Source organism: Oncorhynchus gorbuscha, linkage group LG22 (assembly GCF_021184085.1).
Source record: "Oncorhynchus gorbuscha isolate QuinsamMale2020 ecotype Even-year linkage group LG22, OgorEven_v1.0, whole genome shotgun sequence".
NCBI lineage: Eukaryota > Metazoa > Chordata > Actinopteri > Salmoniformes > Salmonidae > Oncorhynchus > Oncorhynchus gorbuscha.
The window spans coordinates 16174982-16235929 of NC_060194.1; the positions used below are offsets into that span (position 1 = coordinate 16174982).

The 60948-nt window shown below is 42.3% G+C and overlaps 1 protein-coding gene across 7 annotated transcripts; it reads left to right on the forward strand.

Moving 5' to 3' along the window:
* Window positions 1-27072: 27072 nt before the first annotated feature.
* On the forward strand, window positions 27073-57482 carry LOC124009986 (IgGFc-binding protein-like). Of its 7 annotated transcripts, none has more exons than XM_046322270.1 (24): window positions 27073-27260; window positions 27559-27614; window positions 27924-28174; window positions 31958-32513; window positions 32652-32848; window positions 32941-33321; window positions 33794-34095; window positions 34301-34566; window positions 34861-34914; window positions 35014-35151; window positions 35407-35669; window positions 35767-35851; window positions 35965-36042; window positions 36168-36305; window positions 36646-36905; window positions 47087-47171; window positions 47254-47477; window positions 47777-48107; window positions 48994-49202; window positions 49324-49480; window positions 49760-50193; window positions 54523-54652; window positions 55105-55273; window positions 57281-57482. In XM_046322270.1, the coding sequence occupies exons 1-23, from the start codon at window positions 27184-27186 to the stop codon at window positions 55221-55223; spliced, it is 4791 nt and encodes a 1596-aa protein (XP_046178226.1). In that variant the 5' UTR covers window positions 27073-27183; the 3' UTR covers window positions 55224-55273; window positions 57281-57482. The 7 variants fall into 7 exon arrangements, with proteins under 7 accessions (XP_046178226.1, XP_046178230.1, XP_046178227.1 ...); XM_046322274.1 differs by having other exon boundaries at window positions 36649-36905; XM_046322271.1 differs by having other exon boundaries at window positions 35968-36042.
* The last annotated feature ends 3466 nt before the right edge of the window (window positions 57483-60948 follow it).

Consider the following 60948-nt stretch of genomic DNA (forward strand, 5'->3'; position numbering starts at 1 on the left):
TTACACACATGAGAGGAGCCTCCGGCAAAGCAATGCATTCTGAGACCAGAGTGTTGTAAGCACAATTTCAGTGCAGTTATTTAGTATTGTATTGCCAACTGAATGTGTAAATATGGTTTACAGAACAAGGGGCCATTGAGGCATTAATAAGTGACCCTAATTAAGTTCATTTTTATTTTGCCTAAATACACAGACTAATATCACCTTTTCATGAGGGGCTTCCTCACTTGATGACATGTTGTCGATAACACATTGATTTAGATTATTCATGGGTCTTTTGGAGTGGGATCATTACTGAGACATTTTGTAAAGCTTTGACTACCACTCAATGGGTTGGAAATGATTCCTTGTTGCGGATTCATTCCTCTGATGAGTGTGGCAGCCTTTTCTCTGTCAGCCCACTCGTATCCATATTGACGAATGACAGCGGCCCGAAAGTATCTACAATAGATTTGAGATCATCTTCTCTATGGAGTCCACTAGACTAGAATTACACAAATATATCTCAATACTGTATAAATCAGTATGCATGCATCTCATTTAGTTCACAAGGGTAATGCACAGTAAAGTGCATACTATACACAGTGTACAAGTGCTAGAACTACTCATCTGTAGATCCTGAGCAAGCTAACAGAAACTAGCGTAGCACGAACAATAGTTTAACTGGCAGACTGGGAGAAGATGCTGACGTCAAAGACAATATACCTGTGCTCTGTAGGAGGCCCAAATCCTCTCAGATGTCAATCGCGTTCATCCAGAAGCCTGAAAGTCCTTGTAGAAAGTGGGTCAGGAAAAAATTCTCTGTTCAACCCGCTGATGCCAAGAAAATTCTAATTCTGTCTTGGCGGCACATTGCACATGTCTTGAAACACCATGTAATGGCCTACATAAGCCTTCATTTTACTAAAGGTATTTTTTCTTCTGTATCTAGTGCTAGTACATGGTCATATAATGTTGAAATAACCTCTCTCATGGTCTCTTCATTCATGCCACTTAACCAGCTACAAGTGCCTGTACTTCCTTTAATAAATAGTCAGGTAAACTAAATCCCCTTGAAAAACTGAAAGAGAGCGCATTATTATTCAGTAAGTGCTTATTCATTCCCCAGATATGTGCTTCTGTTGCCTGTGTGTGTGCGTCCATGTGGGTATGTCTTCCCATGGAGTCATTTCACTGGTATAATCCTGGCTGCAACTGGTGTACTAGTCCCCAGCCATGCAGCCCATCCTCTGTCTCTCTCTGTCCTGGGGTGGCATCTGTCTGAGGCTGATATGGTGCACCGAGAAGGAGCCTCTCAAGCTGTTTTCATGCCCGCTGTGAACACACTGCCTCCTGCCTGCCCTGCGTCCCTGCCTGCGCTCCTGGGTGAGCTGGAGGGGTGGAGTGGGTAAAGGGAGAGCGAGAAGCTGTGATAGAGTATGTGCATAAACATGGGGACGGCTTTTACTGTAATAGAGTGGTAATGTCTCTCTCTCTCTCTCTCTCTCTCTCTCTCTCTCTCTCGCTCTCTCTCTCTCAAATCAAATCAAATCAAATCAAATTGTATGTCACATGTGCCGAATACAACAGGTATAGATAGACCTTACTGTGAAATGCTTACTTGCAAGCCCTTAATTAACCAACAATGCAGTTTTTAGAAAAATAAGAGTTAAAAAATATATTCACTAAATTAACAACAGTAAAAAACAAAACAGCAACAATAAAATAACAATAATGGGGCTATATACAGGGGATACAGGTACTGAGTCAGTGTGGGGGGTACAGGTTAGTCGAGGTAATTTAGGTAATATGTTCATTCAAGGGTTTTTCTATATTTTTACTATTTTCTACTTTGTAGAATAATAGTGAAGACATTAAAACTATGGAATAACACATATGGAATCATGTAGTACCAAAAAAGTGTTAAACAAATCTAAATATATTTGAGATTCTTAAAAGTAGCCACCCTTTGCATTGACAGCTTTGCACACAATTGGCATTCTCTCAACCAGCTTCATGAAGAATACTTGTCCAACAGTCTTGAAGGAGTTCCCACATATGCTGAGCACTTGTTGGCTGCTTTTCCTTCACTCTGCGGTCCAACTCATCCCAAAACCGTCTCACTTGGGTTGAGGTCAGGTGATTGTGTAGGCCAGGTCATCTGATGCAGCACTCTCCTTCTTGGTTAAATAGCCTTTACACAGCCTGGAGGTGTGTTGGGTTATTGTCCTGTTGAAAAACAAGTGATAGTCCCACAAAGTGCAAACCAGATGGGATGGCGTATCACTGCAGAATGCTGTGGTAGCCATGCTGAGTAAGTGTGCCTTGAATTCTAAATAAATCACAGACAGTGTCACCAGCAAAACACATGACTGATTCATGCAGTCTCCTCTGAACAGTTGATGTTGAGATGTGTCTGTTACTTGAACTCTGTGATGCATTTATTTGGTCTGCAATCTGAGGTGCAGTTAACACTAATGAACTTACCCTCTGCAGCAGAGGTAACTCTGGGTCTTTCTTTCCTCTGGCGGCCCTCATGAGAGCCTGTTTCATCATAGCGATTGATGGTTTTTGTGACTGCACTTGAAGAAACTTTCAAAGTTCTTGAAATGTTCCCGGATTGACTGACCTTCACGTCTTAAAGTAATGATGGACTGTCATTTGTCTTTGCTTATTTGAGCTGTTCTTGCCATAATATGGACTTGGTCTTTTACCAAATAGGGCTATCTTCTGTACACCACCCCTACCTTGTCACAACACAACTGACTGACTGAAACACATTAAGAAGGAAAGAAATTGCACAAACTAACCTTTAACAAGGCACACCTGTTTATTGAAATGCATTCCAGGAGACCAGAGTCTAACAGAAACAGAAATGCAACCACCTCATGAAGCTGGTTGAGAGAATGCCGAGAGTGTGCAAAGTTGTCATCAAAGCCAAGGGTGGCTACTTTGAAGAATCTCAAATATAACATTTATCTTTTCGTTACTACATGATTCCATATGTGTTATTTCGTCATTTTGATATCACTATTATTCTATAATGTATAAAATAGTCAAAATAAAGAAAAGCCCTTGAATGAGTAGGTGTGTCCAAACTTTTGACTGGTACTGTACATGTCGAAAGGGGTAACGTGACTATGCATAGATAATAAACAACGAGTAGCAGCAGAGTAAAAAAAAGTGTGTGTGTGTGTGTGTGACTGTTTGTGTGTGTGTGTCTGCCTCCGTGCATGTGAATACATGTTTGTTCGAACAGTATATGTTTCCAAATCCAGTTCATTGCTATCCCGCACAACACACCAGCCTTTTAAGTCAACATTAGTAGACATTTAAAACATCTAACATGCCAATTTGTGCAATCGAAAACATTTCATGCTAAATGGCTGTATGAATATTCAAACACATTGCTTCTGAACATGTCCCCATTCAATTGCATCACATTTGCATAGTCTTTTTGCATTGGGCCACGTGCAGTTATGTCTCCAAGTAATAACCATAACAGATCATGTTCAGCATCCCTATCGGGTGATTAAATCTGCAATGATGAACATTCAAAGGGCAAATGGCTTTATGCAACACTGGACTCTGTGGACACACTGGGGCTCTGAGCATCCACTCACAAGTGGTTTGGCACGCAGCTGCAGGCAAGACTGTGCTGATTGTATGTTTGTGTGTGTGTGAGAGAGCCAATGTTTCAAAATGTGTTAGCATCAATAGGTCTGTAATCAGAGAAATAGCCATATAAACGTAAATCAAACACAAATCATACCATTGATTTGCTTTGAGTAATATTTTACCCGTTGTGTATTATTAGAGAAGAGCAAGTACAGAACAATTCCGTGGGAGAGAAAGGCCCTGGAGATATGGATGTGTAGTTTTTATAAAACGACATAATATTTCACACATCTGAATCACATTTCGAGACAGAATGAAACCATTTGGCAGGTCTATCAATTATATAACATGTTTTCCATTGTGTCCACACTCATACCTGGCATTGTGTTTCTTCAGGTGCAGCCTGCATCCTCCATTTCCATTTAACAGTGCAACCCTACACACCGCTTTGTTTTGGTTTTTAAGGACTGAGGGGGAGGGTCGTGCAGAAAAGAAGGTGGAAAACGTCACCTTATTGTCATTCGAAGGACAGTTTTTTTTATTTGTGTGTTTGTTTTGTTACAGTCGGGATTGCGTATGTACTTCATCATGATATCACAGAGGAAGGAGTGCACCTTTAAGTTGTTAGCCTTACACTTTCACTTTCCCTCCTTCACCCCTGCGTTTGACCCCTGACCTTGGCTCACAGCCTGTTTACACCATCTCGCCCTCCTCCGATACCAGCTTGGTTGGTTCTCTCTCTCTCTCTCTCTGCCTTTCTCCACCTCCCTCCACCTCACCCTCCTTCAGATGCCAGCTTGGCACACACTCTCTCTCCATTGATTATGGTCATTTTGTACCTGAAAACATTCATTTATCTGATTAGCATAGAGCCTGGGTCCAGTTCATTAGCCCTGACCAGCTGACACCCATGCAGGCAGGCAGACGCCTGGCCACCCATAAGGATCCATCACAGAGCCACTGAGGCCTGAAGAGCACCGAGGCAGGCAGAAAGGTGGGGGGGGGGTGGGTAGACAGGTAAAAGGTAGGTATGTTGGCAGGCCGGCAGGGGGCAGACATGAAGGAAGGAACAGCCACAAACACAAGCATGCAGTGATGTAGTAGCGAGTGCATATACACACACACAATCCAACATAATGGGTCTGAAAGATTGCGGATCAATGAGGCTCCAAAGAGAGGATGCTTACTAGTGGGGTGCTGAGGGAGGTCGGAGAGGTGGAGGAACGTGGGATGGAGATTCAGGGGGAAAGAGCAAAAGACGAAGGGGTGGAGGAGGAGAAGGCCACCCTGCAAAAAAAGGCTGTGATCTGATCAGTCAGAAGGGCTCCCTGGGGACTAGCACCACAGAAGGAGTCAGATTAAACGTGATTGAATTCACAGTCGTACCATCTTCAAAGGTTCATATGCTTGGGTTCATTCATCGCCCAGGATACATGCACTCTCTGTATCGCTCTCTCTCTGTCTTTCTCTCTGTCTCCTTCTGTCATTCTCCATTTCTACAGTATCTTCCCACCTCTCTCTCTCTCTCTCTCTCTCTCTCTCTCTCTCTCTCTCTCTCTCTCTCTCTCTCTCTCTCTCTATCTCTCTCTCTCTCTCTCTCTCTCTCTCTCTCTCTCTCAAATTCAGAGCCTGGATATCAAAGTCTAAACCCAAACATATAAGGGAGAATGATAAACTCATGGAGTGTTTCAGGGAATGTGTTTGGTCATGAAAAATACACAACTGGAGTTTAGGGTCTTTGTGATGTTTCTTCTCTTCATTTCTCTTCAAAATATGTAAATGTTCATTTGGATGCTTTTCTCACACATTGTCGCATGTTCAAACGTTTGTTTTATTTGACCACCCTTAGACTGTTCACCAGAGCCTATAATTCTTGGTACACTTCTTCCAGAGCAGGAGGGAACTATCCAATGATGAGCACGTCCTCGAGTCAATAGAACACCACATGCTCATAACAGTTTTTTATTTGACATTTTAAAGGGACATGTTTGCTTGGCCAGCAATACAATGGGGCCTTTTGTTCTTTTGTTGTCCACAGATTGTTTATCGACTCTGGGCTGTGCGAAGCCTATGCCTCTGACGGTGTGGTGAGGCCTCGGGAGAGGACTATAGATTCCTCTGTGTGTATCAGTACACTGGCTAGGTCAGATTTCTGAAGACTAAAATATCTTGTGCATTCTCACACAGATGCTGGCACTCGCTACCCACAGACAGACACACAGAAGGAAACTTGACTTGACCACCTTCATTCTACCTTCCATCACGTTGGTTACTTGAAGTATTGCTTTATTGAAACTCTTTTTACCCTCAACATGCTGAACTCTCAACCCTGTTACACCTGGAAGTCTCAGCTCTGTTACCCTCCGAGGTCTCAACTCTGTTATCTTCAAAAGTCAATTTTGTTACCCTCAGAAGTAAACTCTGTTACCATTAGAAGTCTGAAGTCTTTTTACCCTCAGAAGTCTAAACTGTGTTACCCTCAGAAGTCCCTCCACTTTTTCTGCCTGCTATACATAGATTAATGGATGTTCTTTATGCACTGGGTAAGGGAACCTACTATTAAAAACTCTAATCATTCACCAACTCAAATAATTACAAATTAGTGTTTGCATTAATAAACCAGAACATGATCATTAAAACATACCTCATGCCCATTCTCTATTCACCTACTATGAATTCCCTTCATTTTGCATTCAGGCAACAGCAAGTTAATGCAAATCAGTAGCAATTCAATACCCAATATCATGATTAAAATCCACATCTCCCTTCTCCCAACCTCCCTCTTCTATTCAAACAGCTTCTATATCTGTTATCAGACCTGTTCTTGGCCTCAGATCATGTGTACCCTCGTGGTCTATGACGAGATTCTTCTATATCTGTTATCAGACCTGTTCTTGGCCTCAGATCATGTGTACCCTCGTGGTCTATGACGAGATTCTTCTATATCTGTTATCAGACCTGTTCTTGGCCTCAGATCATGTGTACCCTCGTGGTCTATGACGAGATTCTTCCCTGTGCCATTTGAAGCTTCTCTGATATTTGACGGTTGACATTCAAAGGTGCTCTTTCTACCTGACTGCGGCAGGCGCTCCAACTTGCTATCTGTTATCTGTTTCACCCCAGTTTAGAGGCGGAGAGGTGTGGAGGTTGGGGCACTGGAGGCATAGAGGGATTTTCAAAGCATAATGAGGGTTTTGCTGGAGCGCCTGCCTGCCTCTCTGCCTGCCTGGTCCCCTTCACAGAACACGAGGGGAAAATGCTTTCATTCTTCCAGTCGAAGACTACAGAGAGCCTTCCTTGGACTTGAAATGCAGGTCCTTAAGCTAATCCTCTGTTGTAGAATGAATATGCATAATATTACTGCAATTTGAATAATATAGTTTTTTTTCTGGCTTAGCTTTTTCCTCTTCCCATTTAGTCAGCTTTCCATACCTCTGGGATGAGGGTAGGATTGAATGTGTATTTTGACTCATTGCTAGCATGACTCACAAAAATGTATATCCCCTTGTTTAACCTTGATTTGGTGTACAGATGCCTGTATATTTGCAAGGCAGTGTGCTTGAGTGCATGTGTAAACATACTGTATCTATGTGTGTATGAAACGCTGTAAACCGGAGACTCTGTGCATCTGTGCGTGCGCTGGCGTGCACATGCAGCAGCATGTGGATAAGCTCAGATTGCTCCTCTCTGGTCCACTACCCTCTGGTTTTTAGGCAGGCAACCTCTTGGCCCAGCTAACAGCTTGCAGAGCTGAGAAGACCGCTCTCTCTTAGCCCAGTCGCTGGATGCCTCAGCTCAGGTGAACAAGAGTAGATGGAATTTCTCCAGCCCCGCATGAGGTCTGCAACTCATCACAAACCGGTCTCGGCTGGTTTGTCCAGCGAATCAAATCAGGACCAACACTATTTCAGTTTTTGACTGGAATCTCTGAGTACAACTCAGTCATTCACCACATCTGATTCGATTCCATCCAACTTAAATGAAATATAACCCCGAAAACAATGGTGGTTTGACATTGTGCGAAAATCCCACATGCTGTGCGTCACCACCGTAAACTCTAGTTATGACATCATCTGCTTCTGTTTGCGAACCAGAAGACCTTGGCTGTTGATAATACCGTCTATTTATACTTTTCACAGCGCACATTCAAATATGAACACACGTACAAAAGGTGCTTCATACACAGACAGTACAAACAGAGAAACCTATACAGTAGTCACAAGAACCATGGGATAGATCTGCAGTGCAGCGCTGCAAGGATGTACTGATAATGCACAATAGGACAATACTGCAATAGCCACAATAACATCAATGGAGAACAAACACCCACATTAAAAAATACTATGGTTAAATACTATAGTATCCACTTTAGTGTTTTTGTGGACTTTACTGTAGTATACTGTAGTATTTACAGTTTATTTTTTAAGAAAAAAAAACAGTAGTATATGCTACAGTACTTACTGTAGTATACTGTAGGATTTTCTGTAGTATTTTTGTGGACATTATTGTAGTATTTACTATGGGGTTTTTGTTTTATTATCTTTGACATAGTGGTGGGGGCTTTGTTCTTGAGGAAACGAAGGTTGCAAGTTCAAATCCCCGAGCTGACAAGGTACAAATCTGTCGTTCTGTCCCTGAACAGGCAGTTAACCCACTGTTCCTAGGCCGTCATTGAAAATAAGAATTTGTTCTTAACTGACTTGCCTAGTTAAATAAAGGTAAAATTAAAAAATAGTACAACATAAAGACATACCACACAATGCAAGCACATCATGGAGAAAAACATCATAAACGTAGGTGTTTATTGACGTGATATAGTCTTTGAGAAACATGAAGCAGTCAGTCAGAAGCTCTAACGATGGTCTCCAACGGAGCTTAGGAGTTGATGACGTCACTACTCCCGCTGTGCTTTATGCCCTCTTCTATGAATGAATAATGAGTGTGTTTCTTCTCTGAGCGGTCTAAGTAACAGAGTCCTCCTAGTACTTGGCCTCTCTGCTTTCTCTCTGCCCCATGGGCAGGCTGATTTAACATTCAAGAGGCTGGTATCATTCTTCTAACATTGCCACGTTACGTTAGACTACATCTGAAGCCTTTCGCTCTCTTAAAGCCTGTAAGACTGAGCTGGTGTGAAGCAGAACACTTCATCAAGAAACAACAACAAAAAATCATATTTGAAGGTGTCCTTGTTTACATACTTCAAGTACCCTTTGAGTGCCCTTTGACCTTTGAGTACAGCCAGGGACCCTCTAAGCAGGTTCTGAGTAGGTGTCTGTTTGCTTGTTTGTTGTGCATTTGGAGACAGCAGGTGATTCCACTTCACACTGATATCAGCCAGTTAGCTCAGTGAACTGCAGCACCTCTCCGTATCGGCGTGTGTGTGGTGACCTTTAAACTGATTGTGAATTAACTGACTCTGGAATCCTCCGCCCGTGGCCTTTGAAGGTTACAACGCTAACACTCCTGACTCTTATCACCTCAACGCTACAGACCTGTACATATAAACTTGGGTGGGGAAAACAACAAGGTCTATCACGTTTGTTTTCTCTCCAATGCCAAACAATCTAATGCCAAACAATCCTTTGTACCAATGGCAGAAAGGCTCCTGAATGTTTAAAAACCCAAATGCTTAAAAAACCAAGTAGGACTTGAGGGCTGGTCTACAACTAACATTGCAGTTGACAGAGTGTTCTGTTGTGAATAGTGTACAGATTCATAATTAATTGCTAATGAACTGCACTTTACCTACCTGTATTTATTGTCTGTTTATGTCCTTTGTCTATCTTTAATTGTGTTATGCCTGTGGGGATAATAAAGTCATTAACTTATCTTACTCCCTCCATCTATTCATCCATCTCTTTCAGCAAGCATAGGTATCAGACACTGGGCCTCTCGCTCTCTCTCTCTCGCTTGCTCCCTTCTATCTCCTCTCTCGCTCTCGCTCTCTCTCTCTCCAACCCCTTCCATGTCCCTCAGGGGCAGGAGCTGGGATGTCCATTCTGCACAGTCTCCCAAATTCCATCAGAACCCCTCTCTGGGAAGAGAAGAGGATCAGAACCCCTTTCTGGGAGAAAGGCATGACAATAAAACTGAAAATGAATAGAAAAACAATTAGTGGAGCTGATGGGATTGTGTATGATAATGAGATGGTGTGTGGTTGCGTGTAATGGAGAGAAGTTTGAAGTTAATTGAGGGCGAGATATGACACTGGGCGGTCTCCTCCATGGTATTGCGCTAGGAGACAAAGGATTTATCAGTAAAATCATTGAACCCAGCACATTCAATTTATTATCAGATTTCACAAACCAGAACTATCTCGCCTTAACCTGACCATAAGGCAATATTAATTGGTTTCCTAACTCATTTTATTGGTTTCATAATGAATTTCGGATTTCTTTCATCAGTTTCAATATGCCATTATTGGCATGAAGGGTCTTGCTGAGTCAAACCATTTCTCAGTAGTCTTCATGTTTCTAATGTATAAAATGAAGCTAAAATACCATAATTTCAGCTGAAAGGCTTAATGTCACAGTTGTCGTGAATGTACATTTATTCAACATATTCAATTTGCCACTATGCCTCTCCACAGTAGCAGTGAAAGGTAATGTAAGGTTTTTTTTTCCATTATGTTGTCAGTGGGATAATTCCCACTGCCAGAATGAGAACATTTGCAGTCTCGTCTTTAACTGACTGTTGGTTTTCTGAAAGAGAATGAGTGCCACCCTCTGGTTGAATGATAGAATGACCTCCACAAACCATTCTTGAATCCATATAGTCAGCAAACCGACAGAAATGTATACGAATACAAATGTATGCGCTTTCTCAAAGATCGCAAATAGACACACACGCATACATACATGAACAAGCATGTACACACACATTTGCGCACACACACACACACACAGACACACACACACACACATTTTACTTGAACAAACCATAACCTTCTGTCTGCTCCTATTCAGCTTTAGCAACTTACAAAAAAGGATGGGCTTGTTGCACTGCATTTCCTATCAATTCATGCTAGGAATGGGAATACATTCCATTATGTTGAGCATGATCGACAGCAGAGGGCCCTCTCCTCCCCTCCTCAGAGAGAGGCTCTTTGTTAACAAAAGACAATTAAACGCTGTCTGCCTACTGTATTGATCATGTTTCCCTGATAGGCAGTGCGGAACCACTGCACCTGTATTCATTACACTACCTGTTCAGCGTGGGGAGGGGTGATGGGGTAACGTGCTGATTGCGAAATTAAGTGCCGTGAGCTAAAAGACTCACAAAACTGTTTTGTGATTTGTTGACTTGGCCTACACTTCTACATTTTAGAGAAGTGCAGTCTGTCATCCTCCATGGGCAACATTTCCTGATATGAGAAACATTTCCTGATATGAGCAACTGCCCAAAAATGAATCTTACAATGAAAACAGGCCATTTCTGCTATTGCAGAATGATATTAAATGGTGAGTTCTGCAACATATCCTTGCAAATGTTGGAGTGACTTTAAAACCGTTATGTTATGGATCCACTTTCGCAGTTATGACAGGATCAAAAATAAATCTGCTGGTGCCTGGGTACAATATTTACCGCTCGTAGTACGTAATAAGGGGCACAAGCCCTCATGTAAATATCGGCTCTTTTAAGCTCTGTTTGTTCAATTGCTAATAACCCATCCCCCAACCACCTGACTATATGTGATAAAGAGAAAATCTGAGGCCCGAACCTAACGCTAATCTGCAAATATATGAAATACGCTGTGGCTGCTATGAAAGTGAATTGTATTTACGTGTTATCAGGGGAGTATTCATTCCACTGATTCTGTTGGGGAAAAAAATATCAACATTTTAAAAGTTATCCTTTTTCGATGAAACTATACTAAATCTATTCATGTCACCAAATAATTGAAATGGCATTTTTTTTCCAGTTTCACTTACCTAGCTAACAAATGCAGCTAGCTAGTTTAGCCTACTCAAACACCCTGCTTAAACAGAGGAATGCTATGTTAGCTAGCTGGCTATGACTATTCAACACAACACTGGAACTCTTCCAAGTCAAGGTAAGCTTTCATAAACCGTATCATAACCGCTACACACAGCCTACATCGTTGTCACTATATTAGCTAAAGTAACAGAATAGTCAACATACTGTAGCTAATAGAACTAACGTGTTAGTAAACCCACTACAATCATGCAGTAACATTACAGTGTACAGTCAGTAAGCAGTTTAGCACTTACACTGGCGGGTGTAATAAATTAGTGAAACTGTAGTCAAAACAGAACTGACAGATCTGTTAAGTCAAACATCAGTTACCTTGCCAGCTACATCAGTCAAACAAAGACTAAACAGTTCATGCTCTGCATTCTTGTACACAGACAACAGCTGCCTGTCGACGAAGACCTAATAAAGCCTGCTGAAACAAACAGACATAGACATGGACCAGGAGGCTAAATGGAAATTCAGATGGTATGAATGTATCACGACTCAGTGAAACATAAGATATTACAGTTTTTAATGCACTGTTGGTAGGATATACATGACCGTGGGCAAATTGTTTGTTTGATTATCAGTATTGTTTGTTAGTATATCGCAATGTGCAACACGCAATACTGTTATGGCTCTATCCAGATGTTTTGCTTTGGTGTTTCTGATTTATTCTACAATTCAAACATGGCGATTATCCCAAACTCCCATTCCACTTACACCGAAAGACGTGGACGGAAATCTTCACTTTCATATTGTGAACTTCGGCCATTAACAACTTTACCGGCACGTGATATTAACTTTCCTACGGGAACAGCTGAGCCGCTCGTGGAAAGTACACAGGAAACGCCGCAGCATCGCTGACACCGGTGTTGACTCCAACAAGTTGCTTGTTTACCTTCAGCCTGCTACTCTGTGGCAGACACATGGGTAGATATACTTCTTCCTACATGTCGTCCTATACTTGTTGGTGTGCGCTATCGGCTTCCCAAGCAGAATAATTTATATGATTTACTTGAATCGAATTGCTGTGATCACAATATATTTGCGGATAGCGAATGCATTCTGCTTGGCGATTTTAACACTAATGTGCAGTTAGCTGCAGTTGTGGTGCTGTGCCCCGATCGAAAGCCAGACTGAACCCTGCTCAGTATGTTATTTTCAATTAAGAAGTTGTTTAACTGCGAGTTTACTAGGGATTCATAGACTTTCGCCGGGATAGGGAGTTTAAAGATTTTTTTTAAACCAGGCAAGTCAGTTAAGAACATATTCTTATTTTCAATGACGGCCTGGGAACAGTGGGTTAACTGCCTGTTCAGGGGCAGAACGACAGATTTGTACCTTGTCAGCTCGGGGGTTTGAACTCGCAACCTTCCGGTTACTAGTCCAACGCTCTAACCACTAGGCTACGCTGCCGCCCAAAGATAGGACAATAGTTATTAGCATCTGAGGGATGTCCACCCTTTAGCAGTGGAAAGACATAAGCTGATTTCCAAATGCTGGGTATGGATTTGGTCAAGAAATTCACGTTGAAAATGTGAGCCACATCGTTCAGTAATAATACCAGCTGCTATCTTTAAGAGGAATGGTATCCAGGTTGTCTGGACCTGTAGACTTGTTAGTGTCTATTGCCTTTAGTGCTTTATAGACCTCAGTATAAAAAACAGGCTCAAGGTTAAAATGGTTCACATGAGGGCCTATATCATAGTTGACTGTAACAGAGCTGACATTAGAGGCCTGGGCCCCACCATTATCAACAAACTGAACCAGCAGATATGAAGTGCTTGTTAAAAAACCCTACAATATTGGCTTTATCCTTCACTTCATTGGAATCAATTACATGGTCAGGAAGACATTAGAACCTGACACTGATTTGATTGGCTTCCAGAACTCGGTTGGGATGTTTAGGTTCTCTGTGACTGCATTTAAATAGTAATCTGATTTGGACTTTCTGATCAATCCTGTGCATTTGTTTCTTAGTCCTCTGAATGAGGCCCAGTCGACAGGGGCATTTGTATGTCTCGCTTGAGCCCAAGAGATATTTATCTTTCTAATTTATTCTGCCAAGTTATCTGAACACCAGGGATTGCCCCTTCCACTGATTCTAAATTTCTTCATAGGGGCATACATATCCCAAATCGACACAAATTCCATATGAAAATAGTCCCAGGCAGTGTCAACATCGAATATAAGACTTACTCTGTCAATATTATGGTACAGATCATGTAAAAACGCTTGCGCATCAAACTGTCTAAAATCTCTTTTAAAAATATAACGGGGTTTGGCTTTGGTCACTTTTGTATTTCTAACGCAAGCAATTGCACAGTGATCACTGACATCATTACAGAATATCCCAGTCGATGTGTATTTGTGAGGGGTATTTGTTAGAATAATGTCCAGTAGTGTTGATTTGTTAGGTGCTCTGGGATTCGGTCTTGTTGGCGCATTAATTAATTGAGCGCGATTCAGAGAGTCACACAGTTCATTAAAAGAATCCGATTCAGATGTAAGCATGTCCCAGTTCAAATCACCTAAAATAATGAATTCGGGGTCATTTAGCTTGTGCAGGATATCAGAAAGAGAGTTAAGTGCGTCTCCGAAGCCGAGGGCTGTAGTCTTAGCCGACTACAGTGATGTGAGAGTCCTTATACATGTTCAACAAGCCACACATGTTAATTGAAAGGGACTACCTCATGAAGCTGGTTCAGAAAATGCCAAGAGTGTGCAAAGCTGTCATCAAGGCAAATACTTATAGAGTTAGTGTTAAACAAATACATTTTCATTTGTTTAACACTTTTTTGGTTTGTACATGAGTCCATGTGTGTTTCGATGAATGTGTCTAAACTTTTGACTGGTACTGTAGCTCTTGACTATAGTCATCAGAGGGGAGTAAATGATGAATGGAAAGTGTCTGAGGTAGTCAGTTTCCAACAGAAGGAGGTTCAGAGTAGGGAGAGAGCACTACAAATGACAAGATCATGCAACCAACAGAAAGAGAGCAAACCATGGAACAGATCATGCTCCTCCAATGAAATGAAAACAAATAGACCCAACATGCCATCTGCTGCGGCACTGCACACAGCCAGCCAGAAGGAACAAAACGGTCTATTCTGTTATAGTGCAGACCACAAATCAGAAAGCTGCCCTGACCAAAATATTGCTACACGCAAAGAGAAACTAATGAAAATGGGAAGATGCTTTGTATGTTTAGGACAGAAACGCAGAGCAAAAATCTGTAAAGTTTGTAGATAGAGGAAGTCAGAGAACAGTACTAGATAGAGGCAGTCAGAGAAGCTTCATACATGAAAACCTTATGAAGGGCCTGAAACTATCAGTAATCAGACAAGAGGGACTCACTCTTCACACATTTGGTTCCTTTGCTCCAGTATCATCACAACACAGTGAAAGTAATCTTGGAGAATGTCTGGGACAAACAGCAGAGAATGTAATTAGAGGCAATTGAAACACCACAATGGTGCACAGCTATGACAGAGACGCTGGTTGCTTTAGAGAGCACCCTTTGGATGGTCGGTGCAGGGACCAGTGTACATGTCAAGTGTCGCCGAGGCAACCTACATGTTCTTCCCACTTGATGAAGACACACTAGTCTCCAAACAACTGCATGCATTCTGGGAGTCTCTGGGTATCATAAGCGAGAACACACTGAACCCAGAGGAAGACGAGGCTCTACAGAGGTTAGAGAGAACAACAACCTTCAAAAGGTGGATGATACCATGTGGAGTTGCCATGGAAATGAGAAATGTCAGAACTCTGAGACAACTATAGAATCGCCAAGAAACGGTTTGAAGGTCTGAAGAACAGACTGAAGAAGGGTGTGACATTGTACAGCAGATACAATGAAGTAATAGAGGACTAATTACAACAGGATATGGCAGAGGATGTGCCCAAGGACAAAGCATCATGCGCAGACGACGTGAAATACTACTTACCTAACTATGCAGTACTCCGAGAGGTCAAGGTGACGACAAAACTGAAGTGGTGTATGATGAAGATGACTGTTCATCGCTCAATGACTGTCTATTCACAGGACCCAACCTGAATCGGCATCTTGTCAGCGTTCTGATAAAGTTCAGACTACATGAGATCACATTCATGGTAGACATCAAGAAGGCTTTCCTGCAGTTATCCCTAGCAGAGAGACAGAGACATGACACTATGAGATTCCTGTGGCTCCGTTCCTGCTCCCAGCTGTTCCTATTCCCCTAATCAATCATTTAGTCTTTCCACACCTGTTCCCTATCTTTTCCCCTGATTAGAGTCCCTATTTCTCCCCTTGTTTTCCGTTTCTGTCCTGTCGGATCCTTGTATATTGTTCGCCGTGCTGTGTCTTGTTTCCCTCAGATGCTGCGTGTGAGCAGGTGTCTGGGTCTGCTACGGTCGGTGCCTTCCCGAGGCAGCCTGCAGTTTATGGTCGAGTCTCCAGTCTGTCCTCGTCACTACGAGTGGAATTTGTTTTTTATGTTTTGTTTTCTGCTCTGATTTGTCTAGGAGTATTGCCTATTTCCTTTACTGGAATAAAGACTCTGTTTTCTCCAAGTCGCTTTTGGGTCCTCATTCACCTGCATAACAGAAGGATCCGACCAAGAATGGACCCAGCGACTATGGATTCTCTCTACTCTACTCTCGAGTTCCAGGGAGCGATGCTCGGCAGACACGAGCAGGAATTGTCTGCTGCTCGGCATGCCGTTGAGACCCTGGCCGCTCAGGTCTCCGACCTCTCAGGACAGTATCAGAGTCTTCGTCTCATGCCACCAGCTACTTCCGGGTCTTCCGAGCCTCCGGAACCTAGGGTTAATAACCCACCATGTTATTCTGGGCAGCCCACTGAGTGCCGCTCCTTTCTCACCCAGTGTGATATAGTGTTCTCTCTCCAACCCAACACATACTCAAGAGAGAGAGCTCGGATTGCCTACGTCATATCACTCCTCACTGGTCGGGCTCGGCAGTGGGGCACAGCTATCTGGGAGGCAAGCGCTGAGTGTACTAACAATTATCTGAACTTTAAAGAGGAGATGATAAGGGTTTTTGATCGTTCAGTTTTTGGGAAAGAAGCTTCCTGGTCCCTGTCTTCCCTATGTCAAGGTAATCGATCCATAACGGATTACTCTATAGAGTTTCGCACTCTTGCTGCCTCCAGTAACTGGAACGAGCCGGCGTTGCTCGCTCGTTTTCTGGAGGGACTCCACGCTAAGGTTAAGGATGAGATTCTCTCTCGGGAGGTTCCATCCAGCGTGGATTCTTTGATTGAACTCGCTATTCGCATTGAACGACGGGTAGATCTTCGTCACCGAGCTCATAGAAGAGAGCTCGCGTTAACTGTGTCTCCCCTCTCTCCGACACTACCATCTTTCCCCACTGACTCAGGTGTTGAGCCCATGCAGCTGGGGGTATTCGCATTTCGACTAAGGAGAGGGAACGGAGAATCACCAACCGCCTCTGTCTCTATTGCGGTTCCGCTGGTCATTTTGTCATTTCATGTCCAGTTAAAGGCCAGAGCTCATCAGTAAGCGGAGGGCGACTGATAAGCGCAACTAGACGGTCCTCTCCGTCAAGTACCTGTACTACCTTACCGGTCCATCTACGCTGGACCGGATCGGCAGCTTCCTGCAGTGCATTAATAGACTCTGGGGCGGAGGGCTGTTTTATGGACGAAGCCTGGGCTCGGGAACATGACATTCCTCTCAGACAGTTAGGGAGCCCACGGTCATGTTTGCCTTGGATGGTAGTCCTCTCCCCAGTATATTATGTGAAACACTACCTTTAACCCTCACTGTATCTGGTAACCATAGTGAGACCATTTCTTTTTTGATTTTTTGTTCACCTTTTACATCTGTTGTTTTGGGTCATCCCTGGCTTGTGTGTCATAATCCTTCTTTTGATTGGTCTAGTAATTCTATCCTTTCCTGGAACGTTTCTTGTCATGTGAAGTGTTTAATGTCTGCTATTTCTCCTGTTTGTTCTGCTCCCTCTTCACAGGAGGAACCTGGTGATTTGACAGGAGTGCCGGAGGAATATCATGGTCTGCGCACGGTCTTCAGTCGGTCCAGAACCAACTCCCTTCCTCCTCACCGGTCGTATGATTGTTGTTCTGATCTCCTCAAGAAGCGTTTTGCATCCGCTCCTATCCTTGTTGCACCTGACGTCACTAAACAGTTTATTGTCGAGGTTGACGCGTTGGGGGTGGGCGTGGGAGCCATTCTGTCCCAGCGCTCCGATACTGACGATGGGGTCCACCCTTGCGCGTATTTTTCTCATCGCCTGTCACCGTCGGAACGTAACTATGATGTGGCTAACCGTGAACTGCTCGCCATCCGTTTAGCCCTAGGCAAATGGCGACAGTGGTTGGAGGGCGACCGTTCCTTTTGTCGTTTGGACTGACCAAAGGAACCTTGAGTACATCCGTTCTGCCAAACGACTGAATGCGCGTCATGCTCGTTGGGTGTTGTTTTTCGCTCGTTTCGAGTTCGTTATTTCTTATTGCCCGGGTACTAAGAACACCAAGCCTCATGCTTTATCCCGTCTCTTTAGTTCTTCTGTGGCTTCTACTGTTCCAGAGGGGATCCTTCCTGTTGGGCGTGTTGTCGGGTTGACTGTCTGGGGAATTGAGAGACAGGTTAAGCAAGCACTCACGCACACTGCGTCGCCGCGCGCTTGTCCTAGTAACCTTCTTTTCGTTCCTGTTTCTACTCGTCTGGCTGTTCTTCAGTGGGCTCACTCTGCCAAGTTAGCTGGCCATCCCGGCGTTCGAGGTACTCTTGCTTCTATTCGCCAGCGCTTTTGGTGGCCTACTCAGGAGCGTGACACGCGCCGTTTCGTGGCTGCGTGTTCGGACTGCGCGCAGAATAAGTCTGGTAATTTTTTTCTGCTTCTGCTCCTGGTCTTGCTGGGTCTCAGTCTGTTCCCTGCCACCGCATCTCTCCTGTTCTTGTTCCTGCCCTTGCTGTGTCTCAGTCTGTCCCTAGTTGTTACTCTCCTGGCCTGTTTGGTCCTGTTTGCTCTAAAGCTTTCAGTTCTCTACCCGTGTCTCATTTTTTTTTTAGAGTAGTACCCTAGTTTCCCTTTTTTTCGTTTTCCGTTACGGTCCTGAGGAGAGGAGTTGGGTTCTTTCTCGGGACGTGCTGGACCGTTTGTGATCTATGATTTCCTCCGTTGCCGCCAGTGTTCCTCCTCGAGAGCGCCAGGAGGCGCTCGGTGAGTGGGGGGGTACTGTCATGTTTTGTCTTATATTGTCTTGTCATTATGCTTTCCCTTCTGTTCGTTTCCCCCTGCTGGTCTTTTTAGGTTCGTTCCCTTTTTTCTCTCTCCCTCCCTCTCTCTCTTCTCTCTATCGTTCCGTTCCTGCTCCCAGCTGTTCCTATTCCCCTAATCAATCATTTAGTCTTTCCACACCTGTTCCCTATCTTTTCCCCTGATTAGAGTCCCTATTTCTCCCCTTGTTTTCCGTTTCTGTCCTGTCGGATCCTTGTATATTGTTCGCCGTGCTGTGTCTTGTTTCCCTCAGATGCTGCGTGTGAGCAGGTGTCTGGGTCTGCTACGGTCGGTGCCTTCCCGAGGCAGCCTGCAGTTTATGGTCGAGTCTCCAGTCTGTCCTCGTCACTACGAGTGGAATTAGTTTTTTATGTTTTGTTTTCTGCTCTGATTTGTCTAGGAGTATTGCCTATTTCCTTTACTGGAATAAAGACTCTGTTTTCGCCAAGTCGCTTTTGGGTCCTCATTCACCTGCATAACAGACCAACTCTCCTGAACTGAAAACAAAATGGGAGGTGAATACGACAACTGACCACCCATTGGCGCTAGAAACACAAGGTGTCGTGCGGAAAGTTTTAGGTTTAGTGTGGAGACCAGGAACAGATGACTTTGTGTTTGACCTCAGGCCGCTACTGAGCATTCTAAGGCAAAAGGAAAACACAAAGAGAAGTGTTCTGCAGTTATCTGCACGCATCTTCGACCCTCTGGGCTTCCGAACTCCTTCACCATCAGGATTATGTGCATGTTCCAGGACATGTGGGAGAGGGGACTCAGCTGGGACGAAGAGTTGCCACCTGATCTGACTCGAGAATGGCAACAGTGGTAACCCAGTTACATCAGCTCGCCATACCAAGGTGGTACAGAACAGACATGCAGCCACAGAACAGCCACAAACTGAAACTACACGTGTTCTGTGACGGAAGTGAAAGGGTTTATGGTGCAGTAGCTTACCTGCAAGGTGAATCCCAAGGTGGGTAAACAACAACAAGTCTAGTCGCATCCAAGTCCAGGGCAGCCCCACTCAAGAAAATGACGCTGCCACGCCTGGAGCTCATGGGAGCTGTGATTGGAACTACACTAGCAAACAGCCTACTGACCACACTGAAAATGGAACAAAAACAGATCAAAATGTGAACAGACGTATGCAGCTCAGGTCAGATATTGAAACAGTTTGTCGCAAACAGATTGACAGAGATCCAATCCCTGACCAATCCAGAGTCATGGTCACATAATGAAGGGAAAACAAATCTAGCCAACCGCCCTACAAGAGTACAAACTGTTCGAAACTTGACACAGAGCCAGCTACGGGGGAACAGACCCAGCATTCTGACATCACCAAATCAGTCGGAGGAGACTGATGACAACAAGGTTCCAGAAGAGGTGAATACAGAACTCAAGAACTACTCCGTGTGGAAGGAAGACTGCAACAGTCCAACTTCACATTCAGAGAGCAGCACCCATGGGTTCTGCTCAACAAGCACAGATACTGATACAGTATCATCATGAGAAGATGATGTATTCTGGAGTAAGAGACACTGGATACTGGATCTTGCATGCTAGGCAGCTTGTCAAGAGCACAGTGGCAAGATCTACAGTCTGCAAGAGATTCAAGGCAAGGGCCAGAAAGCAGATTACTGCACCTTTACTAAAATACAGAATAACTGAATCCCCACCGTTCGAAGTCAAAAGTGGGGATTTTTCAGCACTGCTCTACGTGAAAGAAAATAGTTCTGTGAAGGAGTCATTCGTTGCGCAATTCACTTGTGCTGTAACCAGAACAGTGCATTTGGAACTGGTCTCAGATCAGTCAACCGAGGCATTCCTATTAGCTCTGAAAATATTAACCTCAAGGAGAGGATTATGCATGGCAATCTATTCGGACAATGTAAAAACGTTCAAATAGAGCTGATCATGACTTTGAAGAGCTTTGGAAGGCAATTAAAGAGCCCCAACCTGGAGGTTCATTGCTGAGCGAGCAGCCTGGTGGGGTGGATTCTGGTAAAGACTCATCAGGTCAGTTAAAACATGCCTGAGAAAGGTTATTGGGAAAGATTTGCTCAACTTTGAAGAGATGTGCACAGTCCTGACAGAAGTTGAAGCTATCCTAAATTCTAGGCTTCTAACCTTCTTGTGCAATGAAGTGGATGAACCACAACCCCTGACACCAGCACACTTCCTGGTGGGTAAAAGACTAAGCTCACTCAGCACCCAACGCTCAACAAGGAGGAAATGACACGAAGATGGAAATACAGGCAGAGACTTGTGACCAGCTTCTGGAACAGCTTGCAAAGAGACTACTTTCTGGATCTATTGTCAGCACACCGCTGTGACACAACACAGCCTCCCCCACTGAATGTGGGTGATGTTGCACTCATTGGAGATGGTAGCACACCCAGACCAGCCTGGAAACTAGGGAAGATTGAGAATCTGTTTCCAGGCCGAGATGGCCTAGTTAGGTCATGTTCAGTTTGTACTACCTCAAGGACTTTGTTGAGAAGACCTATTCTGCTGATTTACTGCTTGGAGATTTAGATGAACATGGTTGGAGGATGTTGTAACTTTAATGGGTTACAGAGTTAATGTTTACAGTTCATTCATTGAGCTGTATCTAAAGATTAATTTGACAGTTATTTACATATGTAAGAGTAATTGTATTAGAATTCATGTGAGGGAGATTGAGAGAACTACGTGCATATTTCTGTTGTAATGGTTAGTATTGGATTATGCTATTGACTGCAAGAACACGAATGCCTTGCGACAGGAAGTAAGCAAAACGAGAACGCGCAAAAGGGACAAGTGATGATCCTGGCTTTCGCTAGCAACTTCCTTTTATTGTTTAATAGAATGTGGTCAAATGTAATGTGAACAAGTATCATTACCTAAAAATAACTTTCATCCTACAGCCGACATCCCGAGTCATTACATTGAAGATAGTTATTCTCTACTTTTGCCTGTTTGATTGCCTTGCGGAGGGCATAGCTGCACTGTTTGATTGCCTTGCGGAGGGCATAGCTGCACTGTTTGATTGCCTTGCGGAGGGCATAGCTGCACTGTTTGATTGCCTTGTGGAGGGCATAGCTGCACTGTTTGATTGCCTTGTGGAGGGCATAGCTGCACTGTTTGATTGCCTTGCGGAGGGCATAGCTGCACTGTTTGATTGCCTTGCGGAGGGCATAGCTGCACTGTTTGATTGCCTTGTGGAGGGCATAGCTGCACTGTTTGATTGCCTTGTGGAGGGCATAGCTGCACTGTTTGATTGCCTTGCGGAGGGCATAGCTGCACTGTTTATATTCAACCATCTTCCCAGTCATCTTATCGTGGTTCAATGTAGTGGTTTGCGCTTTCAGTTTTTCATCCACTCACCTATTAGTCAGTTCATACCCAAGCTAGGGATGTACTCCCTCCGAACCATCTTGACACCTTCCTTACGCCCTAAAGTGTTTTAGGGGGGAACCACTAATGGAGCCCCTTGGATGTTTTGATGTAGTTACACCTTGAATACCTCCAATCCGCTATGCGGATGTCAGCCAAAGCGGGTTAACTCTTGATCTGATTGAATCCAGGCCTAAATTGTGGTTTGGTAATTAACACCAATGACCAATAGATCTGCGTTCTCATGCAAGTTGAACCCAGTTAAAAGAGAATGTTCTAGATTTAAAGTATCATGTTCTCTTGCTTAACTATTTTAACATGGTACTGTACTTTACAACCAACGATGTTTTGGCATGCAATAGCAACCAGTAGGGTACAAACTATTGCCAGGCCTCACAAAGATGCAGGAAAGTCTTCTGATATTTTCCCAGGGAGGACACTCCTATGATCTGTAAATAATAGCTGATCAATCTGTTTAGAAATCGTGTTGGTCACTTCAACAAGACAGTTACTGTACCCGATAAGTCTGAGAGTAAGAATCGTCCTTTCGACATGGTTGGATTTTAGATAATCAAATCTATGGAGGAGCTTGACTAATTCTTATACTGTACAGTCGAGCTAGTCTCTTGTCACTTCTGAGACACCAACAAAGACATGTTATCAATGGGGCAATTTTAAGAATCCTGTCAATATTTGTTTAGGAACGTCACTGTGTATTGACATACAGGACAGGGATCTGAGAATGTGTGACTAGATGAGACAATCACCTAACACCTCATCTGTCTATCTTATCTCTCCTCTGATTATACTTATGGTGTGGTGCTATCTGTTCGACACACTGTAAATACACTGAGTATACCACATTTTAAAGAATATCTTCCTAATATTGAGTTGCACCCCCATTTTGCCCTCAGAACAGCCTCAATTTGTTGGGGCATGGACTCTACAAGGTGTCAAAAGGGTTCCACAGGGATGCTGGTCCATGTTGACTCCAATGCTTCCCACAGTTGTGTCAAGTTAACTGGAAGTCTTTTGGGTGGTGGACCATTATTGATACACATGGGAAACTTTTGAGTGTGAATACCCAGCAGCATTGCAGTTCTTGACACAAACCAGAGCTCCTGGCAGCTACTACCATACCCCGTTCAAAAGCACTTAAATGTTTTGTCTTGCCCATTCACCCTCTGAATGGCACACATATACAATCCATGTCTCAATTGTTTCAAGGCTTAAAAAATACCTCTTTAACCAGTCTACTCCCCTTTTATCTACACTTATTGAAGTGTATTTAAGGGGATATCAATAAGGGATCATAGCTTCCCCCTGGATTCAACCTGGTCAGTCTATGTCATTGAAATGTTTTGTATTCTCAGCATATGCTTTAACAGACACGGCATCGGAGCCTGGTTGAAGCTAGAAAGTATCAGGCCAGAATTGACACAATCCTGCTTGTAAACTTCTCAAGAGGACATTATAGATTGCACTTGCCTTCTGCCGTAAGGTTGTGGGTGCCAGCAGTGTTCCATTGGAATGAGCAATCTGAAGAGGCTGTCATTGTTGATACATGGAGTAGACTTAAAGACGTTATGGTTCAGCATGATGGAGTGTTTGTACAGGTTATTTTCGAAGGGAAAATTTAAAAAATGCTAAAAAATGACACTAAGTAGGCTTTTGTAGTATGACAGGTGCAAACACTTGGTAAGACTGTTCATTATGCATTGAATATTCATATGGGCCTACATGTGAGCAAAATATATACATATATCTAGAAATGTAATGAGACATAATGTGACCATAATGTTACATTGTTTACTGTCATTTTGTCCACATAAAATTCATGATTTCCAACAGTAACCTGCTTTTATTGCTTTCAACTTTTCAACCTGACCCGTTTATGCTGCGGGCATATCGTCAACAGAGTTTAATTGATAATCCATTATTACATATATATGGGAACATATTATCAATCAGATACTAGTGCCATTATGGATTTCATATGACATATTTCTATAATGGCCAGGTCGCAAATGTAAATGAGAACTTGTTCTCAACTTGCCTACCTGGTTAAATAAAGGTGAAATCATTTTTTTTTTAATAAACAATAATAATTACAATTTCTATAATTGTTTATAACTGTTGGATCGTTGTAAGGTTATTCTGCTTCCCTTACGTTTGTAACAGGCCCATTGTAATCTGTCTCGAAGCAGGTCGGCATGATTTTAAAGGGCAGTACCACCCTCTTCAAATAGATAAGAATCCATAAATCAATCGATTAGTGTGGCGTCATTGCTCACACACCATTCAGTGTGTGCGAAAGAATATTTGCTTAAATGCACTAATGTGATGAGGAGCATTTTAGTGCATGCCATGAACACTCTCACATAATATTATCCCTCCTTGAGGTTACTTTACTTACTCTTACTTGACTTGACTTTGGTGAATGCACATGGGCCATTCTTGAAATGCAGTGTAATTTAATCAGAAAACATGCATAAGTCATACACTGCAACACATCTAGCCGTATACATTGTAGAAGCTACTTGGGGCGAGCAAATTGTCTGGTCCCACTGGTGGTGTTTAGAGGTGTAGTGACATGTTTTGGGGATTCAGATATATCTATCAATTATTTTGATACTTTTTTAAAGCTTGACAGTGAGCAAAAGTATTTCATATATTGTATAGTCCAATATTAAAGATTTACTAATATAATGTGTGCACCTCAGTATTATGTGATTGGTGTTACCACCTAGAAAATTAATGATTACAAAGATATACAACGACCTTGAGCGTTCTGTCCAGTGGCAAACTGTTATCTGGGAAGGGTTCTACATTAAAGAAGATTATTAGCTAGTATGTCATAAATTTGAGGATTTCATTGGTGTGTCTAAATCCACAGTGTCACTTGGTGTTAGTCAGTTTAAATAAAGGGAAATGGCAGTGTTGGCAAAAATGATTCATCAAACCACTTTAGTAAAACATTTTTAAAGCATTGACCTTATATTTGAGCATTTGGGGCCTCCATTTCATAAAATTTTAATTTACCTAAAACGTGTCATTGGCGTTACTACTGCTACGGGGTGGTACAATGCTATCATAATGGTCAAAATTATTTAAAGTTAAAATAGCAGTAGTCCCTGGATAACAGATTATCCCATTTAACGCCATCAGTCACAATAGTGGGGAAAGAATGTTGTACAGTACTTTACAGGAACTAGAGAACATTTTCCATATGCACAAAATGGTTATTTCTCTCAAATTTTGTGCACAAATTGGTTTAAATCTCTGTTAGTAAGCATTTGTCCTTTGCCAAGATAATCCATCCACCTGACAGGTGGGCATATCAAAAAGATGATTAAACAGCATGATCATTACACAGGTGCACCTTGTGCTGGGGACAATCATTTGGCAGTTCGTCCAAACGGCCACAAAACTGCAAACCACGTGTAACCACGACAGGCCAGGACCTCCACATCGGGCTTCTTCACCTGCGGGATTGTCTGAGACCATCCACCGGACAGCTGATGAAACTGTGTGTTTGCACAACCAAAGAGGCCCATTGTTGTGCCATTCATCCGGAGCCATCACCTCATGTTTCAGCATGATAATGCAGGGCCCCATGTCGCAAAGATCTGTACACAATTCCTGGAAGCTGAAAATATCCATGTTCTTCCATGGCCTACATACTCACCAGACATGTCATCAACAGCCTTATCAACTCTATGCGAAGGAGATGTGTTGCACTGCATGAGGCGGTGGTCACACCAGATACTGACTGGTTTTCTGATCCAGTCCCCTACCTTTTTTAAGGTGTCTGTGACCAGTGAAATAGATTAGGGCCTAGTGAATGTAGGTATGTACCTTCATTTTCAATACATTAACTCCATGATGCTGGTGATAGTAACCATTGAGTAAATAACTATTCATTTCTATGACCGATGTGCCACGAAAGATGGTTCTATGTTCTGCATTATATTCTTTTGCAATTATTGATTTAAATTACCCAGAAACCAGATTAATATTGATTGTAGAGGAAAAGGGAAAGTTCTCATTTCAAACAGAACTACCAAACTTGCTTGTCATTGAAAGTCAAAACACAGAATAGGTTTCTCAAAAATGTATCTGACTATTTTACTAAGTTTATTCACCATACAATCGGTTATAATAGTTTATTGGTTCTAATCATCTTCACATATGATTTAGGCCTTTTTATCACAGTGGTGTTAAGTAATGTATCTAAACCCAGGCGGCAGGTAGCTTAGCGTTTAAGAGCATTGGGCCGGTAAACGAAAAGTTGCTTGTTTGAATCCCAAGTCTACTAGGTGAAAGTCTGTCGCCTTGAGCAAGGCTCTTAATCCTAATTTCTCCTGTTTATCGCTCTGGATGAGAGCGTCTGCTAAATGACTAAAAAATAAAGCTCAATTTTACTGCCGGAAATTCACTCCCAGATCCTGGATTCCCCCGATTTCTACCCTGTGTTGTCACTGAATAACAGAATAACTTTTTAACCAAGGAGGAAGTGTTATGCAGTGATACCAAGTTCAATAGAGTACATGCATTGTCTGTTCCTTTGCTTTATGATTCTTAGATGGGTCTAGCTAACTCCTAAGAAGTGAAAAACAGTCTGGTTTCCTCATAATAAAACTGCTTTGTTTGATTATCAGCTATCTTTAATTAAAACACTAATCTTGTTACTGGGTGCTGACGCCCTTTACAGTAACTATGTCTTAATCAATGTTGTCAACTCAATGTCTTTTTTGACGCCATACACTTGACCCCTCCCTTTCCTGTTTGCCCCCCTTTCCCTGCCCACTGCTCTGGGCCACCAGGACCCTTATAAAAGTCTGCATGCTTTCCCCTCCCTAGTCAGAATCAGAGTGAGACTCCAGTACTCCCCAGTCTCTCTATATAGTGAGTGTAAAGAGTATTTTATCTTAGCCTCCATAAGGGTACACAACTAGAAGAACACCCATGCTAGGAGGCACCTACATGGGGTTGCTGGCTACAGCAGCCCTACTCTCTCTGCTACAGGACGGGTCTTACGGAAGGTGAGTCTCACCGTCATACTGTTGGTCTATTGTTTAGCATCTAACGTACTCTTAGTTACTCTCTCTCTCTATGGCTGTGTCGTACTCTTTCAATTGTATGATTTACTGTCTTAATTATTGTCATGTCAACATTAGTATAAATAATAAAAATGCTGAACTTTAGTTTGCAACTTGTTGTCGGATGCACCATGACATAGAGATTACAATGTCGATATGTCGATGTGTAGGCTAACAATAAAGTGTTTTACTTTGATACCAATTTCTCTCCCACTGTTTTGATCCGAATGTCTTCTTTCAGTGTTGAGGGTGACAGATCATCAGTTACAATGAGAGATGCAGGTATGAGAGATGCAGGTATGAAACAGTATCAAATACAAATAATGCTAAGCATTGTTATGTGTTTTTTAAATTTTCAAACAACACAATGATTGCTGAAGAAGAAGTGGGATTTGTCAGTAGAACTAGCAACCTATTCATCAGTCTGACTTATAGGCTACACCTTTGTCTGGTTTTTGTTAAGTGCAGTGTCATCACACCCCCAATTGCTACATTAACTTTGAACAAAAACTCACCTTTACTAAAGACCTAAACACAGAATCGTTTTTTTTTAAACGACTACTTTAATTGACTATTCTCTCTCATGTTCTCTCTCTCGCTCTCTAGCAGGGACCTGCACTGTCCACAGCAACTTCCACTACAGCACCTTTGACTGGGCCAACTTCCGCTTCGTTGTCCCCTGTACCTACGTCCTGGCCCGGCTGTGCTCGTCCTCTGAGACCCCCCTGTCCCACTTCAGTGTGGAGGTGAAGAACGAGCAGCGAGGAAACTCCTCTGTATCTCCTGTTCTGCAGGTCAATGTGGAGGTGGAGAACCTCAGGGTCTCCCTGCACAAGAGACAGAACCACCGGGTCATGGTGAGTACAACATAGGTTATTATTATAAAGTTTATTCACTATATCAAATCAAATGTATTTATATAGCCTTTCGTACATCAGCTGATATCTCAAAGTGCTGTACAGAAACCCAGCCTAAAACCCCAAACAGCAAGCAATGCAGGTGTAGAAGCACGGTGGCTAGGAAAAGCTCCCTAGAAAGGCTAAAACCTAGGAAGAAATGTAGCGAGGAACCAGGCTATGTGGGGTGGCCAGTCCTCTTCTGGCTGTGCCGGGTGGAGATTATAACATAATATGGCCAAGATGTTCAAATGTTTATAAATGACCAGCATGGTCGAATAATAATAATCACAGGCAGAACAGTTGAAACTGGAGCAGCAGCACAGCCAGGTGGACTGGGGACAGCAAGGAGTCATCATGTCAGGTAGTCCTGAGGCATGGTCCTCGGCTCAGGTCCTCCGACAGAGTGAAAGAAAGAGAGAGAATTAGAAAGAGCATACTTAAATTCACACAGGACACCGGATAGGACAGGAGAAGTACTCCAGATATAACAAACTGACCCTAGCCACCCGACACATAAACTACTGCAGCATAAATACTGGAGACTGAGACAGGGCCAAACAGGAAACATATAACCCCACCCACTTTGCCAAAGCACAGCACCCACACCACTAGAGGGATATCTTCAACCACTGACTTAACATCCTGAGACAAGGCCAGGATTCTAGTCAGGATTCTAGCAGCCGTATTTAGCACTAACTGAAGTTTATTTTGTGCTTATCCGGGTAGCCGGAAAATAGAGCATTGCAGTAGTCTAACCTAGAAGTGACAAAAGCATGGATTAATTTTTCTCCATCATTTTTGGACAGAAAGTTTCTGATTTTTGCAATGTTACGTAGATGGAAAAAAAGCTGTCCTTGAGACAGTCTTGATATGTTCTTCAAAAGAGAGATCAGGGTCCAGAGTAACGCCGAGGTCCTTCACAGTTTTATTTGAGACGACTGTACAACCATTAAGATTAATTGTCAGATTCAACAGAAGATCTCTTTGTTTCTTGGGACCTAGAACAAGCATTTCTGTTTTGTCCGAGTTTAAAAGTAGAAAGTTTGCAGCCATCCACTTCCTTATGTCTGAAACACATGCTACTAGGGAGGGCAATTTTGGGGCTTCACCATGTTTCATTGAAATGTACAGATGTGTGTCATCCGCATAGCAGTGAAAGTTAACATTATGTTTTTGAATGACATTCCCAAGAGGTAAAATATATAGTGAAAACAATAGTGGTCCTAAAACGGAACCTTGAGAAACACCGAAATTTACAGTTGGACAAACCATTCACAGAGACAAACTAATATCTTTCCGACAGATAAGATCTAAACCAGGCCAGAACTTGTCCTTGTAGACCAATTTGGGTTTCCAATCTCTCCAAAAGAATGTGGTGATCGATGGTATCAAAAGCAGCACTAAGGTCTAGGAGCATGAAGACAGATGCAGAGCCTCGGTCTGATGCCATTAAAAGGTAATTTACCACCTTCACAAGTGCAGTCTTAGTGCTATGATGGGGTCTAAAACCAGACTGAAGCATTTTGTATACATTGATTGTCTTCAGGAAGGCAGTGAGTTGCTGCGCAACAGCCTTTTCTAAAAATTTTGAGAGGAATCGAAGATTCGATATAGGCCGATTAGTTTTTTATATTTTCTGGGTCAAGGTTTGGCTTTTTCAAGAGAGGCATTATTACTGTCACTTTTAGTGAGTTTGGTACACATCCGGTGGATAGAAAGCCGTTTATTATGTTCAACATAGGAGGGCCAAGCACAGGAAGCAGCTCTTTCAGTAGTTTAGTTGGAATGGGGTCCAGTGTGCAGCTTGAAGGTTTAGAGGCCATGATTATTTTCGGCATTGTGTCATGAGATATAGTACTAAAACACTTGAGTGTCTCTCTTGATCCTAGGTCCTGGTAGAGTTGTGCAGACTCAGGGCAACTGAGCTTTGAAGGAATACGATTTAAAGAGGAGTCCGTAATTTCCTTTCATGATCTTTTCCTCAAAGAAGTTAATGAATTTATTACTGCTGAAGTGAACTCCATCCTCTCTTGGGGAATGCTGCTTTTTAGTTAGTTTTGCGACAGTATCAAGAAGGAATTTTGGATTGTTCTTATTTTCCTCAATTAAGTTGGAAAAATAGGATGATCGAGCAGCAGTAAGGGCTCTTCGATACGGCACGGTACTGCCTTCCAGGCTAGTCGGAAGACTTCCAGTTTGGTGTGGCGCCATTTCCGTTCCAATTTCTGGAAGCTTGCTTCAGAGCTCGGGTATTTTCTGTATACCAGGGAGCTAGTTTCTTATGAGAAATGTTTTTAGTTGTTAGGGGTGCAACTGCATCTAGGGTATTGCACAAGGTTAAATTGAGTTCCTCAGTTAGGTGGTTAACTGATTTTTGTCCTCTGGCGTCCTTTGGGTAGACAGAGGGAGTCTGGAAGGACATCAAGGAATCTTTGTGTTGTCTGTGAATTTATAGCACGACTTTTGATGTTCCTTGGTTGAGGTCTGAGCAGATTATTTGTTGCAATTGCAAACGTAATAAAATGGTGGTCCGATAGTCCAGGATTATGAGGAAAAACATTAAGATCCACAACATTTATACCATGGGACAAAACTAGGTCCAGAGTATGACTGTGACAGTGAGTAGGTCCAGAGACATGTTGGACAAAACCCACTGAGTCGATGATGGCTCCGAAAGCCTTTTGGAGTGGGTCTTTTGACTTTTCCATGTGAATATTAAAGTCACCAAAGATTAGAATATTATCTGCTATGACTACAAGGTCCGATAGGAATTCAGGGAACTCAATGAGGAACGGTGTATATGGCCCAGGAGGCCTGTAAACAGTAGCTATAAAAAGTGCTTGAGTAGGCTGCATAGATTTCATGACTAGAAGCTCAAAAGACGAAAACGTAATTTTTGTTTTGTAAAATGAAATTAGCTATCGTCTATGTTAGCAACACCTCCGCCTTTGCGGGATGCACGGGGGATATGGTCACTAGTGTAGCCAGGAGGTGAGGCCTCCTTTAGCACAGTAAATTAATCAGGCTTAAGCCATGTTTCAGTCAGGCCAATCACATCAAGATTATGATCAGTGATTAGTTCATTGACTATAATTGCCTTTGAAATAAGGGATCTAACATTAAGTAGCCCTATTTTGAGATGTGAGGTATCATGATCTCTTTCAATAATGATAGGAATGGAGGAGGTCTAGTGAGATTGCTAAGGCGAACACTGCCATGTTTAGTTTTGCCCAACCTAGGTCGAGGCACAGACACGGTCTCAATGGGGATAGCTGAGCTGACTAAACTGACTGTGCTCCTGGGTTATAATGGTTTATTGGTTCTACTCACTTTCACATATGATTTAGGCCTTTCACATTCCAACTGACCACATTGATGTTAGGTAATGTATCTAGACCCAGGAAAATGTGCTATTTGTAATTGAGTCATTGTAAATTCACTGCATAATAGTGCTGAACTTAGTTACAGTATATGAACTTTTAGTATCAGCCATGAACTGATGAACTGAAAAAGTATTTACTACAGTACAACAAAGTTCAGAGTTGGTTATGCAATGATGTACAAGAATATGAAACCTTATCAGATTTTTGAAAGTTATATGGGACATAAGCGGGTTAGTATTTTGTCCCCTATTCCAAAGTATCGAACACATTGATCCAGTACATTTTTACTACATGCTACGGTAAGAACGGCAAAGAAAGACCAGTCTTTCAAGAAAATCAACCTTTATCATGTTTTCAGGTCAACGGCATTTGGAAGAACCTCCCCCTGAGCCTCAATGGTGGCACCATCAACATCCGAGGAAATGCGGCTTCCGTCGTCCTGGAGACTAACTTCAACCTTTTTGTATCCTATGATGACTCCTGTGCCGTGCATATCACCGTCCCCGCCTCGTATTCCGGTAAAGTCTGCGGCATGTGCGGGAACTTCAACCACCTGAAAGACGATGATTACCACACGGCTGACGGTTCTGAGGCTTCAACCGCTGCCACGTTCGGCCAGAGCTGGCAGAGCCAGAAGGCCTGTCAGTCAACCGTTGTCCCCAATGAGTGTCCCCCTATGGAGGAGGCAGAGTACGCTAGCGAGCCCTACTGTGGGTCCCTGGTCTCCAGGCACGGGCCCTTCGCAGAATGCCAGTCTGTCCTTGGAGCCGAGAGCTACTTCCGGAGCTGTGTGGCGGGGATGTGTGGAGCAGGTGGTGGCCTGGAGGTGCTGTGTGAGGCCCTGCAGTCCTATGCTGATATGTGCCTCAAGGCCGGGGGGCCTGTACCTGCCTGGAGGAACTCGACTATGTGTCGTAAGTTGTTTTATGGTTTCCTATTTTGATTACTAACCTTCCTGCTGTAATTAACTATTGAAGTTGGAAACAACTTGATGATGGTGATAGCCTTCCAGACATTTGACTAAATTCTCTGCCCTTTCTTTCCCTCCCAAGCCCTGGAGTGTGGAGCGAACAGCCATTACAACGCCTGTGCCGAGGGCTGCCCTGAGGCCTGCTCCGCCATGGACACCCAAGGGGCGTGTGGAAGCTGTGAGGAAAGGTGTGAGTGCAACCCTGGCTTCAAGCTCAGTGGGGGGACGTGTGTCTCTGTAGAGGACTGTGGCTGCTGGATGAATGGAGTGCACTATGAGGTAAGGAATAGATTTAGGTTGATAACAAAATATCAACACAGACAGACATTAAGAAACACACACACACATCTCTTTTCTTCACCCTTTTCCAGAAAGGAGCGACGTTCATGGACGGTGAATGTGATCGTGTGTGCCAGTGTATGGGCGGGGGCGGACTCCAGTGTTCTGCTTCCTCCTGCGCGGACGACGAGGTGTGCAAGGTCAAAGAGGGGGTCAAGGGTTGCTTCCCCTCCAGCCCGGCCATCTGCCGCGTCTACGGAGACCCCCACTACATCACCTTTGACGGCAAGGCATACACCTTCCAGGGGGGCTGCAGCTACACCCTGGCCAAGACGTGCGGCGGACACACACCCATCCAGTTCTCAGTGACGGGCCAGAACTGGAACCCGGGGAGCGAGAGCAGTGCTAAGCTGGCCGCAGTGGTTCTGGAGACCAAGGGTCTGCATTTGAAGATAGATAACTACAGTGTTACAGTAAGAATGAAAACTACAACATTTTGAAATAATCTTTCTTTACTTGTGCAGATACTTTTTCCTATTTTGCCAGTTTTGCCTTTGTGCCTGCAGAACCTTCAATAATCAGCTCTGGGTGTGCAGTAGATCCTACCTATTCTTTACTTGTGACATTAACATGCATTGCTGACCCACTGGACCTTGCCCTCCTATAAACCCCCTCCCCACTTCCCTGTATTGCTTTGGTACAACACTTCAAAGGAACTATGTAGAGAATTAGAGAATCGAACTCTGTCTATCCCTTATATGTTTTTGTTTGTATTTTCAACTGTTCATTGTACTTTAGTTTCTACAGTATGTACAATGAGACAGTGGAGACATACTCTATTCCACACAAAAATTAGATTTAATTTAGTTCAGTTCTACTTTCATCTATTTTACTTGGCTCCACTCTACCTTACTCTGCGCTACCCTTCCCTACTCTCCACTGCAGGTGAACCATGTTTGGCAGAGTCTTCCTATTGCAGTAAACGGCTCATACGGTGAGGTGAAGCTGTACAAGAAGAAGCAGTACACTGTCATGGAGACGACCTTTGGCCTCCAGATGCTGCTGGACGATCATCACAGGCTCTTCCTGCAGCTGGACGAGCGCTACAAGGGTGAGATGTGCGGCCTCTGTGGTACCTACTCCAACGACCAGGGGGATGACTTCCTGACCCCAAACGGCACCAAACCCGAGACCAATGAGGTCACGTTCGCCAACAGCTGGAGAGTGAAGAGTCCGGAGGACGATCGGTGAGTGGGTTGGATGTTTTGAACCATAACGGTAACATACTGTACGGTACATTATGTGACCGTTATGTTTGTAGTGGATGATTGTATCCAGCCGTTAACTGAAAGATGCAGAACTGTCATTGTATCCTCGACCCTAATCTTTGAATATATCAATAAATCCACTACATAACACCATTGATCTCCTCTCCGTTCCCCTCTTCTCTAGCTGTGTTGCTTCCCCACCTGCCCCCCAACCATGTGACTCCCATTTGGACAACCAGGGCTACCAGGAGTGTTCCAAGCTGCTGCGTGACACTTTCAAGCCCTGCCACCCATTTGTCCACCCCACATCCTACATAGACAGCTGTATGTCTGACCACTGTGCCTCCGGCGGGGACATGCATGTGACATGCTACTCCCTGAAGTCCTACGTGACCGCCTGTCAGGTGGCCAGTGTTACCTTGCCCCCCTGGTTTAATGACACCGCCTGTGGTGAGTGTGATATGGTTTGGTTGTTTTCGTAATGATGATGATGCTGCTGCTGAACACCGTACTATGATTGTAGGGTGGTTGGCTCACCCCATCCATCATCAAACACTTTGGTTGTTTCTGTAGCCTTCAACTTGGATCCTTCATTCCATCCTCCATTCTTCTTTTCCTTCCACTCTTGCATCCCTTATTCCTGCCCTCATTTTTCCTCCCCTCCTCCCTCCTTCTCTTACTTTCCCCTTCCTACCATCCACCTGAGGCTTGTCTAATGTGTTCCTGTCTGTCTTATAATTGCAGATAGCCTACCTGGCCCTCCCACAAAACCACCAGTTACTACACCTGACAATACATGTAAGAACGTTGACCGCATGCTTTTCCAATGGGAGCATTTCCATTTCTTTGATACCAGCTGGTTCATTTGGTGACTGAGTTTTCTATGGCATCCTACAGTTTGTCCTCTAGACTGCAACTTTGACAACAGCGAGTGTGGGTGGGAGCAAATTGTTCAGGACAGTTTTGATTGGAGAAGACAGAGAGGCCCAACCCCGTCTGACCTCACAGGGCCAACCCAGGACCATACCACAGGAGGTGAGAGGTTACGAGGTCACATGGTTGTGCCCCCTCCAAAAAATCTGAAATAATCAAATATGCGTCATCCACTGTTTCTGAGATTTCAATGAACGAGACAATACATGGTTGTAGCCATTCGTCTTGTACAGACAGTGATATATAAATACCTATCTACATAGTGGACACCATAGACATCATAGAGGCTAGCCATTTCAGAGCTAATGTGCTGGGAGTCGTGACGTTAAAGAATGTATGTGTATGTTTGTTGATCAGGTGGCTCCTACATGTACATTGAGGGCAATGGTGTGTACTACGGAGACTCTGCCCGTATGATAAGCCCTAAGTGCCAAAAAGGGGCTACAAAATACTGCCTGCGCTTCTGGTACCACATGTACGGACAGGCCAAGGCCATGATTCTCAATGTCTACCAGCTTGATGAGCACAACAAACACAGGAAACTGTGGTCGAAAGCCAATAACCAGGGCTCCACATGGTATCCTGCAAAAGTGGATATCAATATCGATGGGTCATTTCAGGTAGGAGAAGTTATCAGAGGTTTTTGAGAAGGTTAAATAGTGTGAAATGATTGTGATATTACACATTTTCACCCAACACAAAATGGCTCTGTTTCAGATCATCATGGAGGGAATCCGAGGCTCTGACCCCCAGTCTGATGTGGCATTTGACGACATCTCCATCCATTATGGATCATGTTCAGGTGAACGTTGTAACTATCACAGGGAGGCATGCTAACTGTACATCTAAAAACTGGATGTCAGATGAGGAAACGTTTACCCTTTATGACCAATGCCATTCCTCTGCTTCCTCTAGCAGGTTCCTCAACAGGTGTTGTTGGTGGACCTTCAGTTCCTCCCACAGTTAAAGAAGGATCATTTGTCCCACACCCAGGTATATGACATCTATAGACTACTTTTCTTATGGAAAAAAAAAAAATGTAAGGTACTTCAGAATAATGGGTTAAAATGTTGGACTCATATGGACTTTTACAAATGTTTCCCATGTTCCCTGCTCAGTCTGCAACTTCGATTGCACTTTCGATGAGGACCTCTGCAGTTTTACCCAGCTGATGACGGATTCCTTTGATTGGACAAGGCACAGTGGCTCCACCCCCACTGTGATGACTGGGCCATCAGCTGACCACACTAAAGGAGGTAGGTGTTCTTAGGACTTTTACCCCAAACTGAACAACAAAATATGATCATTGTTGTCGATGATGGACATCGTAATGCCTTGTCTGAATGGTTGCAAAAACTCTAATGCTCAAACAGCAAACCTGAAAGTCAAAATTGCATTGAAGGACTTACCCTGTACTATTCTTTCTGCTCCATTAACTTCAATGGCTGAATTGCAAGACCTACATCCTTACATAAACTATCTGTCCCATTGCTGTATGAACTCCAGATAGAACCCCCAGTAAAACCTACTGCTCTCTAAAGGATTTTAATCTGTGACCCTATCTCTAATCTTATCTACTCTACTCTTGCCTATAAGAAGACGGTTACTACTTGTACATCGAAGCCAGCAATGTGTCTAACGGAGACACGGCTCGCCTCCTCAGCTCTGAGTGTTCTGACTCCGGTCTTCAGTGTCTGCAGTTCTGGTACCACATGTCCGGTTCAGCGGAAACTATGGGCCTGCACGTCTACATACTCCAGGACCGCAGCGCCGACAGGGTATGGTTGAAGAAGAACAACCAAGGAGACTGCTGGCAACTAGCCCAGGTGGATCTCAGGACCACTGGACCTTTCCAGGTGAGTGAGTTATGTGACAGTGGTCTTGGTTTAGCCTCTGACCTTCCCTCTGGAGGTTGGAACAATTAAAGGTCCAATGCAGCCATTTTTATATCAATATTAAATCATTTCTGGGTAACAACGAAGTACCTTGCTGTGACAGATTTCCATTAATATTGGCAAAAAAAGCTTTTTATGAAAAAAATATGCCTCAAGCTAGAATTATGCTAGGACTGACTGGGAGTGGTCTGAATGGAGAGGGGAAAGCTGAAAACTCGCTGTTATTGGCAGAGAGGTTTGAAACTCTCTTTGTTATTGGTCCCACGTCATCAGAGCATGACGCATGCTGAACGCGGAATGAGAGAGAGCTCGGGTTTGTTGTTTTGAAAGTTTCAGAAAAAGTGTCTCCTTAAAAAAGAAAAGCCTTCCTGTTTAATTTGGATCACTTGCCGGGACTGGTACTATCTGTCCCAGGATACTACCAAACTGTAAATTCTGAAGAGCTGATGGTTGGTGAAGCAGCTAGCATAGATGTTGCTGTGTATGTTCAGATCCATATTCCTGTAAAGCTTATGAGGATCTCATGGCAAATGTTGTTGAAGTGTCATTGTTGCAGGTTCACCTGCCTCATCTAAAGCCTCTTCTTTCGGGATGCTGTTAAAGGCCACTAAGTGATAACAGTCAGAATTTGAGTAATATCTGTGCAATACTTGATAGTGTGTGTGTGATGTTAATAGAGAGGTCTATTTTCTGGGTAACCTGAACATTGACTGGTTAGCCACTAGCTGTCCTCTCAAGAGTAAGCTTTTAACTGTGATTAATGTCTGTAATTTCACCCAGGTTATCACTCAACCAATTAGAGGGCATACCTGTAGTGTTGGATCTGTGACATCCACTGGTATTGATCATATCTTCACGAATACTGCAGTTCCCATTGGCTGTAGTGAACATAACATTGTGGCAATAACAAGAATAGCCTACGTGCCAAAGGTTGGTCCTGAAGTAATTCATAAGAGATCACACAAAATGTTTTCTCAGGACTCTTTTGTTGAAGATGTACAAAATGTATGTTTGTCTGATGTGTGTGAGGAAGTGAATGCAGATGCAGCACTGGAAGTATTCGTAAAACAATGAATGACAATTGTTGACAAGCATGCACCTGTTAAGAAATGTACTGTGAAAACTGTTAATTAAGAGCACCCTGGATTGATGATGAATTGAAAAAGGGTATGCTACAAAGAAATTATGCAAAAGAGGTGGTCAATTTGGTCAACTTAGTGTGGGAGAGGTGGAAAAACTATTATTATCCATCAATAATGATAAGCCACTAGGAATAGACAACTTTGATAGGAAACTATTGAGAATTGTAGCAGACTGTATTGCCACACCTATTTGCTCTATCTTTAACCTAAGCCTTAAAACCTGTTAGGGATGATGCGAATTTTCGCAGCTTTTTGTAAAAAATCACGCAACATTTCAACGTCCTGCTACTCATGCCAGGAATATAGTATATGCATATGATAAGTATGTGTGTATAGACAACACTCTGAAGTCTCTAAAACTGGTTAAATCGTGTCTGTGGCTATAACAGAACGTGTTTAGGAGTAAAAATCCCAGGGAAAACTGTTCTCCAAAAACACAAAAAAATATTCATCCACCAGTCAATGTATTGTCTAAGGCGACAGACAAAAAAACGAGGACCCCATTACAATGCCTACAGCTTCCACATGATGTCGCCAGTACTGGCATTTTTTGGCTGCTTTATCCTTGGTTAGATGACGTATAGGCACTTCCTTTCTTGGGGCTCACCCCAGGATGTTGTGAAATTGAAAAAATGGACGATGATTTCAAGACTTGCTGCTATCGAATACAGATCGCCCCATGATCAATTTTATAGATTATTAACGTTTATTAATACCTAAATTTGGTTTAGAAAAGTAGTTTGAAGTGATTTGTAAAAGTTTATAGGCAACTTTTGTAATTTTAAAAAGTGACCGGTCTGCAGCAAATTACATTTTGGGTATACAATGACGGATTTAATCGGGAAAAAGACCCAATTGTGATGTTTATGGGACATATAGGAGTGCCAACAAAGAAGCTCGTCAAAGGTAATGAATGTTTTATATTTTATTTCTGCGTTTTGGGTAGCGCCGGCTACCGTAAAATCTGTTGTTTAGGTGACGTTCCGGTATTTTGGGGGGTGCATGCTATCAGATAATAGCTTCTCATGCTTTCGCCGAAAAGCATTTTACAAATCTGACTTGGTGGCTAGATTCACAACGAGTGTAGCCTTAATTCAGTACCTTGCATGTGTGTTTTAATGAAAGTTTGAGTTTTATTGAAAACTATAGGTGGCGCTCTGAAATTTCCGTTGATTGATGTTCCTGCACTGGGATTAGATTCTGCGTCATCCCTAACCGGATTTATTAAGGAGTGTGTGTGTGCACAGGTGTAGAAGGAAGCTAAAGTAATTCCTCTACCTAAAAATGGTAAAGCACCCAGTTTGCTGCCTATCCTAGTTAACTGATGGAAAGAATTCTGTTTGACCAAATACATTGGTTAATAAAATAAATGGATGATAAGATAATAGTTGGAACTGTATTGTTAGATTTGAGTGCACCCTTTAATCTTATTGATCATACATTCTTATTGAAAAAACTAACTTGCAATGGTTTTACATCACATGCCATCACGTGGTTGGAGAGTTATTTATCCAATAGAAACCGGAGAGTGTTCTTCAATGAAATCTTCTCTAACATCATAGGTACAGTATGGTGTCCCTCATGGCAGTTGCCTTGGGCCGTTAATCTTCTCTATTTTTACGAATGATTTGCCACTGGTCTTACACAATGCTAAAATGACTATGTATGTGGATGTTTCCACACTCTATATGTCAGCACCCAAAATAAATAAGGAGTTACAGTTAGTATCATAATGGGCGATTAATAAAAAACTGGTCTTAAACTAAAGGCATTGTATTTGGTCCAAAGCATTCTTTATTACCTAAACCTCAACTGGAGTTGTGCATAAATGGTGTGACCATTGAGCAAGTTGAGGAAGATAAACTCTTAGGTATAACATTGGATGGTCAATTATCATGTTCAAGTCTTATTGAAAAAGTTGTTGGGGAGATGGGGAGGGCTATATCTGTTAAAAAACATCATGAATATGCATGCCAATCTATCCTGGTTGTGTTGATGAGAGATTAACTGCTTCTCTTCCAGTTTTTATGAGAAATAGTATTGTGATGAAATTCAAGATTGTCTGCAAAATCAAATAACTCAGCTCAGACACCCATACATACCCCACAAGACATTCCAACAGGGGGTCTCTTCACAGTCCCCAAGTCCAAAACAAATTCACAGCAACGCACAGAGACTTCCGGTGCCGACAGAGATGGCCGCCTCGCTTTGCGTTCTTAGGAAACTATGCAGTATTTTGTTTTTTTACGTGTTATTTCTTACATTGGTACCCCAGGTAATCTTAGGTTTTATTACATACAGTCAGGAGGAACTATTGGATATAAGAGCAACGTCAAATCACCAACATTACGACCAGGAATATGACTTTCCCGAAGCGGATCCTCTGTTTTGCCCACCACCCAGGACAATGGATTGGATCCCAGCCGGCGAACCAAAACAACGACTCCGTAAACGGGGCAGACGAAGCGATCTTCTGGTCAGACTCTGGAGACGAGCACATCGCGCATCGCTCCCGAGCATACTACTCTCCCAAGCATACTACTCATGTCCAGTCTCTTAACAACAAGGTAGATGAAATCCGAGTAAAGGTAGCATTCCAGAGAGACATAGGAGACTGTAACGTTCTTTGCTTCACGGAAACATGGCTCACTCGAGACACGCTATCGGAGTAGGTACAGCCAGCTGGTATCTTCACGCATTGCGCCGACAGAAACAAACATGTTTCTGGTAAGAAGAAGGACGGCGGGGTATGCCTTATGATTAACGAGACGTGGTATGATCATAACAACATACAGGAACTCAAGTCCTTCTGTTCACCTGACTTAGAATTCCTCACAATCAAATGTCGACCGCATTATCTAGCAAGAGAATTCTCTTCGATCATAATCACAGCCACATATATCCCCCCCCAAGCAGACACATCGCTGGCCCTGAACGAACTTCATTTGACTCTATATAAAATGGAAACCACATATCCCGAGGCTACTTTTATTGTAGCTGGGGATTTTAACAAGGCTAATCTGAAAACAAGGTTCCCTAAATTATATCAGCATATCGATTGTGCAACCAGGGCTGGTAAAACCCTGGATCATTGTTATTCTAATTTCCTCGAGGCATATAAGGCCCTCCCCCATCCTCCTTTCGGAAAAGCTGACCACGACTCCATTTTGTTGCTTCCAGCCTATAGGCAGAAACTAAAACAGGAAGCTCCCGGTCTGGTCTGTTCAACGCTGGTCCGAACAATCTGATTCCACGCTTCAAGATTTCTTCGATCACGTTGACTGGAATATGTTCCGCATTGCGTCAAAGAACAACATTGACGAATACGCTGATTCGGTGAGTGAGTTTCTTAGCAAGTGCATCGGCGATGTCGTACCCACTGCAACTATTAAAACATTCCCAAACTAGAAACCGTGGATTGATTGGTAGCATTAGCGTGAAACTGAAAGCGCAAACAACTGCTTTAAATCAGGGCAAGGTGACAGGAAACATGACCAAATACAAACAGTGTAGCTGTTCCCTCCGCAAGGCAATCAAACAAGCTAAGCAGTCAGTATAGAGACAAAGTAGAGTCTCATTTCAAAGGCTCAGACACGAGAGGTATGTGGTAGGGCCTACAGTCAATCACGGATTACAAAAAGAAAACCAGCCCCATCCCTGACCAGGATGTCTTGCTCCCAGACAGACTAAACAACTTCTTTGCTCGCTTTGAGGACAATACACTACCAAAACCTGTGGACTCTCCTTCACTGCAGCCGGCGTGAGTAAAACATTTAAACGTGTTAACCCTCGCAGGGCTGAAGGCCCCGACGGCATCCGCAGCCACGTCCTCAGAGCATGCGCAGACAAGCTGGCTGTTGTGTTTACGGACATATTCAATCAATCATTATCCCAGTCTGCTGTTCCCACATGCTTCAAGAGGGCCACCATTGTTCCTGTTCCCAAGAAAGCTAAGGTAACTGAGCTAAACGACTACCGCCCCGTAGCGCTCACTTCCGTCACCATGAAGGGCTTTGAGAGACTAGTCAAGAACCATATCACCTCCACCCTACCTGACACCCTTGTCCCACTCCAATTTGCTTACCGCCCCAATAGTTCCACAGACGACGCAATCGCAACCACACTGCACACTGCCCTAACCCATCTGGACAAGAGGAATACCTATATGAGAATGCTATTCATCGACTACAGCTCAGCATTTAACACCATAGTACACTCCAAACTCATCACCAAGCTCGAGACCCTGGGTCTCGACCCTGCTCTGTGCAACTGGGTACTGACTTCCGGACGGGCCGCCCCCAGGTGATGAGGGTAGGAAACAACATCTCCACCCCGCTGATCCTCAACACTGGGGCACCACAATGGTGCGTTCTGAGCCCTCTCCTGTACTCCCTGTTCACCCACGACTGCGTGGCCATGCACGCCTCCAACTCAATCATCAAGTTTGCTGACGACAATGCAGTGGTAGGCTTGATTACCAACAACGACAAGACGGCCTACAGGGAGGAGGTGAGGGCCCTCGGAGTGTGGTGTCAGGAAAATAACCCCACACTCAACGTCAACAAAACAAAGGAGATGATTGTGGACTTCAGGAAACAGCAGAGGGAGCACCCCCCTATCCACATCGACGGGACAGTAGTGGAGAGGGTAGTAAGTTTTAAGTTCCTTGGCGTACACATCACTGGACAAACTGAATTGATCCACCCACACAGAGAGCATGGTGAAGAAGGCGCAGCAGTGCCTCTTCAACCTCAGGAGGCTGAAGAAATTTGACTTGTCACCAAAACCACTCACAAACTTTTACAGATCCACGATCCAGAGCATCCTGTCGGGCTGTATCACCGTCTGGTACAGCAACTGCTCCGCCCACAACGGTAAGGCTCTCCAGAGGGTAGTGAGGTCTGCACAACACATCATCGGGGGCAAACTACCTGCCCTCCAGGACACCTACACCACCCGATGTCACAGGATGGCCAAAAAGATCATCAAGGACATCAACCACTGCCTATTCACCCTGCTATCCTCCAGAAGGCGAGGTCAGTACAGGTGCATCAAAGCTGGGACCGAGAGACTGTAAAACAGCTTCTATCTCTAGGCCATCAGACTGTTAAAAAGCCATCACTAACATTGAGTGGCTGCTGCCAACATATCAAATCTCTAGCCACTTTAATATTAAAAAATTGGATGTAATAAATGTTTCACAAGTCACTTTAAACAATGCTACTTTATATAATGTTTACACACCCTACATTACTCATCTCATATGTACTGTATATACTGTACTCTGTACCATCTACTGCATCTTGCCTATGCCGTTCAGCCATCGCTCATCCGTATATTTATATGTACATATTCTTATTCATTCCTTTGTTGTTGTGAAATTGTTAGATTACTTGTTAGATTTTACTGCATGGTCAGAACTAGAAGCATAAGCATTTCGCTACACTCGCATTAACATCTGCTAACCATGTGTATGTGACCATTAACATCTGCTAACCATGTGTATGTGACCACTAACATCTGCTAACCATGTGTATGTGACCAATAACATCTGCTAACCATGTGTATCTGCTAACCATGTGTATGTGACCAATAACATCTGCTAACCATGTGTATGTGACCAATAACATCTGCTAACCATGTGTATGTGACCAATAACATCTGCTAACCATGTGTATGTGACCAATAACATCTGCTAACCATGTGTATGTGACCAATAACATCTGCTAACCATGTGTATGTGACCAATAACATCTGCTAACCATGTGCATGTGACCAATAACATCTGCTAACCATGTGTATGTGACCAATAACATCTGCTAACCATGTGTATGTGACCAATAACATCTGCTAACCATGTGTATGTGACCAATAACATCTGACCATGTGTATACCAATAACATCTGCTAACCATGTGTATGTGACCAATAACATCTGCTAACCATGTGTATGTGACCAAACCATAACATCAACCATGTGTATGTGACCAATAACATCTGCTAACCATGTGTATGTGACCAATAACATCTGCTAACCATGTGTATGTGACCAATAACATCTGCTAACCATGTGTATGTGACCAATAACATCTGCTAACCATGTGTATGTGACCAATAACATCTGCTAACCATGTGTATGTGACCAATAACATCTGCTAACCATGTGTATGTGACCAATAACATCTGAACCATGTGTATACCAATAACATCTGCTAACCATGTGCATGTGACCAATAACATCTGCTAACCATGTGCATGTGACCAATAACATCTGAACCATGTGCATGTGACCAATAACATCTGCTAACCATGTGCATGTGACCAATAACATCTGCTAACCATGTGTATGTGACCAATAACATCTGCTAACCATGTGTATGTGACCAATAACATCTGCTAACCATGTGTATGTGACCAATAACATCTGCTAACCATGTGCATGTGACCAATAACATCTGCTAACCATGTGCATCTGTGACCAATAACATCTGCTAACCATGTGTATGTGACCAATAACATCTGCTAACCATGTGTATGTGACCAATAACATCTGCTAACCATGTGCATGTGACCAATAACATCTGCTAACCATGTGTATGTGACCAATAACATCTGCTAACCATGTGCATGTGACCAATAACATCTGCTAACCATGTGCATGTGACCAATAACATCTGCTAACCATGTGTATGTGACCAATAACATCTGCTAACCATGTGTATGTGACCAATAACATCTGCTAACCATGTGTATGTGACCAATAACATCTGCTAACCATGTGTATGTGACCAATAACATCTGCTAACCATGTGTATGTGACCAATAACATCTGCTAACCATGTGTATGTGACCAATAACATCTGCTAACCATGTGTATGTGACCAATAACATCTGCTAACCATGTGCATGTGACCAATAACATCTGCTAACCATGTGTATGTGACCAGTAACATCTGCTAACCATGTGCATGTGATCAATAACATCTGCTAACCATGTGTATGTGACCAATAACATCTGCTAACCATGTGTATGTGACCAATAAAATGTGATTTGATTTGGTGATTTGATTTGTAGATGTAGGATTCTCTTCTTTATGTTTTAGATGAACTAACTTCAAAGTAATGACTCGGGACGTCGGGTTTGATATGAAAGCTTCTTTTAGTAATAATACTTTAATAATACTTTAATAATACTTTACATTTAACAACTTTAGATTCTACAGAGCAATGCAGGTAAGATGCTAGCGGAAAGTCAGCTTAATCACCTTGCACCTGCACATAACTGGCGCGTTATCTCTCTCATTCCTGTCGCAAGGCATTCTGGAACTTGCAGTCAAAAAGTGTAATTCAACACAAACCAATACAATTACATATGTAAATAACTGTAAAGAAATATCTTTAGATACAGCTCAATGAATTAACTTAAACATTAACTCTGTAACACATTAAAGTTACAACATTATGAAGTCCAAACATAATTTCATAATTTTTCTTCTTCAAAATATGCTTCCCTCGTTATCAATCAGTGAGGACAAAAATGTCAGTTCCTTTAGCTTTTTCCGAATCGTTAGATGTTAATTTATTTGTACTTTTGGCTGTTCTGAAATATTATTTAAGGGCATAATTGTTACTGGCAGTGGCTGTCGAAAACGGCAGCAACAGTTGTATTAATTGCCACTGGATGGACCTTCACCCTGCTATCATCCAGAAGGCGAGGTCAGTACAGGTGCATCAAAGCATCCGAGACTGACAAACAGCTTCTATCTCAAAGCCGTCAGACTGTTAACAGCCACCACTAACATTGAGTGGCTGCTGCCAACATACTGACTCAACTCCAGCCACTTTAATAATGTAATAAATTGATGTAAAAAAATGTATCACAAGCCATCTTGATTTAATACATGTATCACTAGCCACTTTAAACAATGCAACTTTTATATGTTTACATACCCTACATTACTCATCTCATATGTATATACTGTACTCGATACCATCTACTGCATCTTGCCTATGCTGTTCTGTACCATCACTCATTCATATATTTTTATGTACATAATCTTTCATTCCTAGTTGTTGTGAATAGGTTAGATTACTCATTGGTTATTGCTGCATTGTCGGAACTAGAAGCACAAGCATTTCGCTACACTCGCATTAACATCTGCGAACCATGTGTATGTGACCAATAAACTTTGATTTGATTTATTATACAGAGACATGATCACGTGGAACTCCCTTCCATCTCCAATTACGCAAAATTACTTTCAAGAAATGGATAAAACTACATCTCATGGCACAATGGGGACTGTGAAATGACACACACACAAACACACGCACCCATAGACACACTATCACACTCTCAACACAATCAACGCAATCAATTTACACACATTATTCTTCAGTAGTATTGTTTGTATATTGTTGTATTTTATATTAGTGTGACTGTTCCTGTCTACAGTGTTTTGTTACTTGTCGTGTTTATGTTTTTTGGTGGACCCCAGGAAGAATAGCTGCTGCTTCGGCAAAAGCTAATGTGGATCCGAATAAACCAAATAATATTATCCAATTTACCACATGGTGATGTTACTGTGGAAAGCCGAAACTCCTGCCCGTGCAAACCTGCTGATTAGAAGGTCCTATAGATTGTATTTTCAACCAGCAACTATCAGGAAAAAACACGGATCAAATTAATTCACACTTTTACAGTGTCCATTTCATCATCTGTTGTGCAATATGACACAAAATACAGGCAAGACACAATGCTGACTTCACTGGTCCTTTAAGCAACAAGGTGAATAGGGTCGAGTGGAATGTGAGATGTGGATATTCCTCACTGCACCATTAACCCTGTGTTGTAATCTTAAAATGTTAGATGAGTTTGGACTCGGACATGTGAACCATTATTCATCCAGAAAGGTCCCTTTGACAAAATGTGCTTAGTGTACCTTTTTGCTATATATGCTCTGTTATAAATGTTTCTCCCTGGCTATTACTTTGATCTCAGATCATCTTCGAGGGCCGAAGAGGCACCACTGATCAATCTGATGTGGCTATAGATGATGTTTCTCTGCATCATGGACACTGTGAAGGTAAGGGTCACTCCCTCCACAGTGAACAACACAACGGCATTTGGGGTAATTGTTATAACGTTGATTTTCTTTTAACTCCTAGATCTGATTAAGCCAACAACACCAACCGAGAATCCTGTGCCAGCAGACAAGTCTACCATTGCACCAACACCAGCTCCAATTACCATGAGACCAGTAACACTAAGACCAACAACTGCTGCACCAGCTCCAACCAACTCAACCATGCCATCTAAACCCTCAACAACTGCTAGGCCACAACCACCAACAACTATGAGACCAGAAACACCAGCACCACCCACAACTGAAATACCAAGTCCACCAAGACCGACAACTGAAAGACCACAACCCCCAAGACCGACAACTGAAAGACCACAACCCCCAAGACCGACAACTGAAAGACCACAACCCCCAAGACCGACAACTGAAAGACCACAACCCCCAAGACCCACAACTGAAAGACCACAACCCCCAAGACCGACAACTGAAAGACCACAACCCCAAGACCCACAACTGAAATACCAAGTCCACCAAGACCGACAACTGAAAGACCACAACCCCCAAGAACGACAACTGAAAGACCACAACCCCCAAGACCCACAACTGAAATACCAAGTCCACCAAGACCGACAACTGAAAGACCACAACCCCCAAGACCGACAACTGAAAGACCACAACCCCCAAGACCGACAACTGAAAGACCACAACCCCCAAGACCGACAACTGAAAGACCACAACCCCCAAGACCGACAACTGAAAGACCACAACCCCCAAGACCGACAACTGAAAGACCACAACCCCCAAGACCGACAACTGAAAGACCACAACCCCCAAGACCGACAACTGAAAGACCACAACCCCCAAGACCGACAACTGAAAGACCACAACCCCCAAGACCAACAACTGCAAGACCACAACCGCCCACCACAGCGAGACCAAGTAAGTCTTTATGTGCCCTTGATAACACAAAGTTACAATCTTCATTCATTACAGACCCCTCCTAAAACAAGTGTTATACAATCGGTGTTTTACAAATGGAAAGAGACTAAGTACAAAGAAAATGTCATCTGTACATATTCTTGCAGTCAGTGTGCTACATATTCTATACACTCAACCTTATATTTGAAGAGTTTTATTCCAAAACCTTATATATCCATTTTCAGAAAAATTTGTCAATTAGCTTTAATTGTAAAAAACAAAATATGAAGGAGATTGGTGTGTTTTGTAACTATCTAATCATGGCATGGCATGTATTTGTTTCAAATGTATCATTTGGTTTCATTTCAGAGACAAATAATCATGTTTTTTTGCTAAATGCTATACATATCCGCCTCACTCTCAGAGAATAAGTAGTACTGCTAGGTTTTACACAGTGAAATGTAACACATTACTACATTTTTAAAAATGAAATGTACAAATGATACATTTATGACATCGATATTTCATGTTTTTAAAACATATTTAAAACAGTAATATGAGATCTGTATGTAAAACATTTACATTTGAGTAATATAGCAGATGCTCTTACCCAGAGTGAATTACAGTCAATACATTCGTCATAAGATAGCTGGGTGAGAGCCACATGTCAATCAAATATACAGGATACGAACATTCCATGCCAGCTAAGCAAATGGATATATAGCACTTTGCCCCAGTTTCTTGTGTACATTTTCATACACATCTAAAAACCTTAAGAATGAAACATCTGAGAACAATAATATTTTACAGACATGAATCTAGCCGTAATAAGCTATCTTTTCTGGTGACGAATTGCTGGATATTGCGTTATTGGAAATAAACTCTTCATTTGCTATTTTCTCTTTAGCACCATTGTGCCCAAACAACAGCCACTTCGCCCCCTGCATCTCCAACTGCCAGCCCACCTGTGTGCACCTCCACGGCCCACCCGACTGCCACTCTGATGAGCACTGCATACAGGGCTGTGTGTGTGACGACGGCTTTGTGCTCAGACAGAGGGTGTGTGTGCCCACTCAGCAGTGCGGCTGTGTGGACAGCAATGGCAACAGCCATCACGTAAGTAACCTAGCACCCAATGAGAACTGCTTTAGAAGCATGTCTGGTGTAGACCCAGTGCCCATAGTTACATGTGTGCATTCTGCAGTGTAATGACTTTAAAGATGGACTTTCATTTCAGTTTAAAGAGAGCTGGTACACTGAGCACTGCCATCAGAAGTGTGAATGTGTTGAAGATGATGGTGTGGGGGAGATTGACTGCAATAATGAATATGAGTGTGATGGGGATGCCATCTGTCTTCAGAATGAAGCCGGACTGTATTTCTGCAAGTCAACAGGTAGGCCACACATCTCAGAAACTTCACTCTCTTAAGAACTGTCTCTCATACACTCAACAGACATTCAATTGCATTCAATGCCAGTCCCTTACAGACCTCTGTCAAGGCCTAAAATTCTCCTGTGTTCTAAAACAATGTGCAATACCAAATCCAGAACAGTTAAGTCTCAAAGACCTTCACTGTTTTATATCATAATTCCTATCTATGTGTTTTCTCACCATGTCCTCGTGAACTTGTTGTTTCTATGGTATTAATCTTGTTTCTATTTTTGCGTTCAAGGCTTCAGTGAGTGCTCTATCAATGGAGACTCAGAGTACAAAACCTTTAACAACGAGAAGCATGACTTTGAGGGCACAAACTCTCATGTTCTGGTCCAGACCACAGACCTGTCCAAGAACCAGCCAGACATCTACATCAAGACCATCAATGAGATCATCAACCAGGATGGTGATGACAGTCATGGTGACAGTAGCCAAGGTGACAGTAGCCAAGGTGACAGTAGCCAAGGTGACAGTAGTAATGTTGACAGCAGTGATGAGGATGACAAGCATAAAGACAGCATGAGAAGGGAGAACAGTGAAGACAAGCATGATCGCAGCGATGAGGACAGTGATGAAGATAAAAGTGAGAACAACAACCGTCTGCGACTCAGAGGGCTGAAAATCAGAGTCTACAACCACATAGTGGAGTTCAGGAAGAACAGGAAACTTGTTGTAAGTATTTAGGTCTTATACATGATATAATATGACAATTATAAGGTTATTCATAACTTCTACTTACAGTTGAAGTCGGAAGTGTACATACACCTTAGCTTTAATCTTGAGTGTAGGGGGCAGTATTTTGACGATTGGATGAAAAACATACCCAAATGAAAATGCCTATTTCTCAGGCCCAGAATCTAGAATATGCATATAATTGTCAGATTAGGATAGAAAACACTCTTTAACGTTTCCAAAACTGTCAAAATGATTGTCTGTGAGTATAACAGAACTGATATTGCAGGCGAAAACCTGAGGAAGATCCAACCCGGAGGTGCAGTTTTTCCTGAAAGCTCTCTGTTCCATTGCCTGACTCCGCTCCATTTAAAGGGATATCAACCAGATTCCTTTTCCTATGGCTTCCACATGTTGTTAACAGTCTTTAGACATAGTTTCAGGCGTTTATGTTGAAAAATAAAACCACATTGCGTCATTGTATGGCTGGGTGCCAGCAGCGTTTTGCATACGCAACAGTTTGGAGCCGACATTTTCTCTCTCTCTCCTATTGAAGAAGGTACAGTCCTGCGGATTGATTATAAAAAACATTGACATGTTTCTTACGAACTTTACGGATACTATTTGGAATTTTCGTCTGCCCGTTCGTGACCGCTCGAGCCTGTGGATTTCTGAACATAACGCGCCAACCAAATGGAGGTATTTTGGATATAAAACAAATCTTTATGGAACAAAAGGAACATTTATTGTGTAACTGGGAGTCTCGTAAGATCATCAAAGGTAAGCGATTCATTTTATTGCTTTTCTGACTTTCGTGACCAATCAACTTGGCTGATAGCTGTTTGTAATGTTTTGTCTGCTGAGAGAGATTTTTTTAAATCAAACAGCTGGTGGATTAACAACAAGCTAAACTGTGTTTTGCAAAATTGCACTTGTGATTTCATGAAAATGAAATAGTTTTAGTAATTTAATTTGAATATGGCGCTCTGCAATTCCGGGGATGTTGAGGAAAACAATCCCGCTAACGGGATGGGTGCATCAAGAAGTTGTCTTCCTGTCTGAAGTCTTGAGATGTTGCTTCAATATTCCCACACAATTTTTCTTCCTCATGATGCCATTTATTTTGTGACGTGCACCAGTCCCTCCTGCAGCAAAGCACCCCCACAACATGATGGTGCCACTACCATGCTTCAAGGTTGGGATGGTGTTCTTTGGTTGGCAAGCCTCACCCATTTTCCTCCGAAGATAACAATGGTGATTATGGCCAAACATTTATATTTTTGTTTCATCAGACCAGAGGACATTTCTCCAAGAAGTACGATCTTTGTCCCCATGTGCAGTTGCAAACCGGGTCGGGCAGTTTTGGAGCAGTTGCTTCTTCCTTGCTGAGCGGCATTTCAGGGAATGTCGATATAGGACTCAATACTTTTGTACCTGTTTTCTCCAGAATCTTCACAAGGTCCTTCACTGTTGTTCTGGGATTGATTTGCACTTTTCGCACCAAAATACGTTCATCTCTAGGAGACAGAAATCATCTCCTTCCTGAGCGGTATGACGGCTGCATGGTCCCATGGTATTTATACTTACGTACTATTGTTTGTACAGATGAACGTGGTATATTCAATCATTTGGAAATGGTTCCCAAGGATGAACCAGACTTGTGGAGGTCTGCAATTTTTTTCTGAGAACTTAGCTGATTTCTTTTGATTTTCCCATGATGTCAAGCAAAGAGGCACTGAGTTTGAAGGTAGGCCTTGAAATACATCCACAGGTACACCTCCAATTGACTCCAAAGATGTAAATTAGTCTATCAGAAGCTTCTAAAGCCATGACATCGTTTTTGTGAATTTTCCAAGCTGTTTAAAGGCACAGTCAACTTAGTGTATGTAAACTTCTGACCCACTGGAGTGGAATAATCTGTCTGTAAACAATTGTTGGAAATATTACTTGTGTCATGCACAAAGTAGATGTCCTGACTGACTTGCCAAAACTATAGTTTGTTAACAAGAAATGTGTGGAGTGGTTGAAAAACAAGTTTTAATGACTCCAACCTAAGTGTATGTGAACTTCTGACTTCAACTGTATCTTTACACATTATTGATCATGTGCTTTCTGATTTGTTACCCCATGTCTTATTGTAACCTGTAGCCAAAGGTTTGCCACTTTGCTGGCAGAACATAATTATCTCATTATCTACAATTGGATGGAACCAAGTTTCCTTTTTGGCACCCGTATTTATCAGTTTATGTGTGTGTGTCTGTGTGTCTTTGTGTCTCACCCTGACCCTCATAGCCACTGGCTAGGTGCAATAAGAAAAATGGTTCATGACAGGGTTGTAGTCCACTCTAAACTTCAGATGAATGCAGAACTCGCCATATATTATCTTTTCACTTCTTCCCTACTCCTCTCCTGACCTTAAAACACACTAGCTAGGCTTACTTACGTTGGTTGCCTTTAAAGGTCGACTTTGAGCAAAAATGCAAAAATAGCTGATCAATGCACCATCACACGAGGTCATTTAATGGTTGGAAAAAAGATTAATAAGATATTTGGCTTCTGAAGTGCCATTTCTTACCGATATTCACAGCTTTCTTCAAAAACAATTTGTGTGAATTACAATGAACACATGCTGGAGGAGTTACTGCCCAGCAAACCAACATTGGTTCTGTAACGGTTCCCAGAACATTCATCTAGGTCGCTGACAATATTCTCATAACACAAAAACAGTCCAATCATAATGATCATGATACAATGTTTGTATAAAACATTCACCTGATGTTGCAAGAACATTCCTAGAACATAAAAATGGTCTTATTTTATTCTTACAACATTAACGGAATGTCCTGTGCAACCTAACTTAAACATTGTATGAATGTCATCACAACTGAGAATATTTTGTGTTTTGGGAACCTATCCCATGTAATGTATGTAATGTACCCACAGTGTTTCCACAACCTAATTACATGTTCTGGGAACCTTTAAAGAACTCAAAGGCTGTATTGTCAACATTCTTGAAACATCAAAGGAATGTTTTGTGCACCCTGATACCAACATGGTCTGAAAAAAAAACATTTGGAGCATATCTCTTGTCATATATCCACAATGTTACCACAACCTAATGAAACATTCTGTAAACCTTGAAAGAACAGATGAAATGTGTTCTGGGAACGTTCTTGTAACATCAGGTGAATGTTTTTTGCACTCTAAAAGAAGTATTGTAGAATCATCTGCACAACTGGACAGTTTTGTGTTTTGGGAACATGTCTTTTGTGGTGTCCCCACAATGTTCCCACCATTTAAAAAACAGATTTAATGTGTTATAGGAACATTTTTGTAACATCAACCAAATGTTTTAAACAAACATGTAAATGTTCAGGGAATGGTTTGTGTTGAATGTTACAGATGTTGTGTACAACATTTTAGTGAATATTAGGAGAACAATCCAAGGAAATTTCATCTAAAACACTTTTGATAAATGAATAGATTTTATCCAAAAAATGATCTTAATGTTTTGGGGGTTTTATCATCCTAATGTTAGATAAAACCTTAACTATAACTTAGCTAACGTTCTGTGAATGTTCCCAGCTAGCCTCTGCATAGTCCCCAACGACCGGATGCTCCAGTTTGCAGGGGAAATGGAAAGAGAGCCTGTGACGGGACTTCCTCTTTTGGACGTTAACAAGGCAACACTCCAACACTCCTAGTGATTGGTTGAACAGTGTAGAACAGAACCTCCCCCAAACAGTTGTTTTCTTCTTGTCAAGACCAGTATATAGGGGATCTAGTTTCAGGCAATTATTTTACATCTGCTACTTTAGGTTACTCGCTAACTAAATTAGCAAGCTTAGCTAACAGACTAGCTACGTCGGTCGCGGTCTGCATGAACAGAATGACATATCAATGAACCACTAAAGGCACACCCCATTTCTATTTGAGAAATCATAGCAATATTCCTACAGTGAAATAATTGTTTTCCCAAGAAATATGTGTGTGTTTAGTAGACTGCTAGCACATTTTGACTTGTTGCCATTGGGTCAGTAACAGTCTTTCAAGTCTTTAAACAGAACAATAATTAACTATGAGCCCAATTATTTGTTTCCTCATTGGTTGCTGCCCTCTGTTGTTGACAGATAAGCAAAATTACATTGAACATATGATCTCTTGCCCCATCTTTCCTCTCTCTCTCTCTCTCTCTCTCTCTCTCTCTCTCTCTCTCTCTCTCTCTCTCTCTCTCTCTCTCTCTCTCTCTCTCTCTCTCTCTCTCTCTCTCTCTCTCTATATATATATATATATATATATATATATATATATATATATATATATATATAGCTGGATGGTAGGAGCACGCATGCCCCTGTCTCCCCAGCAAGGGGCCTGAGGATTCTGGAGAGCTCTTCTCGTATCTACCTGAAGACAGACTTTGGCCTCTCCGTGGAGTTTGATGGACACAGCAGAGCAGGTAACACCGCTGTTGCATCACAGCCAAAGGAAAGTTTAAATGATTGGTATCTCACCAGTCTCTCTGATAACAAGACAGTAAGATAGCTGTACAGACAGTGTTTACTGCCCAATATGTCTCTTATCTGTGGACAGATAATATTAGCATAATATTATAATTAACATTTACACATTTTATCATATCTTGCAGAAATATGGTAACAAGGCAACATACTGTATCAATCCAAACACATACTGTATCAATCCAAACACATACTGTATCAATCCAAACACATACTGTATCAATCCAAACACATACTGTATCAATCCAAACACATACTGTATGATGTGCTACAGATTTGTGATGTATGCTTTGTGATATACAGTAAACTGCTTTATGATATAAAGTAAACTGTTACAGAACATAGATGTACTGACAGAAGGAACTCACTTCCATGTCTTTACTTTGCATAGTAATCATCCTGCCCCACACCTACAAGAGGAGATTGGGAGGCCTGTGTGGCAACGTTGACGGCAAGAAGAAGAATTACATGATGAAGCTGAACGGGAAACAGGCCAAGATCGTCAAATAAATTGGAGAGAGCTGAAGAGTGACGGAGGACGGATTGAGCATAACATGGAGGTACGGAGTCACAGAGACAGTACTAGCTACCACTACCACATTCATGTCTGCAATATCGTGTGTATAGAGTGTACAGTATGACATCCATATTAGGAACTCCCTCACTTTTGTCAAATCTCAACTTTTAACCATCTCTTAACCAAGCAGACACAGTGGGGAGAACAAGTATTTGATACAGGTTTGATGTAGGTTTTCCTACTTACAAAGTCTGTCATTTTTATCATAGGTACACTTCAACTGTGAGAGGCAGAATCTAAAACAAAAATCTAGAAAATCACATTGTATGATTTTTAAATAATTAATTTGCATTTTATTGCATGACATAAGTATTTGATCACCTACCAACCAGTAAGAATTCTGGCTCTCACAGACCTGTTAGTTTATCTTTAAGAAGCCCTCCTGTTCTCCACTCATTACCTGTATTAACTGCACCTGTTTGAATTCGTTACCTGTATAAAATACATCTGTCCACACACTCAATCAAACAGACCCCAACCTCTCCACATTGGCCAAGATCAGAGAGCTGTGTAAGGACATCAGGGATACAATTGTAGACCTGCACAATGCTGAGATGGGCTACAGGACAATAGGCAAGCAGCTTGGTGAGAAGGCAACAACTGTTGGCGCAATTATTAGAAAATGCAAGAAGTTCAAAATGACGGTCAATCACCCTCGGTCTGGGGCTCCATGCAAGATCTCACGTCGTGGGGCATCAATGATCATGAGGAAGGTGAGGGATCAGCCCAGAACTATACGGCAGGACCTGGTCAATGACCTGAAGAGAGCTGGGACCACAGTCTCAAAGAAAACCATTAGTAACACACTACGTCGTCATGCAGCGCACGCAAGGTCCCCCTGCTCAAGCCAGCGCATGTCCAGACCCGTCTAAAGTTTGCCAATGACCATCTGGATGATCCAGGGGAGGAATGAGAGAAGGTCATGTGGTCTGATGAGACAAAAATAGAGCTTTTTGGTCTAAACTCCATTTGCCGTGTTTGGAGGATGAAGAAGGATGAGTACAACCCCAAGAACACCATCCCAACCGTGAAGCATGGAGGTGGAAACATCATTCTTTGGGGATGCTTTTCTGCAAAGGGGACAGGACGACTGCACCGTATTGAGGGGGGGATGGATGGGGCCATGTATCGCGAGATCTTGGTCAACAACCTCCTTCCCTCAGTAAGAGCATTGAAGATGGGTCATGGCTGGGTCTTCCAGCATGACAACAACCCGAAACACACAGCCAGGGCAACTAAGGAGTGGCTCCGTAAGAAGCATCTCAAGGTCCTGGAGTGGCCTAGCCAGTCTCCAGACCTGAACGCAATAGAAAATCTTTGGAGGGAGCTGAAAGTCCATATTGCCCAGCGACAGCCCTGAAACCTGAAGGATCTGGAGAAGGTCTGTATGGAGGAGTGGGCCAAAATCCCTGCTGCAGTGTGTGCAAACCTGGTCAAGAACTACAGGAAACGTATGATCTCTGTTATTGCAAACAAAGGTTTCTGTACCAAATATTAAGTTCTGCTTTTCTGATGTATCAAATACTTATGTCATGCAATAAAATGCTAATTAATTACTTAAAAATCATACAATGTGATTTTCTGGATTCTGTCTCTCACAGTTGAAGTGTACCTATGATAAAAATTACAGACCTCTACATGCTTTGTAAGTAAAGGAAAACCTGAAAATCAGCAGTGTTACAAATACTTGTTCTCCCCACTGTACTGTATATTTGACTTTTATTTAACTAGGCAAGTCAGTTAAGAAAAAATTCTTATTTACAATGACAGCCTAGGAACAGTGGGTTAACTGCCTTCTTCAGGGGCAGAACAACAGATTTTTACCTTGTCAGCTCAGGGATTGAATCCAGCAACCTTTCGGTTACTGGCCCAACGCTCTAACCACTAGGGTACCTGCCGCCCCAGGGGAATATATTTTATGATAAGGGAATGTTATGTCTTTAAAGAGCACCAACACCAAAACTGACTCATTCTTCTTTTATGTTTTCAGAGGATCATCTTCCCTTCGTAACTTTGCTTATGGCCAGCGACCTGACCTCAATGCATCAAGAGCATTGAATTTTTTTTTTTTATTTTCTTCTCATAGACAGACACATTCCTTCCTACAATGGACACAGTGAATTTTAAAGCACTTGGGTTAAAAAAGGGGGGTTTTGTGGACTATGGATCAATAAAGTGTTCTACTTCTTCCATATTACTGTTGGTTTAAATCCTGTTGTTTCTGCAGCTTATGACCCACCTGTGTGCCTTACAGTCGTAGGTTATTTACACAGTTAACCTAGTGTAAGAATCAATGTACACACATGACACTTCCCACTTGAAAAAATACTACAGTTTACTATAGAATACTACAGTTCAGACCCCAGTCCTACCTACCTGGTTATGGAAAATGTGCTCTTTTAGTATTTCTACAATAGGTGGAGAAAGTGGAGAAAGCCTCCGCTTCTATGTCAAAGATAATAAAAACAAAAACACAACAGTAAATAGTACAGTAATGTCAGCAAAAACACTACAGTAAATACTACATTCCACAAAAACACTACAGTAAATACTACATTCCACAAAAACACTACAGTAAATACTACATTCCACAAAAACACTACAGTAAATAATACTGTATACTACAATCCGCAAAAACACTACATGAATTGCTATAGTATATACTACAGTTTTATTTTACTACAGTATTTGTACTATAGTTAACTGTGCATACTGCAGTATATTACAGTAAACACTACAGTGAATAATACAGTAAAGTCCGCAAAAACACTACTGTGAATACTATAGTATTAATACCATAGTATAATATATAATATTTTATATGAGGGTTATACTTGTACATTACTGCTAACGTGTAATATTTATTCAAAGGCCCACATTCCCTAAGCTTTAGACTGATGTCCAATACCTCAGTGACTGTAATGTACAATATTACTGTACAATAATAGAAAATTATGGGTTATGGGGTAAAAAAAATGCCTGGGGGGCATCTTTGTAAAACTCAAGTGATTTGACCTAGACCCCTGGTTATAGTGTATTATTTATCGTCTCAATCAGTCTGGTCATGTGTGTCTCCATTGGTCTAATCCAGGGGTGGTCAGTGCCATTTAAGATGAGGGAGTACGATGATCTTTTTTTTCATCAGCATGGCATTATTTCTATCACAGCATATTGGATGACTGTCATTCATATTCCATTCATTCAGTTCAATGTAAAAGCAAAAGGTTTAGGCTACTAAATGATACTTTAATTTTCCCTATACCCATCATGAGGTTAGTACAACCTAGCTTATGAATGAAAGTTTACAGCGTAGGTGTCAGGACCCGGTTACAAACCCGGGTCTCCGGAGTGAGAAACAGTCACTTAACCAACTGAGCCACGAATAGTCGGCAGAACCCAAAAGATGAGGCAGACACAGCAGTACTTGAGACGGTGTATTTAATGAAGTAAAAAGTGAAGTTCTTCAGGAAAACATGTAACTCCACAACCTCAAAAGGAATTCCACAAGAACAAAGGTAATCCTCCAAGACAAAAAAAGGTAAATCCACAAGGTGGAAGGTAAAGCACAAAAAGCCTCAAAAGATACTCAAAAAACAAACAAACAAGAATAAAAAACAGAATTCCACAAGAGAGTCCACCAGGATCAACAAGAGTTCTCAGAGTACTAGGGCTGGGTGCTAACATACAAACACAGAGCAAAGAACAGAGGAAAACAAAGGGTTTAAATACAATCAGGGGAAACGAGGCACAGGTGCAAATAATAATGGGGATCAAGGGAAAACAAAAGGTCAAAAGGCACAATGGGGGCATCTAGTGACCAAAAACCGGAACAACCCTGGCCAAATCCTGACAGTAGGTGCACACATGTCAAGAGAAAATGTTTGTGACAGACAGTGACACGTGGACAGACAGGGACACATCTCAATACCACCTTGCACACACTTGCCTGCATCTTGCTGATCTAGGGTGTATTCATTAGTACCACAGTTGCAAAAGAGAGTATCTATTGGACAAATCCAGGTATGTTTATCCCGGTTTTGTTCCATTTGCTTCACTGGAATAAATACACCCTTGATCATGCACAGTTCACTTTCATAGCAGCCACATTGAATCAATCAAATGTATTTATAAAGACCTTTTTACATTAGCCGATGTCACAAAGTTCTATACAGAAACCCAGCCTAAAATCACAAACAGCAAGAATGCAGATGTAGAAGCACAGTAGCTAGGAAAAACTCCCTAGAAAGGCAGGAACCTAGGCTCTGAGGGGTGGCCAGTCCTCTTCTGGCTGTGCCGGGTGGAGATTATAACAGTACATGGCCAAGATGTTCAAACGTTCACAGATGACCAGCAGGGTCAAATAATAATAATTGTATTCCTTCTCACATTTATACGCTCTCCTCCTCTCACCCTTTCCCTTTGTTTGTGGACTTCAAAGCACAACACCTCAGCTACCACAGCCTACATCATTGTCACCACATTAGCTAAAGCAACATCATAGTCAACATAGCTAATACAACTAATGTGTTAGTAAATCCGCAACAATCATACAGTAACGTTAGAGTGTACAGTCAGTAAGCCTTTGCCCCGGAGGCAATAAATTAGTAAAACCAAAAGTTTACCTAGACTTGGATGAAGACCAGTTTTGTGTCGGATAGTCATAGCCAGCTAGCTAACATAGCATCCCTCTGTTTAAGCAGGTTGTTTAAGCAGGCTAAGCTAGCTATCTGCATTTGCTAGCTAATGAAACTGAAAGTTTCTCTCTCTCTCTCTTGCTTCTTCATTTTGGAAGAAATTAATTTTCATAAAACTGTTCAACTAATGTCTTTCTCTCTCTTTGAGTCAACTACTCATCACAATTATGCACTGCAGTGCTAGCTAGCCATAGCTGATGCTTTCAGTACTAGATTCATTCTCTGATCCTTTGATTGGGTGGAAAACATGTCAGTTCATGCTGCAAGAGCTCTGATAGGTTGGAGGACATTCTCCAGAAGTTTCATAATGACTGTGTATGTCTATGGAAGGGGGTGAGAACCATGATTCTCTTAGGTTTTGTATTGAAGTCAATGTACCCAGAGGAGGACGGAAGCTAACTGTCCTCTGGTTACACCATGGTGCTACCCTACAGAGCGCTGTTGAGGCTACTGTAGACCTTAATTGAAAAACAGTGTGTTTTAATCAATTATTTGGTGGCATGTGAATATATTTAGTGTAGTTTTATCTACAAATTATAACTTTTTAAATGTTTTAATATTTTTATGAAATTCATTGAGATGGATGGTCTCCCCTTTCTCCTCTGAGGAGTCTCCACTAGTCTAGTCAGTGGACCTACACACCATCCCTTACATGTCAAACATGAACCAATAATGAAGAGAATGTTGTTGTTAGTAAATCATTAGATGCCACTTTGACTTTTAGGGAAACGGGTACAACCAGTGATGTCTATAAAGCCTGGATGACTGACGGGGCACTGTATTGAAGCCATTGCGATGCCATCTTGGTACTCAACCATTGTAAAAAAAAAAAGATTTTGTAAGCTATAGCATTTATTGATGTCTACATTCGTTTTTGACATGTTTATTATATTACAGACACCAATATATATATATATATATATATATATATATATATATATATATATATATATATATATATATA

Coding starts and splice junctions, on each gene's coding strand:
- LOC124009986 (XM_046322270.1), top strand. CDS start 27,184: ATGCTAGGAGGCACCTACATGGGGTTGCTGGCTACAGCAGCCCTACTC. Junction 27,615..27,923: donor TGCAGGTATGAGAGATGCAG/GTATGAAACAGT, acceptor CTCGCTCTCTAG/CAGGGACCTGCACTGTCCAC. Junction 34,915..35,013: donor TACTACACCTGACAATACAT/GTAAGAACGTTG, acceptor GGCATCCTACAG/TTTGTCCTCTAGACTGCAAC.